This window comes from Quercus robur, chromosome 3, assembly GCF_932294415.1.
Source record: "Quercus robur chromosome 3, dhQueRobu3.1, whole genome shotgun sequence".
Lineage (NCBI taxonomy): Eukaryota > Viridiplantae > Streptophyta > Magnoliopsida > Fagales > Fagaceae > Quercus > Quercus robur.
This window is the reverse complement of record NC_065536.1, coordinates 49,617,991-49,672,650: the sequence shown is the minus strand read 5'-3', so window position 1 is coordinate 49,672,650 and position 54,660 is coordinate 49,617,991. Positions and strand designations below refer to the sequence as shown.

At 35.5% G+C, this 54,660-nt stretch overlaps 4 protein-coding genes and 6 non-coding genes across 10 annotated transcripts; 2 read left to right on the top strand and 8 right to left on the bottom strand.

Annotated features, from left to right (window-relative positions):
* The first annotated feature begins 9,953 nt into the window (after positions 1-9,953).
* On the top strand, positions 9,954-13,693 carry LOC126718197 (small ribosomal subunit biogenesis GTPase RsgA 1, mitochondrial). The gene is made up of 5 exons (XM_050420288.1): positions 9,954-10,839; positions 11,674-11,895; positions 12,005-12,199; positions 12,339-12,532; positions 13,304-13,693. Exons 1-5 carry the CDS (start codon positions 10,144-10,146, stop codon positions 13,485-13,487), a joined length of 1,491 nt encoding a protein of 496 aa, XP_050276245.1. The 5' UTR covers positions 9,954-10,143; the 3' UTR covers positions 13,488-13,693.
* A 3,750-nt stretch (positions 13,694-17,443) lies between these two features.
* LOC126718196 (signal peptidase complex subunit 1-like) lies at positions 17,444-18,573 on the bottom strand. Its single transcript, XM_050420287.1, has 2 exons — positions 18,378-18,573; positions 17,444-17,914 (listed from the first exon to the last, which is right to left on the bottom strand). Exon 2 carries the CDS (start codon positions 17,897-17,899, stop codon positions 17,618-17,620), a length of 282 nt encoding a protein of 93 aa, XP_050276244.1. The 5' UTR covers positions 17,900-17,914; positions 18,378-18,573; the 3' UTR covers positions 17,444-17,617.
* Positions 18,574-24,903: 6,330 nt separating this feature from the next.
* Positions 24,904-25,520, top strand: LOC126719709 (uncharacterized). Its single transcript, XM_050422235.1, has 2 exons — positions 24,904-24,917; positions 25,326-25,520. Exons 1-2 carry the CDS (start codon positions 24,904-24,906, stop codon positions 25,429-25,431), a joined length of 120 nt encoding a protein of 39 aa, XP_050278192.1. The 3' UTR covers positions 25,432-25,520.
* On the bottom strand, positions 25,334-25,484 carry LOC126720143 (U4 spliceosomal RNA). The gene has a single exon (XR_007653298.1). It is a non-coding gene; the product is annotated as a U4 spliceosomal RNA (small nuclear RNA).
* A 3,597-nt stretch (positions 25,521-29,117) lies between the features above and the next one.
* Positions 29,118-32,890, bottom strand: LOC126718194 (60S ribosomal protein L17-2). The gene is made up of 7 exons (XM_050420286.1): positions 32,734-32,890; positions 32,575-32,611; positions 32,384-32,424; positions 29,868-30,098; positions 29,684-29,786; positions 29,531-29,598; positions 29,118-29,408 (listed from the first exon to the last, which is right to left on the bottom strand). Exons 1-7 carry the CDS (start codon positions 32,734-32,736, stop codon positions 29,340-29,342), a joined length of 552 nt encoding a protein of 183 aa, XP_050276243.1. The 5' UTR covers positions 32,737-32,890; the 3' UTR covers positions 29,118-29,339.
* Positions 30,265-30,393, bottom strand: LOC126720121 (small nucleolar RNA snoR74). The gene has a single exon (XR_007653275.1). It is a non-coding gene; the product is annotated as a small nucleolar RNA snoR74 (small nucleolar RNA).
* On the bottom strand, positions 30,915-31,044 carry LOC126720118 (small nucleolar RNA snoR74). Its single transcript, XR_007653272.1, has one exon. It is a non-coding gene; the product is annotated as a small nucleolar RNA snoR74 (small nucleolar RNA).
* On the bottom strand, positions 31,206-31,335 carry LOC126720119 (small nucleolar RNA snoR74). Its single transcript, XR_007653273.1, has one exon. It is a non-coding gene; the product is annotated as a small nucleolar RNA snoR74 (small nucleolar RNA).
* LOC126720116 (small nucleolar RNA snoR74) lies at positions 31,469-31,598 on the bottom strand. The gene has a single exon (XR_007653271.1). It is a non-coding gene; the product is annotated as a small nucleolar RNA snoR74 (small nucleolar RNA).
* Positions 31,768-31,897, bottom strand: LOC126720115 (small nucleolar RNA snoR74). The gene has a single exon (XR_007653270.1). It is a non-coding gene; the product is annotated as a small nucleolar RNA snoR74 (small nucleolar RNA).
* Positions 32,891-54,660: the final 21,770 nt, after the last annotated feature.

Genomic DNA, 54,660 nt, shown 5'->3' with positions numbered 1-54,660 from the left:
TTGGGACCTCACGCAGGACCAGTCTACAAGAGTTGGTCAAAATGTGCATGTATATGGGATTAGGATGCAAAACTATGACTGGGGATTTCACAAAAACAACTTTCAGCTAGCCCAAACGAAGAAGGGGAACCTTGTGAAAAGAATATATGAAGCCACAACTGGCACAATAGAAAAGCTTTGTTTTTGAGTAGTTCTATAATTAACTATATAAAAAGTCACAACTTTTACTAAAATTATTCTACATAATAAATATATGATGACTAGCTACATGTTACTTTTATATGAACCTATCACTTTTTCTCTATCACTCACAGGCTGTCACATGAACAATTGTGATAAGAGTTGATGTTGTTTATTATTTAGTCTTAGAATTTTGTTTGTTTTTGTCTTTATTTAAACTAGCATGTAACTCATGCAAACGCATGTATTCATTTAAAATTAAACAATTTTTACTATAAAAGTATAAATAATTAGTAAAATTATTAAAAAAAATAGCATGTAATATATGCATACGTATGGATACATTTAAAATTAAATATAATTTTTATCATAAAAATATAAATAATTAGTCAATTTTTTTTAAAGTAAACGTAGTTAGTCACATATTAAATTTCTTACCTAAATTTAATATTACTTATGATCATTTTTTTTTCTAATTTTTAATAAGATAGAATGTGTGGTGATCTTTGTTGTATAGTGATTTTTATTGATCGAGTATATATATATGTGATTGGTTTTTTTCTAAAAAAAAAAATTATAATTCATTAATATTAAATTCTTAGTATCTTGCACTTATTAACTCACGTTGCACAAAGATTAAAAAACCTAAATGGATAATTATGGCGTGGTCCTTACATAAATTTAGACACATGACGCAAAATTAGATTCTAATTTCAAATTTTAATTAAACTTTATCTGAGTTTTGCCTATATATATATATATATATATCACTTAAACCCTTTAAAATTTTTTTTTTAAAAAAAAAACCACTTCTATTTGTAGTTTTATTTGAACTTATTTACATTTAAATGGTATTGCAATGCTCTCTTTTCGGAGTATTTGTTTCAATTTTTGGGATGTATTTGGCTGAGTTGGGCATTGGCTACCGCACATACAATGTACGTGCATGGCTACAATTAATGTCCACGTTTAGTATTTTTTTTTGGCCAAAATAATTCGTTCAAGAAGCTTGGCAGTGAATTTCCATGAAAACTTCTGCAACAAACTAGAACTCTAGCGATTTTCCTGTCTTCTACTTGAAATCAATAGGGGTGTTCGGTACATGCATTTAAAAACATGTGTTTTGTTATTTGAAAATATGTGTGGAATTGGAAATACGTGTGGATGAAAAAGTATATGAAAATACATGTAATGTTATTTAAAAACTGAAAATATGTATTTGAGTTGCCATATTAAATGGGGCCTAAATGCCTTTAAGGATAATTCTCAAAAAAGAAGAAGGTATTATTGTGATTTTGAATGAAAATTATGTTTTGTTGGTTGAAAATTGGAGTTTTGACTAAGGCATTTCATGGCTGATTGGCATATTAGGTAGCCAAATTGGTACAATAGGAATTGGATAAAGTGTTGATCGTGACTTTTACTCTAGTTTTTCGATCTTAATTTTTTTTTTTTTTTTTTACACTTTTAAGGGAGAATTGCATTCCCCCCCCCCCCCCCCCCTTCTGTTTTTTAGCATTGGCTTTTCATCTAATTCGGTTGACCATATAAGAGAATTAGGCTCTTTGATTATCACGTTAATTATTTATTTTATAAAACCAAACATTTAGTTTAAAACTTTAAATAATTACAGATTCCTTCTCAAAAAAATAATAATAATAATTAAAGATTCCTAATTATCTTATTCAATTTAGCATATGCATACAGCAGCGGCGCCACGTTCTATTCAGGGTGTTCCTAGGAATACCCTGACTTGGAAAAAAAATTTATATATAATAATTTAATTTTTTTTATTTGTTTACCCTTTAAAAAAAAAATAGGAACACCCTCAAGCAAAATTAGGAACACCCAAAAAAAAAATATATATTTGTTCTACTTTCAAGGAAAAAAAAAAGCCCAAACAAATTTTTTTGAACTAAAATCTGAAAAGAAAAAAAAAGTAACAGAGCAAGCCCACAAAAAAGCCCAACATCAATCCTAAACAACAGATGGTAAAGCAAACCCAATCAAAAAAAAAAAAAAAAAACGCGTTTGCCGATTCATCAAGTAAAGTAAAAACTAAAATCATAAACAAACTTAACCTAAAGAAAACAACCTCATCAGTCATCAACGACAACGACCAATGGATGGCGCCTCCACCTCAAACTCGAGCAACGTTGTAACAGCTAACAAAGCACAACTTGAACTCCAGAGCACAATGGGCATCGGAGATCGGTCACGCTTCGCTTGGCCTTGATTCCTTCCTTGCCTCGACGTGCTGCCCAACAGCGCCACCCCTCAGGCCTCCTTGCTCCCTCAAGGTATTTCATCTTCACACTTCTCTCTCTTTTTCTCTCTTACATCTTTGGGTTAATGGGTTTGAGACTCTCTGTCTTTGTCTATGTTTGTCTCTCTCTCTTTATCTGAAGAATGAAATAGTGAAATGAGAGTTGAGACTCTCTCTCTCTCTCTCTTTTTATCTGATTCTCTCTCTTTCTCTTTGAAGTTTGAAGTTTGGGTTAATTGGCTTAGTTTTACTTTATAACTTTATTAATATTTGCCCCTGTTTTGACTTTATCCATTGGTGTTGGTGTTGGTGAGTTACTGAGTTTGTCTTTTAATGTATTGTGATTTGTGATTGTGAATTTATCTGATTGGCTCTTGTGATTGGGGGCCATAGGGCTTGTCTGACTGTCTGTTGAGTGGGGGGTGGATGGGGGCATGGGGCCGGGGTGGGATATTTGAATTGAGAGAAGTAAAGGCATGCTCAGTTAGCCTAACTTACCAATAAAAGACAAAATTAAATTATATTAGGACTTAAGCACTAGGTAGGCAGTGGGTTGGCCGTGGATAATGCACATGGGGTGTGTGCTAGTGCATAGTGCGGTGTGTGTTAATAGTTAGTAAAGAAAAATAATGAAGCAACTAATAAACAATAATTAATAATTTAATTAACCAATACATTATAAAAGACAAACAAATTAAATTATGATAGGCTAAAGAACAATTAATAATTTTATAATTAATGAAAAAACAATATAACAAATTATAGTTTATAAAAGACAAACAAATTAATGCAACAATTAAACAACAAATTTTAGATTGTGTAATTTATGCTTCTTAAGGAACACCCTGAGAAAAATTCTTAGAGCCGCCACTGTATACATATGTGTCTAAGTGTCTAACACTCCCCATTCTCTATTAGACCAATACAAATTAAAGGACCATTTTGACCAATCCAAAGCAACCAAATTTGATTCCGGCTCATGTCCATTTTAAAGACCATTTCTCAATTAATAAAAATCAACATTTCTATATGTCTTGATAAAAATTTTCATGTTTCATATGCAAAATGACAAATTTGCCCGTGATGACCTAATTTGATATGATTTTGTCCTAGGTTAACTTGCGGGCTTCTTTGCTCTCCAACAGCTGTGGAATTATGGGCCAATTCTCCCATCAATAAACCCAGGTGTTTAAAGGCCCAACTTCATTTCTAGGCCACCATGTGCCACTTGACTGCAAACATCCCCTACAATACCCTTCACTAATATTCTTAAAATATCAAATTCTCCATTTATTTTTAGGACAAATTATAATTTTCTCACCTATGGTTTGACCGAAATTTAAGTTACTTACCTGTGGTTTGAAATTTGACACTTACTCACCTGAGGTTTGACCGAAATTTAAATTTCCTACCTGTGGTTTGAAATCTCATGATAAAAGTGTTTCGCTATATCCATTTTGATCTATTTTGATACTGTATTTTGATATTTTTTGTGTTTTTGGAGAAGAGAGACATAAAAGAGGAGTAAAATTACATATTTAGCCATGTTTTTAACAGAGGTATGTTATGAAACTCTAACTAAGCTAATCTCATGTAGGTAAAGTATCAAATTTCAAATTACAGGTAGAAAATTTAAATTTAAACCAAACCACAAGAGGGTAAGTAGGAGTTTGCCCCTTTTTTTAATTAGGGTTAAATTGCTGTGTGGTTGGTAAGAAGATGATGGAAAATGGTTTTTTTTTTTTTTTTAGCATAATTTTAGAAATTATTTTGTTAGTAAGCACGTTTTTAAGGAAACTAGCATCTCAAGCCTTAGAGGCTTGAGTTTCATGACAAACTCGAGTCTTAAAGACATGAGTTCTATGTGCTGGCAACACTAATGTGGAATTATAATCCACATGGAACTCAAGCCTTAGAGGCTCGAGTTCCGTAAAGGTGCTGCCATACTTTTGTTTCATTCTTCTCTTTTTTCTTCCTTCTTCTACTTTATTCTTCTCAAGCAACCATCAACACCCACGCCTAGAAGATTGAAGGTTGGGGTTTCTAAGAAGATCAAAGGCAGCGGTTCTTAAGGTTTTTAAGAAGAACGAAGGCAGTGGCTGGGGTGAAGAACGAAGGCGGAATGATGGCGGCTAGGGTGAAGAACGAAGGTAATGGTTCTTGGGGTTTCTAAGAAGAACGAAGGCAAGGTTGGGTGAGAGGCTCATAGAGATGGAAAATTTGTTGGTTTTGGTTTTGCTAGTATGAGGAACTTGAGTTCCATGTGGATTTTTCTTCCGCATCAGCTTAGAACTTGAGTATTTGAGACTCAAGTTTCTTTACTGAACTAGAGCCTCTAAGGCTCGAGATGCTAGTTTGCTAAAATGTTTCAAAAACCTACCAACTAACGAAATAGTTGTTAAAATTATGTTAAATGGCAAACATCCTGGACAAAATAACTCAACACAACACATAAAATAAGCTTATTTTTACCACATGTGATCTACTAAGCATTCATACATTAACTACAAAAAATAAACACAACAAAATAGATTGTAAAACCTGAAAAAAAAAAAAAAAAAAAAAAAAAAAAAAAAAAAAAAAAAAAAAAAAAAGCACATCACAACTAACAACACACAAAATCCAATTTTCACCACTTTTGAAGTGTGACCTTTTAAACAACCACACATTGACTACCAAAAAATAAATACAACAAAATAGAATGTATAACCTGGACAAAATAGCAAAACACAACAACACACAAACATGTCTATTTTTACCACCTGTGATCTGTTAAACATCCACGCAATACAAGAACTTGGGCAATAAGCTAGTAGCTCGATACAATATGTCATATATATTCAAGAAAACCGAGAGGCATAAAAGCCAATCTTAACACTTATATTAAACTTGTCAACTACACAAGTAATATTTTCAGTAGCAAATAAGTCAACCACAGCAAGCACAAGCAACAGATAAGAGTATATTGCAATATTTCCATATATATGTATAAATGGATATATACTTAGTAAGCCATAGAGGCAGAGAAGACAATTAGATTACTGCAAGCTTTTAAGGTAGTAAACCATAAAAGACAATAAGCTTGCTAGCTATACAATGCTCCCAGCAATATAATTAGATACAATTATGAAATACCACAGGTATTTCCAAAAAATAGCTTTTCCAAAGTATTGAATGACAAATACTTTATAGTTAATAAGTCTATAACTTATAGAAAATAAAACCTATGGACTAAAATTTCTTTTATATAAGCATTAAGAGTTGATTATTGTTAGAAAAGTAATATCCAAAAGAGCTTCCAAAATGTTCCCAAAAGGCTGCCTCCTTTACAAAATAAATGATTCCTCCTACAATAGACAAAAATATTTAACAAATAATACATTAGTACCAAATACAATACCAACTAGAAAGGACAGTAAGTTTATAACAATGAGGGGCTAAATGCAGTAAGATACCAAGTTAATTACCAATCATCAATACTAATTAAGAGTCGTTTGCAAGAGCTAGAACCCTTACTTGAGCTGGTACTTACTGTTGCACTTGATGTTGATTGTCGATTTAAAACTAGAAAAGAAAAGGAAATAAATACAATAGATTAAATTTTGTTTGAATACATGAGACATTCAACAAGAATTAATAGACAATAAATTTCAGAATTTAAACATATTACCTAAATAATGAAATTCCTCCTCCAACGCCTCTACCTCATCCCTTGATTGGTGATGAGAAATCAGAATTGTGACTTGAAGCCAATTTTGTGCACATACAAGGTTTTGAAAGGAGAGAGAGAACTTCGAAATGGATCAACAATGCGGCCTCCGGTGTTGAATGCTGACTCAAATGCAACAGTAGAAATTGGTATAGCCAGCAAATCCTTAGCCACTTTGGGCAACACTTGGTACCTATTAGAATTGTCCTTCCATGACCCCAATACCTCAAAATTCACATGCTTTCTACCTTCACATTTTTTAGCCAGATACTTTTCAACCTCATTACTACAACCTACAGATTGCTCAACTTCCAAGAAACGCTTATATCGAAAGTGAACCATCACATATGGATTACTAGCATCACCTTCCCCATTGCATTCCCATAAATTTCATAAAAAGAAAACTTCAAAAACCTTAATTTTATCATGGATCAAGAACCACAACCACATACAAAAGATGATAAATTTTATCACTTTCCCCCAATACTTCTTAAATTTAATTTGCATGTTTGTGGCATTGTTTTTCAGTAGGGTTTTTTGGGATTTAACTAAATGATAAATACTCTCCTAAATAAGAAATACCTCATCAAAGAAGGCATTTGAATTAACATACAAAGAACTGGAGAACTTCTTTGTTGCATTGTAAAAAAGCCTCACGAAAGTCACAAATGCCTTACAATTTGGGAAATCACTCATATAGGGAGATCCTAAACCGCCACTATTTTCCTTGGTCTTGAAGTACGATGAATAACCATCATCTTCAGAGTCCATTCTAAGGAACATTTTCTCAAAATTTTCAATAGTTTCTAACATGAGGTAGGTTGAATTCTACCTAGTAGGTACATCTAGACAAAGAAGACTCTTGGACTCCATACCTAATCTCTCCATAAAACTCCTAAAAGTTTGATTTCTATTAGGTGAGGACTTCACGTACCTCACAACTTCATGCACCTTAGGATATGGGCACAACACTTCATGTGCAAGAACTCATTTTCTAAAACTGTTCCATTTTAATCTTTCGAACTCTTTTGCAAAAATTTAATTGTGGTTAAATTTGAGCTAGCATTATCCACTGTCAAAGTGAATATGCCATTAATACCCCACTTATGCAAAGACATCTTAATCTTTCCACCTATAGTCTCTCCCTTGTGGTCTTCAACTTGACAAAAATTTAAAATTCCCTTATGCAACTTCCAAGCATCGTCAATAAAGTGATATATGAGACACACCTATAATTCAAATTTTGAATAAAATTCCATGTGTCCGTAGTAAGGCACACCCTACAACCCTTCAAGTATTTCCTTAGTTTTTGTCTCTCACTATTATAAATGCCAATCACATTTCTAGCCATAGTTTGATGAGATGGAATATCCTTTAGATGGAGCTTAAGTTGCAAGGTAGTTACATATTTCTTAAACCCATATCCCTTAACGCACCTAAAAGGCAACTTATCAATTATAATCATTTTAGCAAGTGCCTTTCTAGAAGCCTTAACATCAATTTGACGTGACAATGAATATGATATGTGCATTTGAAACATATAAAAAAAATAAATGTTAGAGTTACCTTTTTGTGATTTGTAGGTGGTCATTAATATTGTGCATGGGCGTTAGTTAGCCTAGACTAAGATTGGGCTGATGTCTAGAGACTTAGGGCCCAATGGATGGTGTAGAAGAGGCCTAAATAGGTCCATAACATGAATAATCATGTTAAGGAGTGTCTACCCACCTGCACTATCCCTCCCAAGGAGATCTGGTTGGTGGAACTCGACCGAGGAGATATAATGTCTTGGGGAAGTTCATCATCCGAGCATAGGCCTCATGCATGACACAAGTTACCAAGAAATTTCCATAGTGATAGCCCAAGAATGTATTGACCCCTTGTAATAAATTAACCAATTAATTAGCTAAATGAATTAATTAAGTTAATTAACATGCAAAACGCGTGGTAGCATAAACAAATTATCAACTGTGTAAATATGTAGCGGAAAATAAAGTTGATACGATGATTTGTGAATGGGGAAAACTTACACGGCAAAAACCCCACCATGTGATTTTAAGGTCACCACTCTCGAGAATTTACTATCATCACAACAAGTGGTTACAAGTAAGGGAATCTCAGTACCTTATACCAACCTACAGTTGAACTCTTACCCCAATACCCAATTGGACTTAAACTGTAATGACAATCTCTCATTTCATTGCACGGCTCCCAGTACGTGACTAACCAATTCGATGTGCGGATCCTAGTACGTGACTTACACACCAACTTGAAAAGGATGTTGGCTGTAAAGTTCTTCAGTTCATCATACAATGAAGATCAAGAAACTCCTTAGTTACAAAACCCTCTGGTGTACAAACACAGCAGCTTCTTAAAGATAAAGATGAATTAGGGCATATGTCTCTGGTTCACAATATGCTTGTGAAAAACTTTTGCATTGAAGTGCATTAGCTGTGACAGCCCTTAAAATAATCCTTATATATGTTTAGGGTTGTGAAAAAAGAAAGCTCAAACATCTATACACAGATTGGAGTGAAATCAGATTTGAAAAACTAATTTTCTTAAACCTCGATAGATAGCTTATCTGTCGAGAAGTTGTCGAGCATCGGGCTTAAATATCCTTTTAAATCTCGATAGATAATAGCTGTCGAGTTTTAAAATCTAGCACTTCTTCACTTGATTCTTGGACATACTTGTATGGTTTTAACACTTGAACTTGAGACTTTGTTCCTTGAAACATTAAACACATCCTAGATCTACCCAATTACAAGTAAAGTGCGTTGCAAAGGTGGAGGATTCTCATCATTACTAATCCACTAACTCAAGAGTATAAAGGGGGTAAGATTGGAGAAATCAGGGGTTGGACAATTTTGGGGAGGGAAAATAGGAGAGAAAGGGAGTTTTGGGGAATTAGGGAAACACAGAATCTCATTCAGTCGTTGCATGCACTTCTAGCAACCAAAGACCACATCGGGTAGCTTGAAAAATGAGTCTTTATAGGTTATAGACCAGCTCCACCATCGATCGTCTAGCTCTTTCCCCTTTGGGATCTCTCATTGTAAGCTATTCTCCTACTTTCACATACAAATTAGTTGTGGTATTTGTCCAAAGCAAGTTTAGCTGATTTGGTCCTCCACATGATTGATAACACATTAATTTATAAATAGTAATCAGTAAAAATGTCATGTTAACAAGTGTTCTTAGGGCATTTGGTAATTTACCATTTTAAGAAAATTTTTATACTACTTTCTTAAGAAATATAAAAAGATGTCAAAAAAAGTTAAATTATTTTTTCTTTACCCATAAAAAATTTATATAAATATTTGCTAAACCAATGTTCTTATTAGGGCATTTCCTAACTTTTCCCCTAGTAAAATTTGCACTATTCTATTTCTAGCATCACTCCCAGTCCTATGCCTGTTACATTGCAGTCCCTAATGAAGCCTACCTTAACCGCTTGGGCCTTGTCCTTAAATCGTTTCATTTCCTTCCGCAATTTATCCTTTGTAGTTGATTGGGCCTAGGCATTTTTTGTTTTTGTTTTTTTGCTTGACATAAACTGGTCGGTCTTTTAAATTCATTGGGCCTTTTCCAAACAAGTTTAAAGCAACAGTTGGATTCCGATATTACAAAAGAGAGTCTAGACTCTAGAGTCTCTCAAGACACTGCCGGTGAGCGGTTATCTTTCCCTCCAATAGGTAAACTTTTTATTTTTTCAATTGCTGCCGTGGCATCCTCATCAATTAATTTTCCATTTTCCATTTCCATTTATAATATAAAATCTATTTCACTTCCTCCAGGCCTTCTAAAGTTCTACTACTGCTCTTAACAGAAATGGACAAAATACCCAATTCATGACTCTCTCTCACTGATACTACTCATTACTCTCTCTCTCTCCTATCCAAATTCCAAAATCCCTCGAATAGAACAGAATCACACTCCGAAAACAAAAACTTTCCATCCAAATTCTGCAACCAAACAACACCATATGCCGATCGCTTCCATTTCACTCATCCGCCACCGCGCCATTACACCGACCGCCACTTCTCTCTTCACCTCCAACCACAACAGCCTCCTCTACCGGCTCTCGACTTTCCGATGCTTCACAATCTCAGCCAAACAACAACAACAAAAGCAAAAACCCAACAACGTCTCGAAGAAGCCACCGCCGAACAAGAATCTCCTTAGAGCCAAACACACCTTCAGAGACTATTCCTCCTTAGCCCCAATCCTCTCTCCCAAAGAGGCCCCTCCACTCTCCCAATCCCAAGCCATCGGCACCGTCGCCGCCGCCCAGGCCAACTTCATGCGCGTGATCGTCCAATCCGAACCTTCTAGAACCGCCGACGTGGCTCCTCCGGAAGGTTCTGGAATCGGAGTGGAGTTGCTGTGCGTGGTGAGGGCGGTGCTGAAGAAGATAAAGAGGAGAGTGTTGGTTGGGGACAAGGTGCTGGTTGGGTCCATTGATTGGGTTGACCGGAGGGGCATGATTGAGAACGTGTTTCAGAGGAGCTCGGAGATTTTGGACCCTCCGGTGGCCAATGTGGACCATTTCTTGGTGCTGTTCTCGTTGGAGCAGCCGCGGCTCGAGCCTTTTGCGCTCACTAGGTTTCTTGTTGAGGCCGAGTCCACTGGAATTCCGCTCACGCTCGCATTGAACAAGTCGGAGCTTGTGGATGAAGAGGTTAGGTTTTTAATTAGCTTAGTCTTAGTTGGTTTTTGTTCACTTCAGGTGTGAAAAATATGACAGTTGCATTGCATTTGAGTTTAGGTTTTAGCTTTGAATCGCGATTTAAGAGGAGAAAATTTTGTAAGTAATGCTGTCCTTGATGCTTCACTGAGTTTAGGCTTATATTTGTTCTTGGAGGTTTTAATTTTAATATATATATATATATTTTTAAATGCAAGTAGTTTGGCAAAAGTGCTAAATATAGTTCTTCAGTTGAAAACTAGCGAAACCTCTGTTGTAGGATGGCAGCGGGTGGGGTGGGGTTGAATCAGGGGTGCCCCATTCCCTTCCCTTCTCCTCTTCGGGACGGGAGTAGGGCGGGTTGAAGTTATTTTGACGTCCCTAATGAGAGGGAAAGGGGATGGGTAGTCGTGAGAGTGCTAAAAGTGGGAGACTACTAGTGTTTTGGAGATGATGGTATTAGAATATGTACAATATATTCGGGGTGGGATGGGGCAAGACAGGGCGGCCCGAGCAAAATCTGTCCCCGCCCCATCATCTCTTTGGGACGGGGGAAAACCTGAGGGAGGTAGGATGGGGCAGTGCAGAGCTAGTAAGGCGGGGAATTTTTGCAATCCCTAATCTGTTGCTTTGGCTGTTGACTTCTCAATATATAGTTTCTAAAAGTTCTTTTATGAAGCCACTACTATCTCTAGAACTTGTTCTGAATGTGAAAACATATTCAGCAGGCTACATATTTTGGTCTCCTTTTACGAAAAATTGTTCATTGTTCTCTTTTCTTTTCCAGCTATTTGTCTGAATTTTATTAGCCTTTGATGGTGTGTGCAGACACTAGTTGGATGGAAGACTAGGCTACAGAGTTGGGGCTATGAACCAGTGTTTTGCAGTGTTAACTCCAAATCTGGGCTTGATGCTCTTGCATTTATTTTGAAAGATCAGACAACTGTAGTTGTTGGTCCAAGTGGAGTTGGGAAGTCTAGTCTGATTAATACTCTGAGAAGCAGCCACCATGCTTCTGATGCAGAAGAAGGGGATAATTGGTTTGATCCTGTAGGTTTGATATCTTTCTGCTTCATATCTTCATTTTCTTAATATCTTTTCTTTGTGTTTGCATGTGATCTCGGTATATTTTCCACCTTTGTTAATGTACTTCTTTCAGATTCTGGGTAGCAAGTGGTTTGAGGAACAGCGTATTGGGGAAGTTTCAACTCGAAGCGGCAGAGGGAAGCATACTACTCGCCATGTTTCTTTGCTTCCATTGTCAGGAGGGGGTTATCTTGCTGATACTCCTGGGTTTAACCAGCCAAGTTTGATGAAAGTAACAAAACAATCCCTTGCACAAGCTTTCCCTGAGGTCTGTGCTGTTAGTGAGACACTATGTACCTCATTTGATTCATTTACATTAGTTTCTTCTACTCTTGCGAATCAAATGCTGAACCTGATTTGACATTTTTATGTTTCAACTAATGGCTTCTCTTAACTACTCTCTTCAGATCCAGAAGATGCTCATTGACAATGAGCCCACAAAATGTTCATTCAATAATTGCTTGCATCTCGGTGAACCAGGGTGTGTTGTGAAAGGGGACTGGGAAAGATACCCATACTATTTTCAACTTCTTGATGAAATCAGAATCAGGGAGGAATTCCAGTTGAGGACATTTGGAACCAAAAGAGAGGGTGATGTAAGGTATGTTCAAACTGTACATGGAGTGAGTTTAACGAACATTTGTCATGTTGTTACCTGCTCAACTTTTTAGTTTGATATCTATGATGTAAAAACCTCTTCTGGAGCATTTTTGTAATGTTCATTGTGACAGCAAAATACTGGCCAGAGGCTCCACCATTATGATCATTGACATTTTATTTGACCATTAGTTTGTTCATCACCTTTTTTTTTTTTTTGTCAACCAGTTGTATTGTATGGGTCTTCATGTAGCCTTTTGGTTAGTGTTTTTTGATAAGTTGCCTTTTGATGTCTATATGGTGTGAAAAGCTCAATCCTGGAAAATTTTCTGGGTAGTTAAACCTTCTGAGTTTATTCTTTAATTAGTTTTGTTAAGAATGGTGCATTATGCCTGCAACCTGATAATTATCAAAGTTTTTATTAGTCCTAAAAAGTGTGCAAATTTATTGTATTAATGTGATTTATCTATAATGGATTTTCTGCCTATGAGCTATGGCACACTGGACTTCCTTCTCCCATAATAATGGGATGGAGGTTGAGATCGTTGGTTCAAGAAACATTGGGATTTGGGTGTGTGCATAACTTGCTACTATTAAAAAAAAAAGAACTAATGGATTTTCTATTATTTCTTTAGCCTTCCCTCCAATAAACTCCTGCCATGGTGTTAATTCGTCTTGTACTTGTATTTCTGCTTGGTTGTTACTGGTATGTTAATACTTTTCACAAAGTTTAATAGTTTCGTTAGTTATTCCAAATGAATCATCTTGTTTGCAGGTTCAAAGTTGGAGAAATGGGTGTTAAGCAAGCGGAACCACGTTTGGAGCCTAAGAAGCATAGGCGAAAATCTCGTAAGAGCATCAACCAGTCAATACTAGATGGTTTGGATGAGCTTGATGATGACGACAACTTAGATATGGAAAATGATCCGATTCTGAGGGCAATGAAGGAAAATCAATAGGAAGTTAACTGCCGCACATCTTATACTGTAAATAATAAATTTCTTAACCCTTTTCTCTTGGTGGTTAAACTGAATTTACCAGTACAGGCTAGTGAGAGACTAATTAGATTTCTGATTAACTGGAGGCAAAATCTTTTTTGAAGGCAGTTAATCAGATTTGACATGTAGAGCTAATCAACTAATACAATGTTCACCTTTTCATGCTTGATCATCTTGCATCTGTCCAGTTCGTTGTATATGCATCTTTAAAGCCTTCTATATTTTGATGAACCACTCTTGAACAAGTCTTGTTTGCAAAATTTCAGGAGTCCAATGTTATGCTGTCCATGCCTCCATGGATTTTTAACCTTGTCTTTTGGGGATAACAATTGCTATAACAGTTGAGGGTTGGCATGGGCAAATGCCACTTTTTAACGTCATATGCAATTATTTAGCTTGCCCTTTTTTTTTGGGTAGGGTGATTGGGAAATTTATTATAGGCCGAAAATGCAAAAACAGTGCATGGATTTGGGTCAATTGCAAAAACACCCCTAGGTTTTCAATTCTTTCTTAGAACTCTTTAAAGTTTCCATATTTGCCATATTGACACGAATCAATTGGTGAATCTTCTTAATGTGGTCATATAATGGTCATGTGAATTTTCTATCCCAAAAGAGAACAAAAGTTAGTCACATGTCAATTTGGCAGATATAAAAATCTTAACGAAGTTATAAGGAAGAATTGAAATCTTAGAGGGTGTTTTTGCATTCTGCCCTTTCTTATTGTGTAACCTTTGCATGTTATATCAATCTTACATAAAAGTATACCCTCCACAAGTGCGGAACCCCTTACTAAGCGTGCGAATTTCGCATATAACCCCTCAGTTGAGGGGGGCAATGTATAGTTATATCAAGATTTTTGGACATACTTGCCTTGCCCTTGATGTGAACAAGGACTTTAGTATGGATCAATGAATTTCATTCCTGCACACGGTTCTTTCTCAGGAGTCTCCGGAATAAAAGAGAAAACTCAATCATCTGCGGATTACTAAATAGTAAAATATACTCCATTGTGTTTGCATTGTGAAAGTATATGTATTCTGTTTGCATTGTGAAAGTTGGTTTTCAGGGATGTTAAGCAACATTCGTGAAGCCAATTTTCTGTGCATATAGGACCTCAGGCTGCGATAAAGTCCTCAAATTGCTTTAACAGCTTAGCCAATAAAATCTCGAAAATTGTCCTGTTCGTGGCTGGAAATCAAAACCTGTTATCCAAGGCTTGCAGGTGAAGCTCCTGGAATGTTCTGAAGCTGGCTGATACATCATATATGTTTTAATAACTTTAATCGTCTTCGTACATCACAACACTAAGTTTAATCCCTTCAAAAGTTCCTCACCTTACAAGACACAGTTCTCTTTATTTCAATTTAGTGCATTTGGCCCTTTTAAAGTTGCTAATTCCAGGCCTCATTAATAGCTTAACGTACCAAAAGAAGGGGAGGAGATAAGCCCTCCACAATGATTTATGGCTTTACGCTCCATACATATTTTAGTGGTGAACAAGCGTAATGGTTATCTGCAGCCTTGGGTCCTGTGGAATCCAAGGTAGATAATGGATTGACTGATTTGGGGTAAGGAGAATGAGAGGAAGATCTGAATAAGCTTATGACTGGTTTTCTTATTGATATTCATTACTGAGCATCACCTTGGTGGTGGCTAAAATTTACCAATTCGGCATCACAAAAAGATACTTAATTTATTTTACTAACTCAATTCACAAAACACCCAACATCAAGCATTCAACATAATAAAATAATATAAACAACACAATAATATAAACAACCTAATAAAATATTGTTTTTTTGTTTAACATCTGAGTTACAGTGCACATGCAATCTTTGTGTGTGCATTGTAGCTCAACAGCCAGAATTTTTGGCTTTTCCTCCATTGATGCAGCCGATTTTTGTTATATTTGGTTGGTAAATTTAGCATTTTAGCAATTTGAATTGCCTCCACCGATACTAATGCTCATACCCAATATTTATACAAGGACTACAAGCTGGTCTAGAAGGAAGTTAGTGCAACTAATTTGAATGTAACACTTCTAACCGTAACTAGTAACTAACTCCCAACCAACTGATTGTAACAAAACTCTTGACAATGCAAGTTATGTACAAACAGTTAGAATCACAATTGACAATACACTCAGTTTCATTACACCAGAGCCATTCCTTAGCAAGGTAAGCAAAAAAGTGATGAACCAACAGGCTCAGATTTAGGAAAGAAGGGCAAATTACTAGATGTGTATATTTTGTAATTCCCTTGGACCTAATGCCCTTACACTAGAATCAAATGAAACTGTTTTGACACTATTTTCTCCCCTTGGCTTCCTCTATGCCCAAGAACCAACCCTCGGAGGGGAAGGAAGAGAAAGATAAATGTTTTCATAAAATGAGTGAACAGTATTAATATGATAGCACATTCCATGCTTGCTTTTTAACTACCGTGCCCACCCTGGGTAAGTTCCTGCTGCAATTAGATGAGAGGCTATTACTCCTGGAAGAGAAGGTCCAATCATTTCCATTTTTATAATTGTTGATTGGCTAGAGACAGAATGATCCATCTTAATTGTCAGCACGAAAAACACATTCCATCCCATTTACATGCCAAGCTGAGAGGAGTATGACAAGAAAAATGACATTGTCAACCCAGAGGAGTTTATGACAAACCCACCAACAACCACCCAGCAAAATGTCTCCAAAGCTAGGTGTTCACATGGCTACTTCCAGTCATTAATCTACAGATTATCTATCATTCTTCTACAGCACATAGGGCAAGAATTTGCCACATGGGCATGGCATACAGATTTAGAAGCTCAATAGCCATCAGAAGGCTCTCAACATATAAACTTGTGGCATAATTAAACATCTGCAGTTATATGCAAGTTAACATAGCAAAAACCTAACTACTAGACAAGAGATCAAACCGCAGCAATAATCCAATTCTTGGTGTTTCATAAAATGAATGCACTTCAAGGTTTCTTCCAACAAATTAGCTATACTTAAACTTACAATAAAAGCACCCAAAACTGATAGGCGTTGTCTCTAGGAGCACAACTATCTCTGCAACATTGGACAGCCCATGGGGGGCATACCTAGCACAAAACATTTTAAGAAAATATTGCACCTTTGAAAAGCAAGAATCCATCATTTACCATACTTGTCAATTTGATATGTTCAAATCATCCAATCTTGGCCAAGTATATAAAGCAATGAGGAATGAGTAAACATAGCCACCAAGCATCTTTGGGTCATCATTGTTTACTTAGGGCTTCACTGCTTTTCTAAGTACCAAAAGGCACATACGGACATTCCACATCCTCCTATTAGATGCCTCATGATACCATCTTCTTACTAAATGACTCAATATCATTGAAAGAAAAGCTCAAAGGGGGCATTTCCTTTTGGAGAGTTAGATGCCCTATATTACACATGCATTTAGTGGGTCCTAAACCCATAACCTAACGCTTCACTATATTTGGCCATTTGCGTCAGAGCTCACTGGCAAGTTAAGACTCCCTATCAATAATTTACTGAGCCTCGATTTCAACAACAACATAGCCTTAGTCCCCAATTTTGTGGGGTCAGCTATGCATCTTCAATAGATTAGTTAGGGTCGGTCACATGTATTATTGATAACAAACCCCAACATCCAACATCCAAATTGAAAAATGGGTAGAGCCATATAAAATGTTATAACATGAAACCAACACAAATTAATTCAATAACACCCCGTCATCATATTTCAACTACAATGGTGATCAAATCTTCAACGCCAGCTCAATCATACGCATCACTATTCGGATAGATATATCATCACTTGAACAAATTTAAATTTTTCTCAGAAATTTTACTAAGAGGAAGGCAAAATAAAAAGAGAAATTGTAGTAAATCAGTAAACATAAAAGACTAGTGAAGCTGATCAAAACCAAGAAAAGAAAATTCTTTCTACCCATTGTCTCAAGGTCCAAAATTCAGGGCAATCAAATACACTGTATTATCCATATCAGGAAGGAAAAATAAACGTCACAAAAACATCGATTTTCAACCCCTATCAAATTTGCTTATACTAAGATAGATCAGTCAAACTGACCTACTTCTTAGCGGGTTTCTTCTTCGAACTCACGGCCTGCTGCTGTTGCGGCTTGGGATGCTTCTCGGCCTCGCTGGGGTCCAACCACTTGAGCGGGTGGCGATTGAAGAAAGGCCAATTGGGGACTGTCACCAATGTGGTGAGAACCACACCGCCAGCGTATATTAGCATCATCATCTGGAAAGATCCCAATACATAGCCAGTTCCGAAAGAAACCGCAGCGAATGCCAATAGCAATATCTGCATCAGCTGCTCCGCTAGCTTTTGCCCTTGCCAATCCATCTAAACCACAATCCACTAACAAGTTCGATTTTTCAATCAGAATTTATTAAATTTATGGAAACTTAACCCTAGATCATCAATCCAATCGATGAAACACCTAAAACTAAATAAAGTTTTTAAGATAATGATTTGAAATTTGAAACCCTAGGTACCTGTTTGGTTACCGAGAAAATGGAGGGAAAATAAAGTTGAAGCCTTTATGTTAAAAATGGCTCCACTTTAGTCGATCAGTAGTGGAAAACGTCAAATTGAGTTAATTTTTCATTTCAACAGAACCAAACAAAGGATATGTAAAGAAAGATATAACCTTTAAGTTTATTTTCCCTCGATTTCACATGAACCAAACAGAAGCTAAATTCCTCAGAAATGGTGGGAATTTATGAGTTTGGTATTAGGAACAAGATTAACAAGACAGAGTCCTAATCTTTTTGCAATCCGAAGAAGAGAGAGAGAGAGAGAGAGAGAGAGAGAGATGTACCTGAGTGAGAATGTGAAGAATACAATTGTGTGAATGAGGAAGAGAATGGAGTATTTTACAGTTTCGGAAACTAGTTTTATAGTGTAATATTTAGGGATTTGGTAACCTCAGGCTCAGGATTTATCATCAATCAAATCCGAGTTGAAACGCTTTTCTTTCTTTCTAGTCGAGTTTTTAAAACAAGAAGTCAACAATCAAAGGGCCGAAGCATTTCCTGTTTTCATCAGCCTAAAAATAAACTAGTCTCTAAGCACGTGCAAACGAGGCTTCTCAATTTTTTTGTAAAAGTTAATAATTTGTATTCATTATAATTTAGAATATTTATTATAATTTAAGATTACTATATTTTTTAAACACAAAAAAAACCTAAAAGTGTGATGAAAAATTATGTAATATTGCATGGCAGGCACTAAAAAAATTAATCAAACCCAATAACCACAAAAAAAAAAAAACAAAACAAAACAAAAATTTATATCATTCCCACTCTTTAAAAAAGAGTCATTAATTAGAGAAAATATTAAACAATTATCAAACTGGCCAAATAAAAGAAAAGTGTAATCCTATTTTGTACGCAGTATTTTTGTGGAAGTTAAAAGATTTTTTTTTTTCCTTTCAAACTCTAAATTACATAAAAGAATAAGGTTTTTTTTTTTGTTTTTGCTTTTTTCCTAAACTCTAAGTTAGCGTTCAGCTAAATATTTTGTTGAAAAAAAATATCAGTTCAGCTAAATATTTTGTTGAAAAAAAATATCAAAAAGTAATTTGAGTTCAAGTAGAACTCATATTTTTTTTCTTTGAAATATTTACGTTTAGAAATATGAGTTCAAATATAAAATTCTCTTTTAGAAATATAAGAAAATTTATGTTTAAAAATATGAACTCATATTTAAAAATTTTAGTCCAAATAGAAATCAAATATTTTATATTCATGTTTTCAATATGAGTTCTATTATAAGTTCAAAAAGTTTTCATGCTAATATGAGTTATATGACTTCAAAAGGTGAATATAAGAAGTTATATTTGAACAAAACGATAGGAATATAAGAAAGTGTGATGTGAAAGTGTTTTTTTATTTTTTATTTTAAAGATAAGATAATGATATGGAAAGAATAATGATAACAAAGTAAGAAAACCAAATATAGGAAAGCAAATACTAAATGACAACTCATAAAAGCAAACGTAATAGAGAGAATTCAATACTCATGAGGCGTTCTAAATAGAGGTCATAAAAGATACTTACATTTTTGTTGTTGACTACACTGCAAGTTCAAAGGCCAAATAGTTCGTTGGAGATGGAGGACAAAACACACGAAAATCTTGAAGATCAACACCCTAGTGCAAGTTCCTTGAAGTTATACCAAAATCTTGAAGATAAACACCCCAGTGCATGTTCCTTGAAGTTTAAATACAAAAATCTTAAAGATAGGCACCCCAGTGCACATTCCTTGAAGAAATATGTGAAAGAAATTAATGGTGAGGTTGAAATATGTGAAACAAATATTTGATTTGTTTCTAGAAAATAAGAAGTTGTTCATGAATTAGAAAATTAAAATAGAAAAGACCAAAGTATATTGACATACACATACTGTTGAGCAAAAGTAAATTTGAGTAGAGCAAATAGAAAAAATGATGATAATGGTGAAAAGAAGACTAACAGAATTGAGAGAATTGGAGAACTGAAGAAGAAGCAATTTGAGTTTGAAAATCAACGTGAGTGTGGTCCTATTTTGTAGATAGTGTTTTACGTGGGAGTTTCCATTTAGAAAAATGATCCAACCAAATTGTGGTGACACGGTGTTGAGGGCCATTTGTGAGAGCCCAGGCAGAAAGAAAGAAAGCCCAATAATAAGGGCAACAAGGAATTGACAAAATAGATAGCAAAAAACCATTAGGCTTAAGCGGCAGGAATAATGGATCACAGACCCAAGGAATAAACAAATGGGTCTTGAAAAGGCAAGTGGGCTCAAAGAAGCCCGGAAAGAAAGAAATAGCATCCCATGGGCAGTGTATGGGGTAGAAAAGCGAGAAAGGGCCGCCGTAGGCCCAGTGTAATGTAAACTAAGAAAGTAAGAAGTTTATGGCAGGCGCATAAACCCCCAAGGATAAGAATAAGGTTATTGGGTCAGGGAAGCCCAATGAAGTTAGTAAAAAGCTCATGAGAGTGTGGAATTAGCAAATGGGCCGAGGAAACCCAAAGAAAGCAAACGGGCCGTGGATGCCCAAAGGGACATAGGCGCCCATAAGTAAAAGCAAAATAGTGGCCATGTCAAACCACTAAGAGAAGGAATAAACGGCTGGCCCAAAAGAGGCCTAGCAAGATTAAGTTATTACGGCAGGAATAACAGTACAACATTGCAAGAAATAAAGAAAACCAAGAGTGGGCCAAAGAAATGTAAGACCCATCATTAGACAAAGTCCAGCTTTTGAATGGAGCGGGAAAACAAAGAAAAGCCCACATAAGAGGTCAAAAAACACGGACGGCGAGCCTCCAGATCACGGTAAACGCATGAGCAGCAGGCACATTTTTGGACATATCTGAAAGGAAAGCACACATAAGACCCAAGCACCACCAGCCTGTACCCAGCCAATATGGGGACGTGGTGGGGTCATGGGCCAGAGGTAAGAGATAAAAGGGGTATGGTTTGGTGGTGGGGAGAGGGGAAAAGACTTATTTTGTGGCTCCTGCCCAAGCCCTTTTGGGAGGTACGTCCTGCTGGGATGACAGACCACCCAAAAGAGATAAGGTTGAGAGGGGAACCGTTAGGTGCATGCCTTGAGGGAAAGAGAGAGAAAGCATTTATGCTGTGGCAGGTAAGAGTGTTAGGTGGACTGACGAATGAAACAAACCTGCCTTTGTCTGGCAAGGGTGAGTGGCACACAGACAAACCCTTTGGTGGTTGGAAAGTACGCCCAGACCAGACAAAAGTGGTTAAGGGGCAAAGTGGTAAAAAACTGGTCACGGCAGGCACTATAAAAGGACCCTTGCCGTGCCCTGAAAACGGGATTGAAAAATAGAGGGTATTCACGGAGTAAAAGAAAGCAGAGTAAAAGAAAACAAGAGAAAGAAAAGAAAAAGATAAGAGAGAAAACAGAGGAAAGAAGAGAGGAAAGTGAGGAAAAAAAGAGAGATAATACAATAAGCATGTACCAGTAGGTCAATTTCCCTCTCTCTCCCTTCAAATCCTGCTCTCTTCCAAAACATAACAATGATTCCTTTTGGGCATTAACCATTCAGGTCTGACTCCCTCAAATCCATTAATCCCCACGGCAGGATCTTTTCCTGGTAGATTATTTGCATTGAGAGGAGGCGTTCTCCCTTCTTTGGTTTTGCTTCTGCGGACCAAACTTAAAACTTGACTTTATGCCCATTCTTGATTAGTTCATATTATTTTCTTTTTCCTTTACTTTCTTTGTAAATGACATTATCACGACTGTAATTATGTTTTATAAGTAGGGATTACTTGGCCATTTTTTATTAAATAGTCAGAGTATTCAGTTTTGTTATTATTATTATATCTGACTGCCGTAACTCATCTGAAGCAATTTTGCTTGCCGTAAGCCTACTCCTGGCAGATGAGGCATAGTTTGTGCACAAACCGGCCCAAGTTGAATTACAGTTGGACCGGTCTCAACTCCCTTACTCAGAAACATTCGGGCCTATTACCGCAGGAGGCAACCCAGCCCAACGCACAATACGCAAAAAAAGGCCCCTACACACGATTAGCAATTTGAAAACTAACAGGAGAGCAGTAGTGTTTAAATTTAAGGGACATGGATGAAAAGTTATAGCGATAGTTTTATTATATGAAAAATAAAGAAGAACTTTTATAATTAAAAAAAAGAAGAAGAATTGTTATAAAAAATAATAAATAAAGAAGAATTGATTTGGAAAAAAAAAAAAAAAAAGGGAGTATGAGTAAGGGAAACTTGAATTCAAAAGAGAAAAAAGAAAAGGAAAAAAAAAAGAAAAGAGATAACGAAAAAAAGAGTGAAAAAAATAAAATAAAATAACCCACTTAGGGAAATTGTTAGACATGGGTTTAAAAAAAATGAAATAGATAACCAAAAAAAAAAAAAAAAAAAATTAAAGGGTAAACCTTAATAACAGGGTAGATAACTTTTTTTTTTTTTTTCATTAGGTTTTCTAATTTAATTTTTAAAAAGAAGTTAAGAAAATAGTTTAAATAAATTGTAATATATATCTATTTAGTTTTTTTTTTTTGGATAAACTTGAGGATGTTTAAAAAAAAAAATTGATTTGAAGATAACTTTTTTTAAAAGGAAAAAAATAATAACAAAGGTATAGTTACTTTAAAGAAGTGGGTTAGTGGGAGAGTGATCTTATTTTGTAGGAAATGTTTTAGGTGAGAGTTAAAGATATATTTTTACTTTGTTATCCTCAAGTTTTGCCCCTACTTAAACATAGGCTGTAGGGGTATTTTGAAACACAAAAAAATCCGGTCCAAACAGGTGCAACCCCTTAAATAGTAGTATAGATAAAAGTGGGTCAAGTTATTATTGTTTTTTTTTTTTGGGAGAATAGGGGGAGATCAAGTTGAGCTAAAATTCCTTCTAAAAAAAAAAAGTTGAGCTAAAATTGAATATTCAAAATAAGTATTGAATTAAATCTTTTTTTTTTTTTTTTGAGAAAGAGTATTGAATTAAATCTATGTACTACTTATAATATATAATTGAAACATAATCAAACATTATAACTATCCAATTGTCATGATAATTCATAAGGTTGCAATCACTAAAAATACTGAAAATATAACATTATAAATTGATTTACATCACATAAGTTGTAACTGTGGGGCCAGGGAACTTATGATCCGGTCCACGCTCTACTAGGGCCCAGGGCTCGTGCCGAGGAGGGTATTTGCCGAGGACGAATGGGGAAAGGCCAAAATGTCGGGGACACAGCCGAGGATGACCTTGTCCTCGGCACTCCAAGACTTCAAAGGGAAGAGCAACATCTCGTTGAGGGCTGCCCCCAAAAAGCCCCCTGAAGGAGATGCGAGTAGAATGGGGCCCACGTGGGGGTACGATACGAAACTGGTTCAGGGTAAATGCGTCCCCTTCGCATTAAATGCACCCGCCAACATCCTGACCATGTTAATGAGAAAAGACACCTGGACAAGGTGACTTCGATCATCGCAACTAACAAAAAGTAAGGAGGGACAGCTGATGGGACGGGTACTGGAGTAGGCACCTGCTTGATCAACAAGTGGAGGACTAAGATCAACCAAGAAGGGCTATATAATGTGAAGGTTGATGCACCAAGAAAGAGGCTGGGAAAAAAGGTCAAGAACCAGAGCCTCCCAGATCGCCTCAAGGAGAAAGATTCCTCGAGCGAACACGGCCTAATTCGGTACGAACAAGATGACTAACCCTCACCCGGTGACCAAGACCTAGTCTTTCAAACCCACGCTCTACAAATAATATTGTTTGAGCCCTCTTTTCGTACGAGCCCAATGTTATCTTGGGGTCGTTACGAATCGAGTCCTTACAGTAACTATTCAAAAAATTATTAAAAACCAAAATACCCCTTTGTTATTGATAATCTAGTTTTGTGTAAATAAATTAATAATATGTCTCTTTTATTATTTTAAATGTAAAATTTAGATACCTAAAGTATGAAATCCAACCTTTACCCACCCTTAATGGGTTTAAAAAAAACTCAAACCCTAACTTAGGCTTGGATTGATTCGAAAAACCCACAAAACTCCGATTTATTACCATACGTCCATACCTATGTAATTGGAAGGATGAACCCCACATAAACTGTATTGGGTATAGAAATAATTATAATTTTTATAGAGTTTTTTTTTGGCATTTCTTTCTCTAGTAGAGACACCTTGATCATTATTTGAATTAAATTAACCATACTTATTTTTAAAAAAATCATGAAAAATTAGATTAACTTTTCAAGGAGCTTCCTCTTTGTGGAAGAAAGTCGAGCTTAATTCAGGTGTGTTAATGGTATGATGCTTGGCCAATGGTGGCAGCTTGGGATTTGAAAGGTAGTAGCAAGATAACTTGAATGTGATCTTGATTTAGTGATGTGGTGGCATCGTAAAGGTGACATGGATGTTGGGTTTCTTGGCTGACAACTTTGGAGTTGATTGGGTGTGATTTCTTAATTGATTTTTTATTTTTTATTTATTTTTTATAAACATGTGGATTCTTAATTGATGGTTGGGGGTTTCAATATGATTGGCAAAAGTGAAGTGAGTAAAGGTGCTATATTTTGGGTTTATCTAGAGAATTTAGCTTGAGTCTAGTATTCCAATGCATTGAATCTGATACGATAAGAACAAATGATCAATTTTGAACACTTGTCTCATTTAGTGCACTCGACAAAAGTAAAAAGAGTTGGTTGGTTTTGGTCATTGTATATGATTTGACGGTTTGGAGTTGATTTAACGGTTTGGAGTCATTCTTGACTAGGCATGAGTTTGATTTGGGCAATGAGCCTTGATTTGGTTTTGGGGTGTAGTTTTGGTTGGGGGTTCACTTTAGGCACATGAGTTTGACTAGGTAATTTGAAATGTAAAACTATAAAAGGCTTTATTTAAGAATCGGTTTTTGTCATGAATTATTCTCCCTATGTTGGAATAATAATTTTATGTATGTGTTATTCTTTATGGCGTACAAATCCTGTAACAATATGTATGTAATTATGAATGTATCCGATGTACACTGGTTTTGCTCGTGGTGGTTGAGTTGTTGTCACTATCTATACTCATAGAGTGAATCTAAACAAATTTCTTTCGTATATTGAAATTTTTTAATTTTCCCTTTTTACATTTTAGTTACTTCTAGAGAATATTACATTCTTATTTTCCCACCATAGGCTATTTTAGCGCATTTAGAAATATAATAGATTTTATATAATTTAATTATATATGTGAAAATCTATATAAAACAGTATAAATATTGAACTAGAGTTGTAGGGCTTTACCCCAAAGGGAGCCCTTCCAGAAATTCTCGAAGGCCTAAGCTGAACTTAGGCCTAAGAGGGGGTTTGGAAATAGTTTTCAACCAGCAATAGACGCGCCTCGGTTAGAACCTCACTAGCTGCGTCATTGCCCCAAGCGCAAAGATGAAGTGCTCTTTCCGCCTCCCTCTCATTTTATAATCAATTAGGCCTCGCGCTCTTCTCTCCGCTATCGATGTGGGAGGCCTCGCATCACTATTACTTTTGGGCGCTTTCACATTCAGCCACGCGTTTTACTTTTTATGCATCAAAGGATTCAAAGCTGAGAATTTAGACAACCTAATCCCAGGCTCTTGTTTTCAGGTGCTTCAGACTAAATCAAGATTTTAGCTTTAGCTTTCCTGGTTATTGAATTAACTCAGTTTAAGTATTCTTATCTCTTTGTTTTTCCCCTTTGTTTCCAAGATTTTTTTTATTTTTATTATTATTAATGAAACGGCCCTTAATGAATGTTTAGGATAAGAAGGATCTAAATAAAAGGGGTCCACCATGTTTCAAGTCCATGCGCTAGGAGTAGCTGGTATTTTCAGCTGGAAATATAAGGAAGAGAATATTGTAACTTAGAAATCGTTGTTAACATCAAAAGCATGAAGCATCATTTTTCTGCGTTTCTTCTATAGAACCTTATACCTCCCAGGCTCCCACACAGCTTTATAGAAGCTCTCTCCTTTTCAAATCTGAACTGCCTTGTCCTTCTCTCTCCGGCGTTGCTTCACTGTTTATCCTTCGGCTTTGTATTTCCTTTCTCTTCTCCACTATTTTGACAATTGCACTTGTTCCTTTTGCTGGATAAATTTTCTTATTCATATCCTCCAGTGGCAAACTAGCATGTCCTTTTACGTGACACAGAGAACTGGTTAGAGGGAAGTTGAGGAAAATAGGCATTACAAAGAGCTAGCGGCCAATTGCCTTTCCACGCAATGGCAACTCCTACCCACACCTTCACCCGTGGTTCCTAGAAATTTGACCTAAAAAATACATGAATTACGAAGATAAATGTTTCGATATTGAATAGACCAATCATCACACAGACTTTAAGAAAACACTTATATAGTTTTGGAGTAGTGCTCCGGAATCATGTAAGATATATAGTTTTGGAGTAGTACTTCGGAACCATGTAAGAATTGCCCCAAATTTTAAAAGGATAAAAAACTGTTCAATGACACAATACTAGAATATTAATTTTTAAAAAAAATTATTATTATAGGTAAATGATATATCTAACTCTATTTTTAGAACTTAAAAAATTAGAACTCGAGAAAGTGATCTAATCAGGAAGAGAAGAGATGTTTATAAGCCCATCCCATTTATAATGAGTAGCCCAACCGGTAATATTGTGGGCCAAATAATTAATAAGTTTGGATACAATAACAAAAATCCCAACAGGATTGGGAACTAATGGAAGCCCAAACAGTAGGTTTGAAAGGAATAAGAAAATTTGGAGGTGAGGGTTGTTGGAGAGCCTCAATCACAGGTTTAGAATCACCTTCGAATAATACAAAAAGACAATTGATGATGAACTGATAACTTGAGAGCCAAAAGTGCTGCATGAACATCACCAATCTAGGAATCAGAGGGAGGCAACAAGGATGATTAAGCGAAGACTGCGGCAGCTATGGAGAAACCAAGTCTAATAGAGATATCAAAGTTAATCTTCATCCAGCCAAGAGGAGGAGGGATCCAAGAGGAAGCCAGGGTACGAACTTCATTGCAAACCAAGCTGCGAGGGGTTCGTAGTAGGATTTATTGATTGCCTAAGATGTATGTTTAGAGTTTGAAGAGGTATTTGGAAAAAAAATAAAAAAAATTGGTTTCGAACACTATCTATTGTTTATAAGAATAGAGGCAAACAATGTGAAAATTTGTCTTTCCTTGTCTGGTATTTTCAAAGATCTAGATGGATATATCAAGCATTTCACAATATCATTTGTATTCATATATCCTAACTTTGAAAGGTTGATGGGCCAAGCTGTGAAATAACATGTGGCGAGAGTGTATGAGCAATGTAATAATGAGATGCTCAAGTGTGGTGATTGCAAAGTGCACAGCTAAGATCACCTTAAGGCCATCTCCTATTCAAGGCCTCCTTGGTGAGGGTAATGCAATTTTCCATAGAAGCATTTTAAATCTCTCATGGATCTTTTGGGTAGTGGTGTTTAAATATCGATATTCAAAATGATGTGAAAATTGTATTTAAAAAGTATTGTAAAAACATGTGTAGGTATTCATAATGAGAAATATGTGTTTAGTATCATGTTTCTAATAACATATTTTTGAGAGTGAAAAAACATAATTGTATTTGGTACGTGTATGTGTTTTTTTTTTTTTTTTTTAAGTGATGGCTCACTAAATTGTACAATAAAAATATATTATTTAATTTAAGGAGAGAGAAAACTCCCTCTACTTACCGTTGATTTATCTTTAGTTTCCGCATACTCTTTTTTGTTCATTTGTCTCTATTCTCTTCTCTTTGTTTCTCTCAACACTATTATAAACTAGTTAAATCTCAATGAACAAGTTGAAGAGAAAAGCAACTCATAGTGACTACATGATTGAAGCTGAAGAAGATCTTTTATATGAAAGTTCCATGTATAATAAGCTATGGCTGAGGAATTATAAGGATTAATGAGGATTAGGCAAGCAGAGGGGAAGTTAGGGAAGATCTAAGAATTTATGTGATTTGAGAGAAAGCTGGTTCTTGGTGTTAAATGGATTTGAGAGAAGTAGTGATCAAGGAGTATGAATGAATTTGAAGAATTTAAGAGGAGTTATGAGGTAGCATCCAAACTTAAAAGAGAAGTTGAGAGAGAGAGAGAGAGAGAGAGAGAGGAGCGTAAGAGGAGTTTAAAGGGACTCTGTTGGCTGGGTTGGATTATTGGGTAGGTAGGGTTTTGTAGAATGTGATGGACAGTGTTGCCATCAAAAGTCTGTGAAATAAAGGAAGACGTCCCAAGCTTGATCCATGGGGGTATTTAGAATTTAGATACCTAATTATTGTTCCTTGGAAATACAGCTAGCCTGATACTCCAAAACAATTATTGAGAACTAGTCTTGTGCCATACGCACTTTGCACTTGTAATGAAATATATATATATATATATATATATATTTTTTTTTAACTTGTGTTTTAATTATATATATATATAATTTTCATTTTGAAAATCTAATTTATAAATAAATAAAACAATTTAAAAATCAACAAAAGAATAATACTACTTTTTAAACAATATTTTAGTGAAGTTAAAATTATATTTTTACTAGATTGTCCATTAATTTTGTCTTTATTTAAACATAAAGATGTAGGGACATTTTTGAACAAAAAAATAAAAAACCCAAACAAGAAAAACCCCTTAAATGGTAACATAAATAAAACATAAAACATAAAACATAAAAATAAATCAAATAATAACTTCAACTTTTTTTACAAAACTTTTTTATTTTCATTTTTGTTTTATTAAGTAATTTATTTTTATTCATATAAAACAACATATATCCTTTTATGTCGTTATTGTTATTTTATTTTGTATTATGCAAATTAATTTTATGGGTAAATTAACACGTCAAGTTGTTCTCCAAGAATCCTTTATAAATATTTGATGAAATGGTACGATGAACCAGCTGTGGTAAAACACATAGGGCAAATAAAGATAAGTACAACAAATTAACGAAATTTGACCACTAAACAACCAAAAATTGCAACGATGGCCATGGATAAAATGCATCTAATAAAAAAAACAATGTATATAAACTCCTGCATTCTTAGGCTTCCAATCACAAAATCTTCAAGAAAAATTTCACTTAAAGACTAAATATAGTTTGAAAAAAACAACAAGCCGTCCAAATAATCTAAATAACAGCTCATTCTATACGACAAGCAACAAAACTCCCCATTGACAGGCAAAAGGGCAGCAGCAAGAAACTCGAGATGGCCATTCAATTATCAGTTCTACAACACCAGCCACTCAAGACGAAGCACCACTACGTAAAGCATGAGACTTCTTTGATTTGCTAGTTGTCAACTGGGACTCGGGCTGCAAAACAAACCAAAGGTAAATAAGCAAGTACGACTAGTAACGAACTCAATAATTCCAATACTACGACAGCACATCATTACTTTTTTGACATTAAACTTGATACAGTAAGGATGAATTACCTCTTTCTTCACAGGTTCTTCCTTCTCGGACAAAACCAGCTCAATGTGGCAAGGAGACGACATGTAGGCTGCCAAAGAAAAAAGATCCTAACTCAATTATCAAGATAGAAGTAGATAAGCCAGAAAACAAAGTTGAATGCATTTATAACATACGGTTGATTCTTCCATGAGCACGGTAGGTACGACGCCGTTGCTTCTGTGCTTGGTTCACTTGAATGTGAGAGACGAAGAGTGAATCAACATCCAAACCCTTCACCTGGAAGATTTAAAAACAAAACTATAAGATAACAGTAAGGATTACCAAGACAATACAAGCAAATAACCAGAAGAAACTTACTTCAGCATTACTCTCTGCATTCTTGAGCAAATCTAGAATGAATTTAGCAGACTTAACAGGCCAGCGTCCTTGTCCATTAGAGTGTCTGTTCTTTGCCTGAGCAGTACGTCCAACACCACGACAGAAGCGTCTAAAGGGGATGGCCTGTTTGTGGGCCAGAACATCCTCCAAATACCTCTTGGCCTTTACCAATGGCAACTTCCTGATGGCAAATGCTGTCTCTCTAGTGTTCTACAAGGACATTAAATAGACAAACTCTTTTAAGATAAGCACCATAATAAATGAGCAGATACATGAGAAAGATAAAAATAATATATTCAATTAAGCTTAAAAAAAGGACCAATCATCATTGCAACATTAACTGTACACAGCAGAGCTAATAGCAAATTTTCAAAATATATGTAGCATCATTTACTGAACCATCAGCAACCAAAAACTACATAGGTTCACCCAATAACAATGCAACTAATTTTCCTGAAATTTACGAGAACCCTCTTCACAAAAGGCAAAAGGGCACTGCTTTTTTAATCAGGTTCCAGAAAGAACAAAGGAATTATCAATATATACTTCATCAAATACGTTCAAAAAGAAGCAAAATCAGAGCAATGCAGAGACACGAGGCATAAAGCCCAGAACCTTCAAATCCTCACCACCTTGATTTCATTCTTCAAAAATAGGGAAAAAAAGTGTGCCAAAGAGAACCCTAAAGTACCAAAACTAAGTGCTAAACTTAATCGTTAACCAGTTTTTTTTAATGAATAATTGACTCAGTAACTCCAATTAATAATTCATAAAGAGGGATAATTCCAAGTTATTCCTTAACAAGCAATTTCATAGCAAGACAAGTATCCCTCAACTCTCCCGAACAAGCTCACCACAGGAATCAATACAAACCCAACCAGATCCTTCAGATGTTGCATCAATTACTGAAACTTTAGTCACATGCGGAAACCGAGGCTCACTTGAGAAAAGTGCAACTGATTTCCCAGACAATCACTTTAAACCAATTGATAGGCTTAAAGACTTATAGAACTAATGTAATATAAGAAATGTTTCATCATTTACTGAACCTTCGGTCACAAAAAACAAACAGAGGTTCACCCAAAAACAATGAAACTTGATATCCCTGACATTTACGAGAGGCCCGTTCACACAGGCAACAGGTCCCTGCTTTTTTAATCAGGTGTAGCAACCAAAGACACTCATTGGAGACAGTTGCATAGGCAACAGATCTTCACTCAATATTCTCATACAGTTCAAAAATCAAATCTAAAAATGACACCTAGTATACAAATTCAAGCTCAAAATCTTAAAATAGCTTCAAGAACCAAATATAGTAAATATTCCATCATTTACTGAACCTTCAATCACAAACAACAAACAGAGGTTCACCCAATAACAATGAAGCTTGATTTCCCTGACATTTACAAGAGCCCCGTTCACACAGGCAACAGATCCCTGCTTTTTTAATCAGGTATAGCAACCAAAGACACTCACTGGGGATAATTTGGATAGGCAACATATTCACTTTATATTCTTGTCTAGCCTAGCATACGCATCAAACTTAAAATCCTAAAATAGCTTCAAGAACCAGATATAGTAAATGTTACATCATTTACTGAACCTTCAGTCACAAACAACAAACAGAGGTTCACCCAATAACAATGAAACTTAATTTCCCTGACATTTACGAGAGGCCTATTCACATAGGCAACAGGTCCCTGCTTTTTTAATCAGGTACAGCAACCAAAGACACAAACCAGCGATAAGTCACATCATCAACAGATTTTCACTCAATATTCAATATTCTCATCAAGATCTAAAATCAAATTTAAAAATGAAACCTAGCATATGCATTCAAGCTCAAAATCCTAAAATAGGTTCAAGAGCCAAATATAGAAAATGTTCCATCATTTACTGAACCTTCAGCCACAAACAACAAACGGAGGTTCACCCAATAACGATGAAACTTGATTTCCCTGACATTTACGAGAGGCCTGTTCACATAGGCAACAGACCCCTGCTTTTTTAATCAGGTTACCCGACAACCAAAGAAAATGTAAAAGACATCAAACAAAAAAGCAATTTCAACAATGTTTAGCATACTCTAAAACAACCTTACATCAAACTCAATAAAGCCACTACTCTCACTAAGATCATGATTTGTAATTCAATACACAAATTAATTGGTTCATTTACATTAGCTATTAGCTGGTTATTATCAACAATTTACACAATCGACGATGATATTCTGAGCATTTAGACATTACTTCCCAATACATTTTCTTTCAAATTCATTGAAATTTCATATACTGATTCTTGAATACCTACTATGTTATAACATTCAAGTGGCATTTTCTCAGATTATATGCGTGTGAAACATGTTCCTTCTATCTCTCCAAGCAAACCAAACACTATAAAACAACATAGATTTATGTTTCCCTCATAAATAGACACTTAATATTAATACTAAACGAACTAAAATTTGAAGATGAGGCAGTAACAGATTATAGTACCTTGAAATGAACCCTAAGGTCTGAACCCCTGGCCTTGCAGGCTGCAATAAAACAAAACATAAATCAAACAATCAGATCCAAACAACAAACGGTGAAACAAAAATCTAAATGGTTTTGTCAATAAATAAAGAGACAGGGAAATGAAAAAGCTTAAGAAACTGAGAAGTGTAAAATGAAAATGTCGAACTTACATTTGGTGGGATTGTCGGGTTCTCTGGAGTACTTCACCTGAAAAAAACCAAAAAAAATCAATGAGATTTATGTTAAGTTTAGAAGAGACTGAGAGGAAGAGAAAATTTTGTAGCATTTGAGGAAAAGAGATTTGAGAAAAGGAAAAACGTATTGGATACCATGGCGGCTGATCTGTGCGCCTCTGAGTGAAGCTCTTGGAATTGTTTAGATGGGTTAGCTCTTGCAGAGGAAGAGAAAGAAAGAGGAGGCGTTAAGAGTCTTATTATAGAGGGTGAAATATGAAACCCTAGTCCTCCTCCTAAAACCTAATGCCGTGGTGGCCTTTATTTGGGCCTTTATTTGGGCCCAGATGTGACTAACTATCTGGGCCTAAAGTGTTCGCACCTACCAAATATTGTTTCGGACCAAAAGCTCACTTAATTGATCTTAGCCCTGCTTTTTCTTTTAATTAGGACCCTTTCTTTATTCATAAACTTCCTACTTCGACTTCTATAAAGTTTCTTTCCTCTTCTTTGCTACAGCTGATAAAAATCATTGTTTTGAACCAAACCTATGATATGTGGAAAGCCTATTTTCAAGTATTTATTGGCGTATTTTTTTTTCTTCTTTCTAGAGTGGAGATAGTTGCACGTAATGATAGATCATGGCCATATTATTAAAAAAAAAAAAAAAAAAAAAAAAAAAAAAAAAAAAACAAACAAACTTATAAGAGCACTAATATTGGGGGTGCAAACCCCAATTGCTATTTGTTGATGTCCATTTTTTGTAAATCCATACCCAAAGGCCCATACGAAAGAAAGCCCAATGAAAAGCAAGGCCTAAAGACTCACTAAGAAGACCAAAGAGCAATAGAGGTCCAAAGAAAGAAATGCAAGGGAAAGTGATTTGCAGTAGAATACAGTTTTGCCGCAGAATACAGTTCTCCAGCAGAATGGCTTTAGCAGATAAAGACGGATTGGGCCCAAGACCCTTTTGATCCAGCCAACATTATTTAGCCCACAAAGGCCCAAATCCTTTTGTATAAAAGGATAGGTGTGAAAACTAATATGAAAAAGCATGATGAAAAGAAACAAGGAACAACAGGAAGTGTCAGCAGCAGGAAACATGTGAAGAAAAGAAAAGCCAAACTAAAGGAAATGACAAACATAGCAAGAAACGTATGAAGAAATAAGACAGAGACATGCAGCAAAACAAAACAAAACTAATTTGCTACGGCAGAAACGACGTGGGAATGAAAGATGACAAAAATAGAAAATAGTGAAACAAGCACACAAGGGCTGGAGCATCACTAACATGTACCCAGTCAATATAAGGGAGGAGGGCCCACGGTCAAGGGGATTTAGAGTGTGTGGTTTGGTGGTGGGGGGAAAAGGGGTTTATATTTGGTTTTCAACCATAACTTCTTTTGGGAATATATCCTGTTGGGATGATATCTTACCCAAAAGTAGTAAATGGTTGAGACTATTTGATGCATGCCATAGAGCTAAGTAATGAGATAGCCCAATCTTTATCCATTTGAACCTAAAGTTAGAGGTATATAGCAAGAAAAAACAAAAGGGTATTTTGTCACGAAATGAGTAGTGGTGCAGCAAATGTATTCTGAGTAGAGGTAGTGGCCGGGCAACTAATGGGTTGGTGTGCATACTGAAGGAATGCCCACAACAAGCCAAAAACAGTTGGTGAAGCCTTATGGGTAAAATAGAGAAATCCTATTGAATCTGTTCGTTATAAAAGGAGGAGGTAGCCATGGATGTAAAGGGGGAAGCATCTAAGGGGGGAAGCACCTAAGGGAGGCACTTAGAAAGAGAGAGTCACCTAGAGATAGAGACCCAAGAAAAGAAAAGATCAAAGGGGGAACAACTCATAGCAAGAGAGTAGTAAGAAACTAAGAGTAAAAGAACAGAGAGAAAGAAAGAAAAAAAGTGGTAAAACGAAGAGAGAAAACATTACAGGAATAGGGGCATGCATCAATAGACCATCTTTTCCCTCTCTTTTAGCAAACCTACTCTTTGAAATCCCCTAAAAGTAGTAGTCAGTAGCCATTTAGGCCTATTCTTCAAAATGCATAACTTTGATAGCAAAAGCCTATGACAAGGTTGTTCAAGTTGGGGTTTGGGTTCCTTCTTGGTTTACTTTTTCTATGGGGAGATTCAATATTTGATTTTGATTGCAAATATATTTTGTTTTACTCTTTAGAACTTATAACTATTGTATTTAGTTATTCTACTATAGCACATTTTATATTACGTTTACTGCATCAGTTGTCCTGCTGTGGTATCTTTATTTGCTGTACTAGTTATTCTGCTATAGCACCTTTTTATTATATTTACCATGTTAGCTATTATACTAGCTAAACCTTTTCCGCTGAAGTTTTCTTATTTCTTTGTTATTATGTGTTTTACTTTTGACACGAACTAATCATTATCCTGCCATAAGTATATATACATTACATTGTATCTCATGTTCTGCAAAATATATTTTATATATGTATATATGAATACGTATAAGTACATATACGAATATAAGTATGTATATATTTGAGAATATGCTAACCCATGTAAACTAACATTTGCTTGATTGGTTATTTTTTTGAGTTTTAGATTTATTTATGTGCAGGAAGTAGAAAAGTATTTCTGCAGTAAAAAATGAAAAGTAGTCATTCACGTTGCAAAAAAGTGCAGAAAGTTTTACTACACAGTAGAAGGTGTTATTGCATAGCAGAAAGTTTTACTGTACAGCAGAAGATTTTACTGCACAGCAGAAGGTTTTACTGCACAGTAGAAAGTTTTATTGCACAGCAAAAAGTTTTACCGCAAAACAGAAAAGTTAGTCCCATGGCAGAAACTGGAGAAATTTCCTTCTATGGCAGAAACAGAGGTTAAGCTCACTTTGCAACGTCTTTCCTTGGACTTGGACTCAATGTTTGCGCATAAACTAGTAGTGGCAGAATGGTACTTTGGAGCTTATTCTGCAGAGCGCCAGACCCAACTTCCTTCTTAGAAAAAGCCTAGACTAAGCATTGTCCAATAACATAAAGACGCGTGTCTAAGGTACAAGAAACGTAAAAAGAACCCTCAACACTATTTTACCACTTAGACCCTTAAAATCATGCAACATTCGAGTATGGAAACCCAAATTTTTTTTCATCCTTAGAGCACTAGCATCCAGAGATGCAAAATTAAAAAAAAAAAAAAGAAAAAAAAAAAACCTATTTTGCATCATTAGATACCACTTTATCTATTTTACCAACTCATTTTACAATATACCCAATATCTCAGTGCTTATTTTTATATACAACTCAATAAAATAATATAAACTACCAAATAAAATAATATAAACACTACTTTATCTCTCCTCTCTCTTCCTCTTTATCTCTCCTTTTCTCATCCACTCCCATCACCCAAACCTAAACCCAGCTCCTCCACCACCCACTAGCCAAACCCAAATCAATCCAACCACTGAAACTATCAACAACCACACCACTACCACTCTACGATCATCAAACACCACTGGAATCTGCCACAAACTTATCCACCACCCACCACAAACCCAAAACAACAAATCCATCCACCACTCCAATACCAACCACAAACCCATCGAAACAAATCATAACAATCACATCACCACACCCAAATCGAAATAAATCGGAATAACCACATACCCACACCCAAATTGGAACAAATCAAAACGGCTATATACCCATACCCATACCCAAATCAAAACATCCATATACCCATACCAAAATCAGAACAACTATACCCATACAATGGACAACCATTGCCAATCTATGAAGGCTAGGTATATGGTTTGCTTTGTTAAACTGTAAAAGACACACAAAAATTAAATGGCTGTGCAATTTGTAATGTGAATTGCTTTCTTTCTTTTGCTAATATATGGATTAGCAGAAAGCAAGTAGCAACATCACCGGCTATTGCACTACTTGGTTGTATAGATAGGTGTGAAAATGTTTCAATACCATATCTGTTTGGAATTAGACTTGATTGCTACATGGTCAACTGGTTCGAAAATGTTTGCAATAAAAAAAAAATCAAGGAACCAAAAGAGAGAGAGAGATGAGACAAAAAGGGAGGAGAGATAGGAGAAAAGAAGAACAAGGAGACAAGAAGAGGGAGGCAACAATGTATGTACCCATGAGACTTATGCAATGTCTTCATTGAGTGTCACTTGTTCTACAATAAGTCATTTTTACTGTGCTTCAGAAGGGCATTTATGTACCCATGAGACTTGTATCTTGCAAACAAGTTTGAAACTTAGTAACTTTGGAAGGAGATTTCTGGTTTGTAGCCAATTTAAGGTAAGCAGCAATTTTTTATTTCTTTTTGATTTGAATTGTATGTTAATGGTTAATAGTGATGGATTGTGAACTGTAAAAAAACATGTTCTAAACTTTGTGGGTGTAAAATCAATTCTCAGATTAGTCCCAAACGTGGTTTCTTTCAGTGGGTGGATACCCATACTTGTAAACGTGGGAATGAAACTGCCCCACTTGTCATTTAAAGGATTAATATGCTTGAGAATGAACTGCAGCTTGCAACTTAGAGGGAAAGGTCAGCTAGGGAAATGAAAGAAAAAGCTATTGAGAGGGAAAGAAAAGCTCACGAACTGTATGTAGAAGTTAGGGAGAAAGCAATGAGGGCAAGAGAGAATGAGAGATTGTGCAAGCTTGCACTAGTGGTGTTATGGGGATTCTTATGTTTGTAATGTTGGTTTTGTGTTTTGCCTTAATCAACAAACAGAGTTAAGAGATTGAGTCTAGCATGATGGTTGTGTGTTTGTAATGTTGTTTGTTTGTAAGTTGAATGCTCAGATGGTCATTTTGTAAGTTATTTTGTAATATAACAACTTTGTTAATAGAACCACTTGATTTGGTTGTTGGTAATATATTGTTGGTATTTGTAAATTGATGACACTCAACTAACATAACCACAAAAGGTAAATTTTGTTAGAAAAATATTTTGGAGTGAATAAGAAATTGACTTTTAATGTGTCAACTTGAATATGATATTGAAGTGGTGAGAATCCTTGAGTCTTACATAGGAAATGATAGAGAATATGAGTTTATATGCTCATGGGTTGGACATTGGGTTGGACTTTAGGCATGTGTGGACTAGGCCCTCTTGTCCAAATAATAATAATATTTTATTATTTTATTTTGAGTCAGTAAATTTGTTTATAGCAGTTATTTCTGAATCAATGTGTCTGTTCAGTAACGTATATATTCATTGTCTCTCATTCATGAAAATAACTTTTGAGAAACTTTCCCAAAGAGAAAATATTTTGTGCATTAGCATTTGAGTCAAAGAGAGAGAAAGAGATATAGATTAGTTTGTAGAGCACTGACCTTGTGTGCTTTTTCTCTGTGCTATAGATCATTTTATCCTAGGAGGTAAACGTCCGTGAGTCTCAAAGAATCACAGATTGTGTGAGGGGTAAAATCTGCTTTAAGGAGATTGCGTCAAACACAAGACTTGATATGTATCATTCATCCTTCATGCATTTGGTCTGTGAATTTTTAATTATTTTGTAGATTTCTACTCATATATGCAGTATCTACTTATTGTTTTTGCTTATCATATTTATTTGTGTTATTGCTTATAATTAGGTTTGTATGTTGTTCCTTTTTGCACAATCACAAAAGAAAATTGTTAAATTATATACAAACATCTTAAAGCAAATTTTATGATTTCATAATTTATTTTTGTGATAGAGTTTGCGTTGATATAAAGTGGAATTTAAAAAAAAAAAAAAAATTTGACTGACGGTTTCAAAAGAACTTTTGTTTGGCCAGACTCTTGGACGTGTTGTTATTTTATAAATCATTGTAGATCTTTTTCAAAACTTATCCGTTTGGCTCTAGATTCAAAAACAATTTTGATTGAGTTCAATAATATAATTTTGTTGCCTATATTACATATACTTCTCTAGTGCCTTTTTATATATAAAAGGTTGTTTGCAAAAAGTTGTTTGTACCACTTATTCGGTTTGAAAATCTTAAAGGGTTTTGTTTATACTATTCATTTTGATTCGTTGATTTAAATTTATTAATAGCATAATATTTTATTATATTATTGGCTATTGATATATAAACAACTTTGAATCTTTGTGATTGTAGTGCTTGAATGTATCAGCATGAATCTTTGATATATTGTGCTAATTTTATTTTTATTTAATCTTTTAGATATTGTTTTGTTGGTATTGTGTGGTATACATGTATTGTAAACTACCAATTTGTGTCTTCTGATATTTCACAACAACATTGTTTGAAAGTTAATATTTATATATCTTTCTTAAACTTGGTTGGTTTTGAGGATTCAATTTGATTTTGTTTAACACAGATATCAAACAAAATTGTTGTGAATCTTGTTGTGGCTTAAACCAACATGAATCTTTCTATGGTGGGTTTTGAAGTGAACTTGGTAAGAGGAAATACCAAGGAATGGTGGGTGGACACTGGGGCTACTCGCTATGTATGCTCAAAAAAGAAAATGTTTTCTACATATAATCCTATGAGTGATGGAGAAAAAATTTTCATGGGTAATTCCTCAACCTCTAAGGTTGAAGGAAATGGAAAGGTTGTGCTAAAGATGACTATGGGCAAGTATCTTACTTTGAAGGATGTACTGCATGTGCCAGACATTCATAAAAACCCTGTATCTGGCTCATTATTAAGTAAGAATGGTTTTAAGTTGGTTTTTGAGTCTGATAAATTTTCACTCTTTAAGAGTGGAATGTATGTGGGCGAAGGATATTTGAGTAATGACTTGTTTAAGATGAATGTAATGATTGTATTTCCTATTATTGATAATAATAAGAGTATATCTTCTGTTTACATGGTTGAGTCATCTAATGTTTGGCATGGTAGATTGGGTCATGTTAGGGTGCGTTTGAATCGACTTCAAAGTAAATCCGGAAATGATTTTCCGGAAAATAGGTGTGTTTGGTTGGTCCGGAAAATTCTATTTTCCGGAAATTAAAATCCGTTGACTGAAAAAAAAAGGCTTTGACCACGGAAATGAATTTTCGTTCCTATATTCACTTCAAATGAATTCCGGAAAAAGGGAGAGAGCCAGCGCGCGTGAGGAAGGCGAGCTCCAGTCCAGTCTGATGATTGCCGGCGAACCCAGTCGAGCTCCAGTCCGCGCCGCCGATTGCTAAGCGTCGATCGCAATCTCGCCGTGTCGATCGCGATCGCGCTGTGCTTCGCGAGATCGCGATCTCGCCGCGTCGATCGCGATCGGCGCAGTGCTTCGCGAGATCGCGATCTCGCCGCGTCGATCGCGATCGCGCCGTGGATCGCGATCTCGGATCGCAATCGCGCCGTGGATCACGATCGACGGCGCGGTCGTCGGACTGAATTTGTCGCCGTGGATCGCGATTTTTTCCTGGGTTGTGGGTTGTGTTTTTCTGAATTTGTGTTTTCCTTTCTTTTCCAAACAACAGAAAATATTTTCCGGAAAATTTTTTGAAGTGCAACCAAACACCATGAAAACATTTTCCTTTTCCGGAAATTAGCATTTCCGGAAAATATGTATTTTCCGGAAAACGTTTTCCAGCAACCAAACACAGCCTTAATTATCATACTTTACATAGATTGATCAATTTAAAATCACTACCTAAATTTGAAATTGATTTTGATTATAAGTGTGAAACTTGTGTGGAAGCTAAGATGACCAGGGCATCTTTTGTATCAGTTGAAAGAAGAATTGAACCTCTAGATTTAATACATAGTAATGTATGTGACTTGAAATTTGTACAAACTAGAGGTGGTAAGAAATATTTCATCACTTTCATAGATGATTCCACTAGATGCTATGTGTACTTATTAAGGAGCAAGGATGAGGCAATTGAGACATTCATTCATTATAAGAATGAGGTTGAGAATCAATTCAACAAAAAGATTAAGGTTCTAAGGAGCGATAGAGGTGGGGAATATGAATCACCTTTTGGTGAGTTATGTTTACAGCATGGTATTGTTCATCAAACCACTATACCTTATTCATCTCAGCAAAATGGAGTTACTGAAAGGAAAAATAGAACCTTGAAGGATATGATGAATACGATGTTGATAAGTTCTCGTTTGCCGTAGAACTTGTGGGGGGGAGCTATTCTTTCCAACAATTATATTCTTAGTAAATTGCCTAGAAAGAAAACCAAAAAGACACCATATGAATTATGGAAAGGTAAAATGCATTCCTATCAATTCTTAAAGGTGTGGGGGTGTCTAGCAAAGGTGGCTATCCCTATTCCTAAAAGGATAAAGATAGGGTCAAATCAATGGATTGTGTTTTCATTGGTTATGCTCATAATAGCAATGCATATTGGTTTCTAATTCATAAATCTGACATTTCTGACATGAATGTGAATACTATTATTGAATCAAGGAAAGTAGTATTTTTTGAAGAAATATTTCCTTACAAATCCACACAAAAATAAGTTCTCTTAAGAGAAACTTTGAGTCTACGTATAGTACCTCTCATGATCAAGAGTTGATGGAAGAGAGGAATGAGGTTGAGCCTAGATGTAGTAAGAGGGTTAAAATGTCAAAACCGTTTGGTCCGAATTTTCTAACTTATATGTTAGAAGATGAACCTTAAAGTTTTAAGGAAGCTATCTCTATACCTAAGGCACATTTCTGGAAAGAAGCTATCAATAGTGAGATTGAATCTATCTTACAAAATCATACATGGGAACTAGTGGATCTTCCGCCAAGTTGTAAACCTCTATGTTATAAATGGATATTTAAGAGGAAATTGAAAGTTGATGGATTTATTGACAAGTACAAGGTAAAACTTGTTGTAAAGGGTTACAAACAAAATGAAGGTGTGGATTATTTTGACACATATTCACCTGTTACATGAACAACATCCATTTAGATGTTGATGGCTATTGCAGCGTTGCATAACCTAAAGATACATCAAATGGATGTAAAGACTGCATTCTTAAATGGTGAATTAAATGAGGAGATTTATAAGGAACAACTTAAGGGGTTCATTGTTCCTAGTCAAAAAAAGAAAGTGCGTAGGCTTGTTAAATCTCTTTATGGATTATAACAAGCTCCAAAGCAATGGCATGAGAAATTTGACAATGCAATGATGTCAAATGGGTTTAGAATCAATGAGTGTGACAAAAGTGTGTATATTAAATATACCGCAAGTGGCTATGTCATTGTGTGTCTCTATTTTGATGATATGCTTATTATAGGTAGCAATAATGATATCATTAAAGCTACGAAGAGAATGTTGACTAGTGAGTTCGACATGAAAGATTTAGGTGTTGTAGATACGATATTAGGAATGAAATTTTCTAGAAAATCTAATGGACTTGTCTTATCTCAATCACATTTGTTTAGAAAGTTCTTGAGAAATTCAGGAAATATGATGATAGTTTAGTGAGAACTCTGTAGATATAATTTACATCTAACTAAAAATAAAGGCAAGGAATATCTCAATTAGAGCATGCAAGAATAATAGGCAGTCTTATGTATATAATGAACTGCACAAGACTGGACATAGCGTATTCTGTTAGCAAGTTGAGTAGATACACTAGTAATCTAGGGGAAGACCATTGGAAGGCATTAGTTAGGGTTTTGAGGTATTTGAAATACACCCTAAACTATGGATTGCACTACACTCGGTATCCAGCTGTACTAGAAGGGTATAGTGATACTAATTGGATATCCGACACAAAAGACACAAAATCCACGAGTGGATATGTCTTTACCCTTGGTGGTGTGGCTATATCTTGAAAGTATTCTAAACAAACATGCATTGCTAGGTCCACAATGGAATCGGAATTTATCGCATTGGACAAAGTAGGAGAAGAAGTAGAGTGGCTTCATCATTTCCTGGACGATATGCCAATGTGGATGAAACCTGTGCTTTTTATTTGTATACATTGTGATAGCAAATCAGCTATTGGTAAGGTACAGAGTCATATGTACAATGGTAAGTCTTGACATATATGACGTAGACATAATACCGTGAGACAATTGCTCTCTAATGGAATTATTTTCATTGACTTCAAAAAGTCGAAAGAGAATATAGCAGATTCGTTAACGAAAGGCTTGAGTAGAGAGCAAGTAAACTACTCATCGAGGGGAATGGAGTTAAAACCTATGACCTAAAAGTCTCCGGGATGGCAACCCAACCTAGCTGACTGGAGATCCCAAGATCTAGGTTCAAAAGGACAACCAAATTATGGAGATTAGTTTTATTACTATGGAGATAACACCTTCTACTCATTCCTATGATGAAATAGTGATGCCTGTAAGCGATATTCAGGGTAAAATTTGCTTTTAATGATTCTTAATTCTTGGAAATCCAAGTGGGGTACATTAGGATATTCTTAAAAAGAGTCACCTATATAAGTGTGAAGTGGGCCGCTTCCATGAGAGTTTTAAGACTGAATTCTCTAGAGCACTTCATGAATATACCAGGATATGTTCAGTGTCGATATGAACAAAACCATAAGAATGAATTGTGTTCGAAAAGGAGCTGTGTGAATTCTATTGTCTTGGTATACACAAACGACTGAATAGTTCAAGACATCATGTTCACTGAATAGCTAGTATATCAAATAGTCTTTCACAAAGGAAAGTTCAACGCCAAAAGCTACTTCTCCTGATACAGTAACTTTTCTTCTACCTTCATTGTGTTTGCATTATCATTTGCATTGTGCTTTATCAACTTCCATTCATGTAGGGGATTGTTAGAAAAATATTATAGAATGAATAAGAAATTAACTCCTAATGTGTCAACTTGAACATGATATAGAAGTGGTGAGAATTCTTGAGTCCCATATAGGAAATGATAGAGAATATGAGTTTATATGCTCATGGGTTGGACATTGGGTTGGGCTTTAGGCATGTGTGGACTAGGCCTTCTTGTTCAAATAATAATAATATTTTATTATTTTATTTTTTGAGTCAGTAAATTTGTATACATTAGTTATTTCTAAAACAGTATGTCTGTTCAGTAACGTATATATTCATAGTCCCTTGTTAATGAAAAATAACTTTTGAGAAACTCTCCTAGAGAGAATATTTTGTGCATTAACATTTGAGTCAAAGAGAGAGAAGAGACATAGATTAGTTCGTAGAGCACAGACCTTGTGTGCTTCTTCTCCGTGTTGTAGATTATTTTATCTTGGGAGGCAAACGTCCGTGAGTCTCAAAGCATCACAGATTGTGTGAGGGGTGAAATCTGCTTTAAGGAGATTATGTCAAACACAAGACTTGATCTATATCATTCATCTTTCACGCATTTGGTCTATGAGTTTTTAATTATTTTGCAGATTTCTTCTTATATATGCAAAATCTATTTATTGTTTTTACCTATCATATCTATTTCTATTATTGCTTATAATTAGATCTGTATGTTGTTCATTTTCGCTCAATCACAAAAGTAAATTGTTGAAATATATCCAACAAATTTTGTCAGAGTGCAATACATACTAAGATAGTAACAATCTCAAGAAAGCAAAAATGTCAATAAGAATCAAGACAACACAATAATTCTGTTATAAATGGCACATGCCAAAACCAGTCACAACAATTCACAACCAAAATATTACAACCTTTCTACTAGGCATTCATTGTTTTTTGTATGCCACCTTGATAATAGGCTTACAACCAATATATAAATATTGTTTGACAAAAGACAAACATGCACATCTTCCAACCAAAGCGTAAAACATTATTTTTGGTACTTGATCATTTTAACTACTAATTACACTAGGTTTGTGGACCAAAAAAAAAAAAAAAAAAAAACATCTGGTCTAGTTTCCTTCTATTTTGCTAGTCTTGATATACTGGCATTCCTACCTATTAGTTGAAACTTGGCTAGTTTTGATGTACTGCCCTTTTTGCCTATTGGTTGAAATTTTGCTTCTCTTAATATATTGCCATTTCCTCTAGTATCCACAACAGAACCTTCACCATTTCTTTGACTAGCTACACCAGCCACACCAACAACACCACTTGTAGGCTACAAAATGAAGACCACAGTCAAGCCAATGTATGGTATAGCAAAAACAAAAATTATATAAATACAAGTTGCAATACCTGGGATGATGATGGTTAAGCCTGTTCAAGAATTCATCGGCGCCAACAAAACTGCCCGAAACCACGCTGATCCGACAGCTGAAAGCTCCACCGAAGGTTCCCGGTGCGATGATAGTAGGCTTTTTCCGTTACCGAAGTCGGCCGGTGCGGTGGTCGGCAGCAAGATCTGCAAACTGAAGAGAAACCGAACCGAACCGATATATATATTTAACTTATACATATATAATATATAATCATTCATCAGTTTTAAAATAAAAGAAATTGAGAGGGAGAGAGAGAGAGAGTACCAGTTTGGCATGAAATTGAGGTTTGAGAGAAGCAAAGGAAGAAGAAGGAAGTTAGAATGACGCCGTTTCATTTAATTTTTTTTTTCTTTAAATCTGATTCAAAACAACGCCGTTTTGGAACAATTTTAAAATTTTACTATCAGGTTCAAAACGGCGTCATTTTAGAGTCAGAATTTAAAAAAAAAGAAAAAAAAGAACGCTAAGAACGAGTGAACGACTAACGAGGTTGTCCTTATTAAAAGAAATTTTTGAATAAAAAAGTCAGGAGGAGTAGTCAAGAAATGTGTGTGTTAGGAGGAAAGTCTAAGACTTTGAGTGGTCTTGTCCAAGTAAGTGTCTCCCACTTGCATTTTTTGAAAAAAATATATTAAAAAAATAAAAAAAATTGTTGTGGCCGTATGGGTTAGTGTGTTACAGTCATGCCACTTGCGTTTTTTGAAAAAAAAAAAAATAATAAAAAAAAGGATACCTGTCATTGATAGAGTCAGTCGCTGTGCAAAATATTTTTTTCCTCTTATGATCTCAGCCACAGACGTCTTTCCTCCTACTCAGCTGCTCTCATTTCTCATCTTTACTCTTTAGACTTCTGCTACTCTCAAGACTGCAGAACTCAGTCATCATTCATCAGCTAGACAGCTGCCTTCATTTCTCTTCCAAACCCTGATCCCGCCGAACAAACATTAGTTTTTCCCTCTCAATCTCAGGCTCTCACCTAACCATTTTTCTCTTCTTTTTTTGCTCTTAGTCAGCCACATAATGTTTCTTCCAAACCCTAATCCTACTGAACAATTAGTAGTGTTTCCCTCTCAATCTCAGATTTTCAGGTTCCCATCAACCATTTTTCTCTTCTCTTTTACACTTAGCCACATATTTTTTTTTCCATACTCTAATCCTGCAGAACAAACAGTAGTTTTTCCCTCTCAAATTCTCAGTCTTAGGCTCCAACCTAACCTTCCCCTATTTAGGAACACAAGCTCTCAGTCTCTTTCTCAATACTCATCTCTGATTCTCAGTCTCACTTTCTCACAAAGAAAGACTTTCCTCTCAAGGTCTCATAAAATTCCTAATACCTAAGATAGTTAATCTCCTTTTCATCTCCGTTCTCCACTGTGGCTCTGCCACTATGTAGTTTTGTCTTTGGTAACCCTAACCCCTACTTTGTTTTAGTTTTATTTTATGGTCACTAAATGTTTCTTGTTGATTCTAATTTATTTATTTTTGGTTATTTTCTTGTAATTTCAAGGGTAATTTAAAAGATTCAGCTTTAGCCTAGTAAAGGAATAAATCTCAAAGGCTTAAACAGTTCCTGGGTATTTTCTCATACTATTTATATTTGTTTTGAGTTCATAATTTTTTATTTTTTTTTCTTTTTTGTTTGATTTTCTTTTAAGGATTATTTTTTATTTTATTTTCAGTTCACCATGTAAATGTTGTGTCAAACTTTCATGTTTGTGTTTGATTTTGCTTTTAGTTTTAGTGTTTTTTTTTAAAGGTTCACTCATGTTGTTTGCTGTTTGGTTTTGTTTCTAGGGTTCAAAGATTGTAAATTTATTTTTTGATCATCCTGTTGATTAATCATACTGTTGTGATTTTAGTTATATATATATATATATATATAATATTTCTTTTAAAGTTTCACTCATGTTGTTTGTTGTTTGATTTTGTTTTTAGGGTTCAAAGATTGTAAATTTATCTGTTGTGATTTTAGTTTATTATATTATGCTAATATGTTGTGATTTTAGCACTGAGAAAGCTACTTGTATAGTTTTTGTTTACTAGTATTTTATTGAAATTAGTGTATGACTACGTGTTTAAGTTAAAGGTTGCTTGCATAATTTATTTGTTGTTGATTCCTTAATTACTATGTATATGTGATTGTTATTTATATTGATGTAATTAGATCATGGCTGCTTGTGCTTCTTCTTCCACCCCCTCTACTAAGTCTACTCCTAGTTCATGTGTTGAGGCTAATCAACCAAATACACAATCTCCCATTCCACCATCAGGTGTTGCACCCCCTCAAACACAAATAGAAACTCAACAAGCTACTATTAATGATGGTAAAGAGCCTTCTAAGATATGGGACCATTTCTCTAAAATAGAGGGATGTGACCCCTTTACCCTAAGTCCCAGTGCAGTTATTGTAAAAAGAGTTATAATTGTCACCCAAAAAGAAATGGAACCTCTCCCATGTGGTCTCATATAAAATCTGGTTGTAAGAAGTACCCCTATAGGCGTGATAAAGGCCAAACCACTTTGAGTTACCAAAGTAAAAAAAAAAAAAAAAGGGGAGGGAGAGGGTGGTAATGAGTTGGTGTTAAGGAAGCTTAGGGTGGAAAGACTAAGGATGGCCTTGACAAGGATGATAATTGTTGATGAACTACCTTTTAGGTTTGTTGAGCATGGTGGGTTCATTGATTTTATGGCAGAGGTAGAGCCTAGGTTTAAAGTTCCCTCTCGGGTTACTATTGCAAGAGATTGTCTTAGAGTTTACATTAGGGAGAAGGAGAGTTTGAGAAAGGTTTTAATGGCTGGTCAAAGGGTGTGTTTGACAACTGATACTTGGACTTCAATCCAAAACCTTAATTACCTTTGTTTGACTGCACATTATATTGATGTTGATTGGGTTTATCATAAAAAGATTTTGAATTTCTGCCTAGTACTTGATCATAAGGGTGAGACCATTAGTAGGGTGGTTGAGTCTTGTTTTCTTCAATGGGGGATTGATAATATTTTTACAATTACTATTGATAATGCAAGTTCAAATGATGTGGCCATAGAATATCTTAGGAGGAAAACAAAGGATAGGGTGGGTAGTCTTTTGGGTTGTGAGTTCTTTCATATGCGTTGTTGTGCCCATATTTTGAATTTAATTGTGCAAGATGGGCCAAAGGACCTTAATGAGTTAATTGTTAAGGTTCGTAATGTAGTGATGTATGTGAAATCCTCTCCTAATAGATTTGAGAAGTTTAAGGCATGTGTTGAAAAAGAAAAATTCAAAGCAAAAGTTTGTTGTGCCTTGATGTGTCTACTAGGTGGAATTCAACATACTTGATGTTAGAAAGTGTACTAAAGTTTGTGGCTGCATTTGAAAGGATAGAGGAAGATGATGGGCATTTCCTTCGTTATTTTGAGGATCCATCTAGTGGTCCCCCTCGGTTTTTAGATTGGGAAAATGTAAGACTTTTTACAAAGTTTCTTGGTATGTTCTATGAGGCAACTTTAAGATTTTCTGGTTCTTTGTTTGTGACTACTAATGTGTATTTCCATGAGTTTGTTAGTCTTCAAGACCAGTTAAATCAATTGTGTAATGGTAGGGGTGATCCTTTGTTAAAGGGTATGACACAAAGAATGAAATTGAAGTATGATAAGTATTGGGGAAGTGTTGATAGGATAAATCTGATGTTGTTTATGGCTGTTGTGGTTGATCCTAGATATAAATTGAAATATGTGAAGTTTTGGTTTAAGCAATGGTATGATAAGGAGAAGGCTGATGAGTTAGGATTGAGAGTTAGGGAAGCTTTGAATAGATTGTACAAGCACTATAGTGGAGCAATGGGGACCCCATGTGGTGCTAGTGCTAATGCTAATGGGACTAGTGAGTTTGGTAGTAGTGATGTTGTTGCCATGTCCTCCATGCTAAATGGCTTTGGTAGTGAAAAAGAGAGGATAAAGAGGTATAATAACATTTACAAATAGCACTTAGCAGATGAGGATAGTGTTGAATGCAAATCTGAATTGGACTGATACTTGTTAGAAGCCAGTGTAGATCCGGAGACGGAAGGCTTTGATATTCTTGATTGGTGGAGGGGAAGTCTTCAAGATATAGGATCCTTTCTTAAGTTGCCTGTGATGTTTTGGCAATTCATGTCTCTATCGTTGCATCAGAATCTGCATTTAGCACAAGGGGTCATGTCTTGGATCCTTCCGTAGCTCATTGTCTCCCAATACTTTGAAGCTTTGATTTGTACACAAAATTGGTTGAGGTCTAAAGATTCAACTGAACCAATTAACCTACGAGAGGCAATGGATGAAGTGGAAAACTATGAACTTGAATCGGGTAATGTGTTTATGTTCTTTTCTAATTTTTTTTTTCTGTTTTTGTTATTTATAAATTCTCTTGTATTTTTTTGTTATTTATTTATTTGTGAGTTATTATTTATATACAATTTGTTCCCCCCCCCCCTTTTAGAGCTTGCACCAAAACCCACTATGGGTACAGATTCTGTTTTAGACTGATTTAGAGGGTGGGGTTGTTTTTTGGACTTAGCTACCTAAGGTAACTTAAAATTTTTATGTAATTTGCTTATGTTTGTTGGCTACTGTTTGCAATGTTGTTAATTGTCATGTACTACTTTCTACTTTCTACTTATCATTATTTTTTGGGGATTGACATTGTAGGGATGGAGTTTTTTGTATATGATGATTTGGAGTTGGAGTTGTTGGCTGGCTGATTGCAGAAATTTTTTGTGGTTGAATTGCTGACTTAATCATGGAGATGACCAAATTAGGAGTGTTTGGGTGCTTGGGCTACTGCTGGTTGGTGGTCGCTGGCTTGATGCTTCTTTGTTGCTCTCTACTTTATTTTTGTTTACTGGATGCACACATAACAACACAAGCACTGAACAAACACACTATTAGTCTTAGTAGACTAGACTGCCTCCATGTTTTGTGAAAAATATGTAGTTGTGTAGTGTATCAATTGTATATTCTGGTCCAACATCCATTATGTATATTTGTATAGTGCTTCTCAAGCACTACTTGACTATTTTGTAGTGTTGTACTACTCCTCCTCCTTGGGGCTGTGCTACTGCTTATATTTGATGTGATTACTATGATAGAAAAATTAATGTTAATGTTGCTACCATGTTGGAATTCTCTTGTTATGGTTGAGACTTGATACTTTATAATTGTGTGTTTGATTTGAAATGTTGTGACAGGTTTAGATTTATTAATGTGTTGATATATTTAATAAATACATGTTTAATTTGACAGGTTGAATTTAAGTTGTATTATAGTTGAGACTTGATACTCTATAATTGTGTATTTGATTTGGAATGTTGAGTCTGGTGATAGGTTTGGAGTTGTCTTCTTGTGGTTGAAACTTGATAAAAAAAGGCTTAGTTAAAAAGAAGTCATAGTGGGCTCAAAATGCTATTATTTAAAGACCTAAAAACCTAAAGCTTAGAATAGGAATTTTTAAAAATCCAACCCATATAACCGAACGAACCACACCGAACCGCTAAGATTAACCACACCTTGTGTAGACTGGTTTTTATCTTCCAAAAGTGAGGTGCGGTTAAGCATAGGGTGAAATCTCACCCTATAGGTGTGGTGCAAAAAACCTTTCCAAAACTGAATGAACCGAACCGTGTACACCCTTAATGATGGTCTAGAATCCCATGTCTTTCTAGGAAAACGAAAGTTTATTTGGGTAGATGAAGAGTACCAATGGGCCCTAGTTGTAGCTTATGGAGTTGAAACTTTATTAGCTGGTTGTGAGGACGAAGGCTAAGATCTAGAGGTTTCAGCAAAAGGTTGATATGCAATTTGGGATGCAAGTTGAGTTGTAGGCTGAGGCCTTGCTTTAGGAGCATTTTTCTTGGTCCTACTTGCAGAATTACCTCCCTGTGCCGATACAATAGCATCACAAGTTACAAAAATATTGATGGATATGTGAAGCAAGATGCCAAGTGACTAGGGTTGAAGTCTAAAAATACTTATAGCTTTATCCTTTTAAAGCCTTTATCTCCTTTGCCATGCAGTTTCAACAACAATGACAGCTTTGTTATCTCTTGAATTGTGCCATTATTTATGACACTTCCCACATTTGATAGTCTTGTTCAGTCTAGAAATTCTATATGGGTTCCTTGGTACATCAGGGGCTTTTTTCCTTAGCTTAGGAGCTCTACCAAGCATTGTTATTGATTCCGTTCCGTTCCGGCCGATTTTTCGTACCGGTATGCAAACTGGTACCGGAATACCCCACGTTCCACCTCAGGTCAAATTTCAAGCCGTTTCGGTCCATTCCGGTCATTCCGGAAAATTCCGGCCAATTTCGGCCGAGATGTAAATTTCGGCCGGTATTGGATTTGGCTTGTTATTAAAAAAAAAAAAAAAAGGTTATATTTGGGAGTTCTTTTGATGATGAATTTGATCCTTCTCTCATGGATGATGATGAGAAGGAGGAGTAAATCTTGTATTATTTGATATTTAGTTATTTATTTATTAGAATTGACAATTTTATGTTCTACAGGAATATATATAAATTATTTTTTAAGAACCCCGAAACACCCTGAAACGGTACGCCAAAATCGGCCGGTACCGAAATATTCCATTCCACTGGACAAACCGAAACGGGGTCCGAAACAGTATTAATAACAATGCTACCAAGTGGCTTGTTAGCTCAGGAGCTCTACCAAGTGGCTTGTAAACATGAGGGGCAAGAAGAGCAAGTTGTCCAATCTGAACCCATTTTGATTGGCTAGAAATTGGTTGCATATCTCCTGGTAAGTTTGAAGATATGTTTCCCTTAGGTAGCAAGGATGTACATAGTCCTCCACTTTCTCTAGGTTCTTAAAAATAGCAGCAATACTATGTTTGCAAGGTATTCCTGTTAAATCCCATATCCTACAACTGCATGTCCTATTTGACAAATCAACCACATACATTTCACGGTCATTATCAACTACATACATGAACCTATCAGATGGAGTAGCACAAAAAGGTACACAATCTTGTTTTAACTTCTCTAAGCTATCATGAATATTTGGACACACTTTCCTAGCATACTTCTCTATACCTTTTCTCTTTGTATAGAGTTTGATCATTAACCTAATTCTAATCCACTCTAACATTGCTAAGATGGACTTGTCCCTAGTAGGAAAAATCATGGAATTGAAGGATTCACTCAAATTATTAGCTAAACAGTCAGTTAAAGCCCTACTAGTAAAATAAGACTTAGACCATTGTGTAGGGTTAATATCAGCAAGAAACTGCTAAGCCTTGGTTCTAGATCCTTCAATTGCTGCATTTTCCTCTAAAACTCTCTAATAGTTTTGGCTCCAGCACATCTCTGTAATGCATCCTTCAACTCCAACCCCTTGTGGTTAACTTTGAAGTTATTATAAATATGCTTCACACAGTACCTATGCTCCACAGTTGGAAACAATATCTTAATTGCAAGAACAAGTCCCTGTTTCACATAGAATTCAATAGAAAACAATATTAGTAATATGAATAATCAAAACACATGTAGGTTTAAGCTAAACACATGCATGTATTAGTAATATGAACATACGAAGTTTATACCTTCTACCCATCACTGATAAAGACCAGAATTAGTTGCTTTGGAATCCCATTGTCATCTAAAAATTGTTGAAGGAACCAAACTCGAGAGTCCTTGTTCTCTTGTTCAACAACAACAAGTGCAATTGGAAAAATATTATCATTTTCATCCTTAGCTATGGCAGACAAAATTTGCCCACCAAATCTTCCTTTTAGGTGGCAACAATCCAATCCTATGATTGGTCTACAACCTCCTAAGAATCCAACCTTCTGTGCATTATACCTTATATACATCCTCCAAAATTTTGGTTGGGAATTTTCATCCTCCATTTCAGTTTGTAAAATAACCTTACTTCCCGCATCATTCAACCTTATCATCTCTGCATAGTCTCTCAGCTTCCCAAATTGTAGCTACTCATTCTTAGTAATCAAATCAATGGCTTTTCTCTTAGACCTATACACCTGACTCACATTTATGTCAATAGAAGTGTTACCTCACATGATGTCGCACACCAGTTGTAGTCTAATTAAGGTTCTTGCTAAAATTTTTCATGTACTTCTTAGCAACATAAACTGATGTCACTTGGCTATGTTGGAAGGTTCTAGGGTAGGTGCACTCAGGATGAACTGTCTTTATCTGGAAGGTCAACTCTCCATTGACTGTAGATGCATAACTCCTCCATCCATGCTCATTCTTGTAATAGACAAATATCTTGTTCTTCTTATTCAATTTGAACCAGATATCCACAAGTTTCTTTATAACATATTCTCTTAAAACCTCCATAAACACCTTAGCCTTCGTTTGGGAGGAAAGAATGGAATGAAAAAAATATTTTTAGAATATTCTTCCCTCCCCTTGTTTGGGAGTTTTAGCGGAGGGAATGGAAAGTCCATTCCCTTGTTTGGGAGTTTAAGTGGGAGAGAATGGAATGGTTAGAAGGGAATACTCATTCCTCCCTCTTCTCTTAAAACCTCAAATTTTTGTTCCCTCCAAAATTAGGAGGAATAGGAGGGAATGGATTTAGGTTTAATGAAAATTTTGTTAAAAATCCTAAAATACCCCTTTAATCTCAACCCTTTTTTACACATCACGGCAACTTTTTTTCTCAACCAGTCGTAAGAAAAAACATAGCTATCATTCTTGCACTCTACTGCTTATGTTGCTACTGTCGTTCTCTTCACAGCTGCTATTGTTCTCGTTGATTCATCAAATATTCTGTGAGTTTTTATATTGACTACAAGTCTTTCTTTTTCTTTTCTTGTCTGCTAGTCTTTTAATAAGTCTTTCTTTGTCTGCTAGTCTTTCAATTCCAAGCCACGCAAATGTGTCCTATTGACACTGATGTCTAAACCTAAAAATTAAAAAGTGTGGGATTTCTTGGCCAAATTTAGATTTGCTTTATTTTGTTATTTTGTTTTGTTTTGATAAGACTCATTACAAGAGTTTTTTTAAAAGATATTTGTTTCCATTTTTAGATAATGTTTATTTTGTTGACAATAAATATGTGATGCGTGAATTGCTTTACAACATAGAAATATACATAACTTGATTTTTAGCTACAATTTTTTTTCCCCTAAACTAGAATAATTTTTTATGTTCTTTAAAATGAGGGATATAATAGTAATGTTATTATAAAATAATTCCATTCTACTTCTTCCAATGTCACTTCCAAACAATGTTACTTACATTTCATTCATTTCCATTCTTTTATTTTGAAACATCCAATCAAGATTTTTTTAATTCCATTCCATTTTATTTCATTCTATTCCATTCCCTTATGAACTCCCAAACGAAGCCTTAGAGTTAAGAAACTTCATTCCCTTCCTTAGCTTTGGTTTTCTCATATCAGTTTGAATATTAAATGCTAGCTTTGTTGAAGCAGCAGCTACTAGCTCATCGTCATTAAACCCTACCAAACTTCCCATGTCATCCTCAACAGGTGGTTCAAGCCAATCATTGACTTCCACACTAGTATTTTCTCTTGCATTATTCATCTATGGGGCATCATTACCTACTGCATTACTATTATGTGGGGGCATCAGTAGCTACTGCAATACTCCTTTGTGGGGCTATAGTTTCCCTAAGTCCATTCCCCTCAGCTCCATTATGTGTAGATGGCCTAGCATCCATATTCCCAAATACATCATCATCAAAATCTAGCCCCTCAAACCCTTCCTCTAACCAATCAAATTCCGAACCTTCATTTTGCTTTGCTGCTAGCACTTTATCTCCTTCACCATCCACATGTACTTCTTCATCTACTTCACTCACATTAGCATCATCATCATAATCTAAATTATCACCTTCTACCACCCTTTCCTCAATACCTTTTACATTCTGTCCAAGTATTTCAACAACAAGTGGCTTCTCACTACCTTCCACATATAATACTATCCTATCTATTAGCCATGCAACATGAATTTCACAC

Excerpts from the sequence above, each read along its gene's own strand:
- LOC126718194 (XM_050420286.1), bottom strand. Across the intron at positions 32,425-32,574 it reads ACCCGACAATCCCACCAAAT|CCTGCAAGGCCAGGGGTTCA; the intron begins GTAAGTTCGACA and ends GTTTTATTGCAG. Across the intron at positions 30,099-32,383 it reads ACCTTAGGGTTCATTTCAAG|AACACTAGAGAGACAGCATT; the intron begins GTACTATAATCT and ends ATGTCCTTGTAG.
- LOC126718197 (XM_050420288.1), top strand. The coding sequence starts at position 10,144 with ATGCCGATCGCTTCCATTTCACTCATCCGCCACCGCGCCATTACACCG. Across the intron at positions 12,200-12,338 it reads TTGCACAAGCTTTCCCTGAG|ATCCAGAAGATGCTCATTGA; the intron begins GTCTGTGCTGTT and ends TACTCTCTTCAG. Across the intron at positions 12,533-13,303 it reads AAAAGAGAGGGTGATGTAAG|GTTCAAAGTTGGAGAAATGG; the intron begins GTATGTTCAAAC and ends TCTTGTTTGCAG.
- LOC126718196 (XM_050420287.1), bottom strand. The coding sequence starts at position 17,899 with ATGGATTGGCAAGGGCAAAAGCTAGCGGAGCAGCTGATGCAGATATTG.